General features: G+C 44.6%; 4 protein-coding genes across 4 annotated transcripts in view; 2 read left to right on the top strand and 2 right to left on the bottom strand.

Moving 5' to 3' along the window:
* Positions 1 to 11,682, top strand: part of LOC116357815 (cyclic AMP-responsive element-binding protein 3-like protein 3-B) — a 16,027-nt gene extending 4,345 nt beyond the window's left edge. The window contains exons 2-10 of the mRNA XM_031807098.1: positions 448 to 540; positions 1,444 to 1,720; positions 4,515 to 4,630; positions 6,809 to 6,901; positions 7,068 to 7,174; positions 9,887 to 9,955; positions 10,209 to 10,293; positions 10,689 to 10,785; positions 10,910 to 11,682. Coding sequence (XP_031662958.1) covers positions 448 to 540; positions 1,444 to 1,720; positions 4,515 to 4,630; positions 6,809 to 6,901; positions 7,068 to 7,174; positions 9,887 to 9,955; positions 10,209 to 10,293; positions 10,689 to 10,785; positions 10,910 to 11,100 — 1,128 coding nt within the window. The 3' untranslated portion in view covers positions 11,101 to 11,682. The remainder of the gene's footprint in view (positions 1 to 447; positions 541 to 1,443; positions 1,721 to 4,514; positions 4,631 to 6,808; positions 6,902 to 7,067; positions 7,175 to 9,886; positions 9,956 to 10,208; positions 10,294 to 10,688; positions 10,786 to 10,909) is intronic.
* Positions 11,683 to 25,276: 13,594 nt separating this feature from the next.
* On the bottom strand, positions 25,277 to 35,467 carry sirt6 (sirtuin 6). Its single transcript, XM_020463546.2, has 8 exons — positions 35,217 to 35,467; positions 34,631 to 34,758; positions 33,637 to 33,819; positions 32,735 to 32,794; positions 31,450 to 31,545; positions 31,224 to 31,304; positions 28,628 to 28,751; positions 25,277 to 27,790 (listed from the first exon to the last, which is right to left on the bottom strand). The coding sequence occupies exons 1-8, from the start codon at positions 35,280 to 35,282 to the stop codon at positions 27,377 to 27,379; spliced, it is 1,152 nt and encodes a 383-aa protein (XP_020319135.1). The 5' UTR covers positions 35,283 to 35,467; the 3' UTR covers positions 25,277 to 27,376.
* Positions 35,468 to 38,621: 3,154 nt separating this feature from the next.
* On the bottom strand, positions 38,622 to 43,431 carry LOC109872098 (ubiquitin-conjugating enzyme E2 R1). Its single transcript, XM_020463205.2, has 5 exons — positions 42,243 to 43,431; positions 41,778 to 41,864; positions 41,390 to 41,487; positions 40,472 to 40,606; positions 38,622 to 40,367 (listed from the first exon to the last, which is right to left on the bottom strand). Exons 1-5 carry the CDS (start codon positions 42,426 to 42,428, stop codon positions 40,160 to 40,162), a joined length of 714 nt encoding a protein of 237 aa, XP_020318794.1. The 5' UTR covers positions 42,429 to 43,431; the 3' UTR covers positions 38,622 to 40,159.
* Positions 43,432 to 43,493: 62 nt separating this feature from the next.
* Positions 43,494 to 53,894, top strand: LOC109872097 (cactin). Its single transcript, XM_020463204.2, has 10 exons — positions 43,494 to 43,987; positions 44,096 to 44,783; positions 45,553 to 45,648; positions 48,955 to 49,100; positions 50,815 to 50,977; positions 51,095 to 51,209; positions 51,485 to 51,677; positions 52,367 to 52,486; positions 52,582 to 52,925; positions 53,051 to 53,894. The coding sequence occupies exons 1-10, from the start codon at positions 43,686 to 43,688 to the stop codon at positions 53,539 to 53,541; spliced, it is 2,658 nt and encodes an 885-aa protein (XP_020318793.1). The 5' UTR covers positions 43,494 to 43,685; the 3' UTR covers positions 53,542 to 53,894.
* Positions 53,895 to 71,305: the final 17,411 nt, after the last annotated feature.

Below are 71,305 nucleotides of genomic sequence, written 5' to 3' on the forward strand. Positions count from 1 at the left end.
CAAGGTAAGACCCAAGTGCAGACTGTGTGAAGTAACAATGTTTATTGTAACAACAGGGGCAGGAAAACGACAGGTCAAGGCAGGCAGGGGTCGATAGGAGCAAAGGTACAGGATGGCAGGCAGGCTCAGGGTCAGGCAGAGTGGTCAGGCAGGCGGGTACAGGGTCAGGGCAGGCAACGGTCAAAAACCAGGAGGACGAAGAAAAAGAGAGGCTGGGAAAGACAGGCGCTGGTAAGCTTGACAAACAAGATGAACTGGCACAGACAGACAGAAAAACAGGTATAAATACCCAGAGGATAAGTGGGGCAGATGGGCGACACCTGGAGGGGGTAGGGACAAGCACAAGGCCAGGTGAAACAGATCAGGGCGTAACACCTGGTCAGTTCATATAGTCAGAAAATACTCCTGTCCCGAGTTGTAACCAATCAGTATGTTTCTCCTCTATAGGGAGGAATTGAATTTATAGATCTCCTGCTCAACCAGTCAGACGGAACCCTCAGTTGCCATGGTAACCAGCCCTGGCAAATCACATCGCCCGAGGTGAGTGACAACACCATTCCACTTTCTCCTCCAGCCCTTTCCATCAGTAAAAGCACCCTAGAGATTTTGTGACATATCTGAGTTTCTCCTTGTCAGTAAGTAACTAGGACCCATAGTTTTCCTGGTATCAGGTATCAAGGTAAGACCCAAGTGCAGACTGTGTGAAGTAACAATGTTGATTGTAACCGGGGCAGGCATACAACAGGTCAAGGGAGGCAGGGGTCAGTAATCCAGAGGTGGAGCAAAGGTACAGGACGGCAGGTAGGCTCAGGCAAGGGTCAAAAGCCAGGAAGACGAGAAAAAGAGATTTTACATTCATACTTATGGAAAGTCAGCCACAAATGTAACCAATCTGAATAGGACAATATGCTCAATCCCATGTCTTTTTTTGGTCTTGTGTGGTACATGTTGACCTTGTCCATCTGCCATCATCATCTTTTCCCATTGCCCAATGACAGTTATTGATTGACAGCAGAGACATATATTTATATTTCTAAATATATGACTCTCATTGACAGCTTGTGGGGAGGGGGCATCCTGTTCCCTTCACCAGAACTGTCAGACCTCAATCATAGCAGTTCTTTATCTTTAATGGCCCTAGACAGGGGTATTATCTCTGGCTGATGTATGGGTGTGTATGCGTTTGCGTGCGTGTGCGTGCATGTTTGTGTGTGTGTGAGTGATTGCATTATTCCTGAGTGTGTAGTAGGTTTCTGTATAGTAAGATAACCTGTAATCTGTTTGTGTACTGTATGTCTGATGACGTGTCTTTGGTTTTATTTTCTCTCTCTGCATGTATCTCACCCTCCCCACCCACGCACACACACACACATACCCACACACACGCACACACACACACACACACACACACACACACACACACACACACACAACCTCCTGTAGTCTCTGAGCCAAGAAGGTGGCGGTGATGATTTCCTGGATACTCTGTTAGGTGGCACTGACTCATCGTCTGCCCCCACCTCCCCCATGTGGCCCTACTCCCCCAGCGACAGTGGCATCAGTGAGGATCCCAACTCTGGCTCCGATCACCTGGACAGCCGTAACCCGCCCTCCAGCCCCCCCTTCCATGCCTTCGACCAAGCCCATCTCCCTAACCTCCACTCTAACCTCACCAGGTCTGCACTGCACTGCCTGGCACCTGATGTCTCCATCGACTTAGGTAATACACACCTCTGGAACAGATGCACAGACAGTTGAAGTCGTAAATTTACATACACTTAGGTTGGAGTCATTAAAACTCATTTTTCAACCACTCCACAAATTTCTTGTTAACAAACTATAGTTTTGGCAAGTCGGTTAAGACATCTACTGCGTGCATGACACAAGTAATTTTCCAACAATTGTTAACAGATTATTTCACTTATAATTCACTGTATCACTATTCCGGTGGGTCAGAAGTTTACATACACTAAGTTGACTGTGCCTTTAAACAGCTTGGAAAATTCCAGAAAATTATGTCATAGCTTTAGCTTCTGATAAGCTAATTGACATCATTTGAGTCAATTGGAGAGGTACCTGTGGATGTATTTCAAGGCCTACCTTCAAACTCAGTGCCTCTTTGCTTGACATCACAGAAAAATCCAAAGAAATCAGCCATGACCTCAGAAAATAAATTGTAAACCTCCAGAAGTCTAGTTCATCCTTGGGAGCAATTTCCAAACGCCTGAAGGTACCACGTTCATCTGTACAAACAATAGTACGCAAGTATAAACACGATTGGACCAAGCAGCTGTCATATCGCTCAGGAAGGAGACACGTTCTGTCTCCTAGAGATGAACGAACTTTGGTGCGAAAAGTGCAAATCAATCCCAGAACAACAGCAAAGGACCTTGTGAAGATGCTGGAAGTAACAGGTACACGTGATTTGGTAATACACAAGTGTTGGTATACAATTTTCAAATACAAATATTGAAATAATTCATGCATTTCAACTCAGGTCTGTTTGGTCCAAGGTGTATTTGAAATTATGTATTTGGAAACAAATATTTGAAAATACTTAAAAATTCCTACATTTATTTGATTTGGCCACATTATTTGAAAAATAGTCAAATACAGAGAAACAAATTATTTGTTTATTTGTTATAAATATAAATACACAAATACGCATGTATTTGAATCCAGGTTTGGTCCATTCTACAGAGGTTTTCACCCCCCCCCCCCCCTCACCTGAATCAGCCTGGTGGAAACTTTTGAACACTAGGGGAATTGACTCAATCAATATTCTTTTCAATTGACTACCAGGGAGAAAATTTTAAAAACCTGAGGACCACGATCTCTGGATTTGAATACCCCTGCTCTATTGAGTGTTCCTGCAATGGAAATGATCTCTATGATGAATTCATTGAACACTCCATCCGCATGGAGCACCATCAGTGGTCCGTCAGCATCACAGAATATCGATTTGAATTGAAACCTCCAGTCTACCCAGCCCGTTCTATTTTATTATATTTTTTCTTATTCTAGCCACATCAGAGCATACCCACAAAGAGATAAGAAAATGTAGAGAAAATCTGAAATTAAATAAAAAACTTGTGCTTGGTTCATAGAACCGGGGTTGCGTCAGTAACCTCTGTTAGCCATTAGATGTAGTTGTAATAAACAAAGCCAATTCTGTTTTCTTCCGACTAATGTGGCTCTATATTTTGAACAGTTTAAGCTACAAAATATGACCCCAGCCTTGAGACATGGATTGTGTATGTGTGCCATTCAGAGGGTGAATAGGAAAGACAAAGATTTAAGTGCCTTTGAAACGCTGCTGCATTTTTCACGCTCAACAGTTTCCTGTGTGTATCAAGAATGGTCCACCCCCCAAAGGACATCCAGCCAATTTGACACAACTGTGGGAAGCATTGGAGTCAACATGGGCCAGCATCCCTGTGGAACACTTTCGACACCTTGTAGAGTCCATGTCCCAACGAATTCAAGCTCTTCTGAGAGCAAAAGGGTGGGGGTGCAACTCAATACTAGGAAGGTGTTCCTAATGTTTGGTATACTCAGTGTCTTCTGTTTCGCTCAAGCTGGACTCATTAAACAGAGCGGACAAGACCAGGCACTAAATCAGACTGGGGGAGAAACGATGATAATATTCTTTTCTACACAGAATATCATACAAAATGATTGTCTGATGATCTTCTGAAATTCCTTTCTGATGCATTTCAGTCACATCAAACCATACTTATTTTAGATTGAAATACTGTCAAAAGTACTGTCAAACTGATTTGTAATAGACTGCTATAGCACCAATAAAAAAGTGAACATTGTCCTTTGATTACATCACTTTGTTTACATGGTGGGGTGGCGAGAAAATGTTGATATCAAAATGGGGTCGTGGGCATAAAAGTTTTGGAACCCCTCTCTTAAACCTAACCTTAACCACTCGGAATGAATTAATGAAATTAAGCTTAACCCTATCCCTAACCTTAAATGGATAGTTCACCCAAATTACAAAATGGCCAAACAGTAAGTTCAGACTTACAGAGGAGTGAAAACAAATCAAGGAATCTTAGACAATTCTCAAAACTCTACTTGTTTGATAATACACCGTCCGATGAAGGGTCGCGCTTCAACGGTCAGCAATCAGATCTAAAAGTACATCTCCTTTTAACTGTCAACACACACAACATCTCATTGGTCGTACAGAACTATCTATACATTCTCATTGGTGAATGTGACCATCTCATGACCATCTTGTGACAGGCATACTGCATCCCTGTGATAATGTCTCCCACCGCTCAGGCCTTCTTAACAAGTTGGGTGTTAAGTAGATCAGAGCCAGCTGTTGGTGCCTGTGGGAGAGCCATTGGATTTGACCAAATATGACAGATTTCCCCGACACACATTAACGTTAGTAAATAGAATAATGGAATGGAATAGAATAGAATAAAATAGAATACAATCTTGTAACTGTTTTGAGCCCTCAGTAAATCTGGTCCTACATCTCTCTGTCTTCTCAGATGGATGGGAGTCTGGCCTCTTCCAAGAGAGCAATGGGGATACCCACAACTCCCAGCTGCCCTCTGGTTACCATCTCACTGTCAAGGACCTGCTGCTGTCTGGAATAAGAGAGACGGTGAGTCAGAGGGACAGGGGAGTGGAGGCCACGCCATATTGCTTTCATCTACGGTACGAAATCCATTCAGAACTGTTCAAAACTGGAGCTGTAGGTCTAGGTTCTAGGGGAGGAGGCGGGAGACAGAGAGACCCAGATTGACACAGACAAACAGACACAAAGACAGAGATGGGCAGAAAATAGGACATAAACACAGTATAGGTTTTGAGTGACAAAACCGAGGTGTGCGCATCTTCGGTGGGCAAAACAGATGGGGTTGGTTTAGATTACTGATAACATGTATTATTGATAACATGTAAACTATATTTCATCTTCAAATGTTTATTAAAAACATAAATACATTTGGACAATAATCACTTATTGTCTCTAATACGTCGTTACAGTTGGTAGTTAGCTACAGTTGAAGTCTGAAGTTTACATACACCTTAGCCAAATACATTTAAACTCAGTTTTTCAATTCCTGACATTAAATCCTACAAAAACATTCATTTGGGTGCATTTTGGCCCATTCTTCCTGACAGAGCTGGTGTAACTGAGTCAGGTTTGCAGGCCTCCAGGCTCGCACACGCCTTTTCAGTTCTGCCCACAAATTTTCTATACGATTGAGGTCAGGGCTTTGTGAAGCCACTCCAATACCTTGACTTTGTTGTCCTTAAGCCATTTTGCCACAACTTTGGAAGTATGCTTGGGGTCATTGTCCATTTGGAAGACCCATTTGCGACCAAGCTTTAACTTCCTGACTGATGTCTTGTGATGTTGCTTCAATATATCCATATAATTTTCCTCCCTCATGATGCCATCTATTTGTGAAGTGCACCAGTCCCTCCTGCAGCAAAGCACCCCCACAACATGATGCTGCCACCCCCCTGTGTCACGCCCGTCGTTCAAGGAAGACCAAGGTTCAGCGTGGTGAGCGTACAACAACAAAACAAGAAATAACTAAAACGACCGTGAAGCTTACAAGGGCTATAATGCCCCTAACAAAGACAACTTCCCACAATGACAGAAGGGAAAAAGGCTGCCTAAGTATGATTCCCAATCAGAGACAATGATAGACAGCTGTCCCTGATTGAGAACCATACCCGGCCAAAACATAGAAATACAAAAACATAGAAAACAGAACATAGAATGCCCACCCAAATCACACCCTGACCAAACCAAATAGAGACATAAAAAGGCTCTCTAAGGTCAGGGCGTGACACCGTGCTTCACGGTTGGGATGGTGTTCTTCGGGTTGCAAGCCTCCCCCTTTTTCTTCCAAACATAACGATGGTCATTATGGCCAAACAGTTCTATTTTTGTTTCATCAGACCAGAGGACATTTCTCCAAAAAGTATGATCTTTGTCCCCATGTGTAGTTGCAAACCATAGTCTGGCTTTTTATGGCGGTTTTGGAGCAGTGGCTTCTTCCTTGCTGAGCGGCCTTTCAGGTTATGTCGATATAGGACTTGTTTTACTGTGGATATAGATACCTTTGTACCTGTTACCTCCAGCATCCACACAAGATCCTTTGCTGTTGTTCTGGGATTGATTAGCACTTTTTGCACCAAAGTACGTTCATCTCTAGGAGACAGAACGCGTCTTCTCCCTGAGCGGTATGATGGCTGAAGCTTCTAAAGCCATTTCTGGAATTTTCCAAGCTGTTTAAAGGCACAGTCAACATAGTGTATGCAAACTTTGCACCCACTGGAATAGTGATACATTGAATTATAAGTGAAATAATCTGTCTGTAAACAATTGTTGGAAAAATTATCTGTGTCATGAACAAAGTAGATGTCCTAACCGACTTGCCAAAACTATAGATTGTTAACAAGAAATGTGTGGAGTGGTTGAAAAATGTGCTTTAATGAATCCAACCTAAGTGTATGTAAACTTCCGACTTCAACTGTATGTATCAATTATGAGCCAAATTATCATAGACAAGGTATAAGTCAAAACACCTCAAAACAAGACATGGTATCAAGAACAAGATTCAACTAGCTGAAACAAGCCACTCCCCACATGGCAGCTTCTCACTGTTGCTAGCTATCTGACCATTCAGAATCATAACAACATAGGTCCTTCTACCCCTGCAATGCGTGCACATCATTTTCAGGACGTTGTCAGACAACCCGTTTATGTGACTGTCTGAAGCCCTGCAGTAATCGTTGTGTCTTCCCATTCTCCTGTGACTCCCAGAATTCCCTGCAGGAGGTGGTCCTTAACGAGGACGAGAAGAAGCTGCTGGCTAAAGAGGGTGTCCACCTGCCCAGCCAACTGCCCTTTACTAAGGTAGGCTACCACTGGCCCTAATGTCCACCTGGCCAGCCAACCATCCCTGTTTGTTACAATTTAACTTTAAAAAAACGTTTGTACTCTTTCACTTTAACCAACTCTAATCATCTCTGTCTTCATTCGCTTACTCTCTCTGCTGTCTGACTATGTTCTCCTGGATCAGTACGAGGAGAGGGTCCTGAAGAAGATCCGCAGGAAGATCCGCAACAAGCAGTCGGCCCAGGAGAGCAGGAAGAAGAAGAGGGAGTACGTAGATGGTCTGGAGGGCAGGTATGGACCAAAAGCAATGTTGCCCAGTTGGTGGTCCAATGCACCAGTAATTATCCAATCAAATGTTATTTATCACATGCGCCAAATACAACAGGAGTAGACTTTACCGTGAAATGCTTTCTAAGTAAGAAAATATTTGCTAATAAAGAAAAATTTAATTAAATAAATAAATAAAAGTAACACAAGAAAATAACAATAACGAGGCTATATACAGGGCGTACCGATACTGAGTCAATGTGAGGGGGTACAGGTTAGTCGAGGTAATTGAGGTTAATATGTACATGTAGGTAGGGGTAAAATGACTAGCATAGAGTAAGTAGGGGTAAAATGACTAGCATAGATAATAAACAGCGAGTAGCAGCACCGTAAAAAAGGGGTCATTGTTAAGCAGTCTTATGGTTTTGGGGTAGAACCTGTTAAGGAGCCTTTTGGACCTAAACTTGGCGCTCCGGTACCGCTTGCCGTGAGGTAGCAGAGAGAACAGTCTATGACTTGGGTGGCTGGAGTCTTTGACCATTTTTCGGGCCTTCCTCTGACACCGCCTGGTGTAGAGGTCCTGGATGGCAGAAAGCTTGTCCCCAGTGATGTACTGGGCCGTACACACTACCCTCTGTAGCACCTTGCAGTCAGATGATGAGCATTTGCCATACCAAGTGGTGATGCAACCAGTAACAGGATGCTCTCAAAGGTGCAGCTGTAGAACTTTTTGAGGATCTGAGGACCCATACCAGATCTTTTCAGTCACCTGAGGGGGAATAGGAGTTGTTGTGCCATCTTCACGACTGTCTTGGTGTGATGGACCATGATAGTTCGTTGGTGATGTGTACACCAAGGAACTTGAAGCTCTCGACCTGCTCCACTACAGCCCCCTTGATGTGAATGGGGGCATGCTCGGCCCTCCTTTTCCTGTAGGCCACGATCAGCTGCTTTGTCTTGCTCACGTTGAGGAAGAGGTTGTTGTTCTGGCACCACACTGCCAGGTCTCTGTTGAAAAATGTGCTTTAATATCAAATATATACAGTACCAACATGCAAGGGTTAAAAAGCGAGCCGCTGCTCCCCGAGACCCACACACGCCCTTGTGTGAAAGCTATCGGGTCGCTTGGATAGGCTGTCTCATCGATGTCGGTGATCAGGCCTACCACCATTGTGTTGTCGGCAAACGTAATGATGGTGTTGGAGTCGTGTGAGGCCACGTAGTCATGGGTGAACAGTGAGTACAGGAGGGGACTAAGCACACACTCTTGATGGGCCCCCGTGTTTTTATCAGCATGGCAGATGTGTCGTTGCCTACCCTTATCACTTGGGGGCGGCACGTCAGGAAGTCCAGGATCCAGTTGCAGAGGGAGGTGTTTAGTACAAAGGTCCTTAGCTTAGTGATGTGCTTTGAGGGCACTATGGTGTTGAACGCTGATCTGTAGTCAAACAGCATTCTTACGTATGTGTCACTTTTGTCCAGGTGGAAAAGGGCAGTGTGGAGTGCAATAGAGATTGGGTCATCTGTGGATCTGTTGGGGTATCCAAATTGTAGTGGGTCTAGGGTTTCTGGGATGATTGTGTTGATGTGAGCCATGATCAGCCTTTTAAAGCACTTCATGGCTACAGACGTGAGTGCTACAGGGCAGTAGTCATTTAGGCAGGTTATTTTGGCATTCTTTGGCACAGGGACTATGGCGGTCTGCTTGAAACATGTAGGTATTACAGACTCAGTCAGGGAGAGTTTGAAAATGTCAGTGAAGACACTTGTCAGTTGGTCAGCGCATGCTCTGAGTACGCGTCCTGGTAATCCGTCTGACCCTGTGGCCTTGTGAATGTTGACCTGTTTAAAGGTCTTACTCACATCGAATACGGAGAGCGTGATCACACAGTTGTCCGGAACAGCTGGCTCTCTCATTCATGGTTCAGTTTTGCTTGCCTCGAAGCGAGCATAGGATGCATTTAGCTCGTCTGGTAGGCTTGCGTTACTGGGCAGCTCGTGGCTGGGTTTCCCTTTGTAATCCGTAATAGTTTGCAAGCCCTGCCACATCCGACGAGCATCAGAGCCAGTAGTAAGATTCAATCTTAGTCCTGTATTGACGCTTTGCCTGTTTGATGGTTTGCCGGAGGGCATAGCGGGATTTCTTATAAGCGTCCAGAATAGTGTCGTGCTCCTTGAAAGTGGCAGCTCTAGCCTTTAGCTCAGTGCGGACGTTACCTGTTGTCCATGGCTTCTGGTTGGGCAATGTACGTACGGTCACTGTGGGGACGATGCCATCGATGCACATATTGATGAAGCTGGTGACTGATGTGGTATACTCCTCAATGCCATCGGATGAATCCCGGGAACATATTCCAGTCTGTGCTAGTAAAACAGTCATCTGACCACTTCCATATTGAGCGAGTCACTGGTACTTCCTGCTTGATTTTTTGCTTGTACGCAGGAATCAGGAGGATAAAATTACGGTCGGATTTGCCAAATAGAGGCCATGGGAGAGCTCATGGAGTTAAGGTTAAGGTTAAGTTTTTTCCCCCGTTGGTTGCACGTGACATGCTGGTAGAAATGAGGTTAAACGGATTTAAGTTTTCCTGCATTAAAGTCCTCTGGCCATTAGGAGCGCCGCTTCTGGGTTAGCATTGTCTTGTTTGATTATGGCCTTATACAGCTCGTTGATTGCGGTATTGTAATGTATAAAAGGTTTGTGAACTGATGGAGTGTCTCTCTCTGCCCTGGCAGGATGGATGCCTGCAGTAAACACAACCTGGCGCTACAGAGGAAAGTCCACCAACTGGAGGAAACCAACACGTAAGGCATTAAACATCTTGTTTACAAGGGAGACCTGTTCAAGGCTCCTCCCCTTAACTCTTCCTCCTTCCTTCCTCTTCTCTTCTTCCCCTTCGCCTCTACTCTCTCCTTCTTTCCTTCCTCCCCTACAATCTCCTTCCTTCTTTCCTGTCTTGAATGGAATGCTTTGAATCATCTCTATTTGACTATACAGCTCATTATCCTCTCTCGTGTCTCTTCATGTACTGAATCCTCTCTGTGTGTGGTACTGCAGTTCTCTGTTGGAGCAGCTGGCCAGGCTACACATTCTTCTACCTAATGGCTCCAGTAAGACTGCCCAGAAAGCGACCTGCATCCTGGTATGGAATATACACAAAGAGCAGGATCACATAAGAAATAGGTCACTGCGGTGGTTGCTGGGCTGTTACCATGTCTGTGATTGAATACTCAGGCCTTGTGATTGAATACTTACAGTGCCTTGCGAAATTTTTCAGTTTTTTATTTGTTAAAAAAGTTTGAAATATCCAATAAATGTCGTTCCACTTCATGATTGTGTCCCACTTGTTGTTGATTCTTCACAAAAAAATACAGTTTTATAGCTTTATGTTTGAAGCCTGAAATGTGGCAAAAGGTCGCAAAGTTCAAGGGGGCCGAATACTTTCGCAAGGCACTGTAGATCCACAGTTGAACACTATATAAATAGAACGGGTCGAGCAGCAGTTCATGCTCTCCCTCCCTCTCTTTTTCTCTCCAGGTGCTGCTCTTCTCTTTCTCTCTCCTCCTCTCTCCCAGTCTGCTGCCTGACCCACACAGCCATGTCAGCCAGGAGGGAGACTTCATTAAGGATAGGGGTTAGTGTGAAAATACACACACACACACAGACACACACACACACACACAAACACAGACCTATGCGTGCACACACGCCTTACTATCTGACTATACGGCTCACCTCTCTCTTTCACTCTCTCTCAGAGAGATCTCGTTCCCTGCTGGCGGTGGTGGACACAGAGATATCACCCCCAACTGTCTTCTCAGTGGCTGGGTGGGTGGAGGCCCTGTCAACCCTGGTGGGGAAGCTCCGACTCAGGCCAGAGTACACCGACTCAGACCCCCAAACCAACCACAACCATGACCACAACTATGACTACAACCACAGCCTCTGACTACACTATCGCAAATGCAATCTCAACCACGCAGATACGGAGCTCCTTCCTAACCAACACCACTGACTTCCTACTCAATCACTAGGCTACTGTAGCACCACCAGCTCTAATACACTTGATTCAGCTAATTTAGGTATTGATCAGTGAGTGATGAGTTAAAACACATTGTTAGCTCCCCAGGACCAGGGTTGGTGGCCACTGCCTTAGAGAACCGTACTGCTATGTATTAAACAGTTGATGGGATCAACTGAGCCTCTGTACCCAACCTGAAATCAGAGCCAGAGCCATAAGTAGGACATTTTACAAAAATGTGTGTACCTCCATTTAGTATGATATGTAAATGGAGGGACACAAAGAAATGTCCCAAATCATATGAATTGCCCTGAGGCTAGGTTGCTGAACCCTAATAGTTGGGGTAATGCATTATAGATATCATGTAATATATTGATTTACTGAATAATGTGGCTATTGAACAATATTCACCTACTTGTTTTTTTTACTTACTTGACTTACTGTATTTTCATAGAATTTCTTATTTAAGTTTCATTGACAAACTCAATAAAAAAGTATTATTAAAAAGGATTCCCTTACACTGCATCAGTCTGTAGGACATGTTTGTATTCCATGTAGTCATGGAAAAGGTGTAAATGTAGTTATTTTATATTTGTGTATTTGTTTACGAAGCAGAGCTGTGATTTGCCTAATGTCCCTATAATACAGACAAGCAGAGAAAAACAATGTGGTTGACAGGGATAACTTGGGTGCTTCTCAGTGTGTTTTTTATTTAATTACATTTTTTATTTCACCTTTATTTAACCAGGGAGGCTAGTTGAGAACAAGTTCTCATTTGCAACTGCGACCTGGCCAAGATGAAGCAAAGCAGTTCGACACATACAACAACAAAGATTTACACATGGAATAAACAAACATACAATCAATAATACAGTAGAAAAATCTATATACCCCATGTGCAAATGAGGTAGGATAAGAGAGGTAAGGCAATGAATAGGCCATGGTGGCGAAGTAATTACAATATAGCAATTAAACACTGGAATGGTGGAATGTGCAGAAGATGAAAGTGCAAGTAGAGATACTGTGGTGCAAAGGAGCAAGATAAATAAATAAATACAGTATGGGGATTAGGTAGATTGGATGGGCTATTTACAGATGAGCTATGTACAGGTGCAGTGATCTGTGAGCTGCTCTGACAGCTGGTGCTTAAAGCTAGTGAAGAGTCTCCAGCTTTTAAAAAAAAGATTATGGTTTAAAAATACCTTAAATGGCTTTGTATAGCTTTCCTATTTTATAACAATCCAAATAAACATTTCTTGCAGGTACGTGAAATTATGTTATAATGTTTATGTTTTCAACGTGAATATGAGTATGCAGCTATGACAGTCTTAAATCAATGAGAATACAGCACCAGCGGCAAATTTGTCTACGGTCTACGTAAATCTTTAAACAAACCCTAGCAAGTGTCAAAACTACTGAATATGCAAGAACAGGGGAGCCTGGGGGATAAGAGAACTATCAGGTTTCAGGTAAGACCCAAATGCAGACTTTGTTGAAGTAACAAAGTGTATTACAGTAACAGGGACAGGCAAACAACAGGTCAAGGCAGGCAGGGGTTGATAATCCAGAGTTGAGGGCAACGGTACAGGATGGCAGGCAGGCTCAGGGTCAGGCAGAGAGGTAAGGCAGGTGGGCTCAGAGTTGGGACAAGCAAGGGTCAAAACCAGGAGGGCAAGAAACAGATAGACTGGGGAAAAGCAGGAGCTGAGACAAAACGCTGGTTGACTTGACAAACAAGACAAACTGGCAACAGACAAACAGAGAAAGAACACAGGTATAAGTACCCAGGGGATAATGGGGAAGATGGGCGACACCTGGAGGGGGGTGGAGACAAACACAAGGACAGGTGAAACAGATCAGGGCGTGACAAGAACACAACGAGAGAATATCAAAAGCAGAAGATTTCAAAAGTGCACAATGATACCATAGCCTCAAAACAATTACATCCACAGTTGATTTCAGAATGCAATAATTCATCAACCTGCTGTACTGCACATATTGCAACTCGAGCACTGTGAATAGAGATGAAAGGATTTCAGAGCTCAGCCAGGTTTGTTAAAGTACTTTTATTGAAGGCCAACCATCACTGCTATGCACTTATTTACTTATCTATATCTAGCCTTCATTAGGTCAGGTTGTTGGGGAATAATCAGAATTGGTTGGTAACATAGGTAAGATGTTTTATATTCATCATATGTTTGTAAGTTACTTCTCATCAGAATGTTATTTTTGTATAATACTGTGGCGGGGTTGCAGTATCTGTTCTATGTCAAGACTAAGTTGTTTGGGCCGGAGAGAGGGGAGAGGTCAAGCGTGTATCTCTTGGCTCCACAATGTCTGTGTGCCAGTCAGTGTGTCTCTGTGATCTTGTCAAGATAGGATGGATTTGATATATGCCTGTTGATATGGAGGATTGGTTTATGGTTCTGAGTTTGAGAAAGGAGACAAAGCTGAACGATGAATTATGCCGATGCTGTCTTATCCTGTGTGTGTCTTTGCTATAAAGGACCTCAGTTGAAATGTGGAAGGGACTTTCAGAGAATTCATTGATAGACACTGAATTGATCAGAGTCACAGGGTTGTGATAGAGCTCATATAATTAAAGATGGACTTTGATAACTAACTCTGACTTGTGTGTGGTTTGCTCTCATCATTTGGTAAATAGAGGAAATTTCCACGACAAGGTACAGATCTTATATATATCTTATATATATACAGTACCAGTCAAAAGTTTGGACAAACCTACTGATTCAAGGGTTTCTCTTTATTTTTACAATTTTCTACATTGTAGAATAATAGTGAAGACATCAAATCTATGAAATAACACATATGTAATCATGTAGAAAGCAAAAAAGTGTTAGAAATCCCCAATATATTTTATATTTAAGATTCTTCAAAGTAGCCACCCTTTGCCACGATTACAGCTTTGCACACTCTTGGCATTCTCTCAACCAGCTTCATCTGGAATGCTTTTCCAACAGTCTTGAAAGACTTCCCACATATGCTGAGCACTTGTTGGCTGCTTTTCCTTCACTCATGGGCCAAACCATCTCAATTAGACTGAGGTCGGGTGATTGTGGAGGCCAGGTCATCTTATGCAGCACTCCATCACTCTCCTTCTTGGCCACATAGCCCTTTACACAGCCTGGAGGTGTGTTGGGTCATTGTCCTGTTGAAAAACAAATGGAAATCCCACTAAGTCCTTACCAGATGGGATGGCGTATCGCTGCAGAATGCTGTGGTAGCCATGCTGCTTGTGTGCATTGAATTCTAAATACATCACTGACAGTGTCACCAGCAATGCACCCCCACACCATCACACCTCCTCCTCCATTCTTCATGGTGGGAACCACACATGCAGAGATCCTCAGTTCACCTACTCTGCATCTCACAAAGACACGGCGGTTGGAACCAAAAATCACAAATTGGGATTCATCAGACCAAAGGAAAGATTCCCACTGGTCTAATGTCCATTGCTCGTGTTTCTTGGCCCAAGCAAGACCATTCTTCTTATTGGTGTCTTATAGTAGTGGTTTCTTTGCAGCAATTCAACCCTGAAGGCCTGATTCACGCAGTCTCCTCTGAACAGTTGATGTTGAGATGTGTCTGTTACTTGAACTCTGTGAAGCATTATTTCTGAAATTTCTGAGGCTGGTAACTCTAATGAACTCATCCTCTGCATCAGATGTAACTCTGGGCCTTCCTTTCCAGTGGTGGTCCTCATGAGAACCAGTTTCATCATAGCGCTTGATGGTTTTTGCGACTGCACTTGAAGAAACTTTCAGACTTCTTGAACTTTTTCAGATTGACTGACCTTCATGTCTTAAAGTAATGATGGACTGTCGTTTCTCTTTGCTTATTTGAGCTGTTCTTGCCATAATATGGACTTGGTATTTTACCAAATAGGGCTATCTTCTGTATACAACAAAACTGATTGGCTCAAACACATTAAGAAGGAAATAAATTCCACAAATTAACTTTTAACAAGGCACACCTGTTAATTGAAATGCATTCCAGGTGACTACCTCATGAAGAGAAGGTCAAGAGAGTGCAAAGCTGTCATCAAGGCAAAGGGTGGCTACTTTGAAGAATCTAAAATATTAAGTATATTTTGATTTGTTTAACACTTTTTTTGGTTACTACATGATTCCATATGTGCTATTTCATAGTTTTGATGTCTTTATTATTATTCTACAATGTAGAACATAGTAAAAATAAAGAAAAACCCTGGAAGGAGTAGGTGTGTCCAAACTTTTGACTGGTACTGCATTTGTATGGCAATTCGAAACTCTGATTTTATTGCGATTAGATGTTCCAAATTGCTCACTACATGTCTGCTGCAAAGAGACAAAAGAGCATGAGAAAATGAGTTCCAGTCAGGGAAATAAAAGTGATGAAAGTTTGTTGGCTCACTATTTGAAAACATGTTTGCATTAATTAAAAAGAAGATTGAGAACAAGCGATAGGATGAAAAATCTCTTCGCTTTTTTGGCTCAGGTACAGCCAGCCAACTAGCGCTAGCTAACGCTACCTACAGTCGCAAAAATATATACACTACATGACGCAAAGTATGTGGACAACTGCTCGTTGAACATCTCATTCCAAAATCATGGGCATTAATATGGAGTTGGTCTCTCCTTTGCTGCTATAACAACCTCTACTCTTCTGGGAAGGCTTCCACTAGATGTTGGGAAATTGTGCTGGGACCTGCTGAGGTCAGGAATGGATGTTGGGCAATTAGGCCTGGCTTACTACAGTCGGTGTTCCAATTCATCCCAACGGTGTTCGATGGGGTTGTGGTCAGGGCTCTGTGCAGGCCAGTCAAGTTCTTGTAATAACAGGAAAGGGCCTTCCCCAAACTGTTGCCACAAAGTTGGAAGCACAGAATTGTCTAGAATGTCATTGTATAATGTAGCATTAAGAATTCCCTTCACTGGAACTAAGGGGCCTAGTCCGAACCATGAAAAACATTCCCAGACCATTATTCTTCCTCTGCCAAACTTTACAGTTGGCACTATGTATTGGGCCAGGCAGCCTTCTCCTGGCATCCACCAAACCCAGATTTGTCCGTCGGACTGCCAGATGATGAAGTGTGATTCATCACTCTAAAGAAAGTGTTTCCACTGCTCCAGAGTCCAATGGCGGCGAGCTTTACACCACTGCAGCCGACGCTTGGCATTGCACATGGTTATCTTAGGCTTGAGTGCGGCTGCTCGGCCATGGAAACCCATTTCATGAAGCTCCCGACAAACAGTTCCGTTGCTGACATTGCTTCCAGAGGCAGTTAGGAACTCGGTAGTGAGTGTTGCAACCGAGGACAGACAATTTTTGCGCTCTTCAGCACTAGGCGGTCCCGTTCTGTGAGCTTGTGTGGCCTACCACTTTGCGGCTGAGCCGTTGTTGCTCCTAGACGTTTCCACTTCACAATAAAAGCACTTACAGTTGACCGGGGCAGCTCTACCAGGGCAGAAATTTGATTAACTGACTTGTTGGAAAGGTGGTATCCTATGATAGTGCCACGTTGAAAGTCACTGAGCTCTTCAGTACAGGACATTCTACTGCCAATGTTTGTCTATGGAGATTGCATGGCTGTGTGTTTGATTTTATACACCTGTCAGCAACGGGTGTGGCTGAAATAGCCGAATCCATTAATTTGACGCGGTGTCCACATAAACTCAGCAAAAAAAGAAACTCCCTCTCACTGTCAACTGCATTTATTTTCAGCAAACTTAACATGTGTAAATGTTTGAATGAACATAACAAGATTCAACAACTGAGACATAAACTGAACAAGTTCCACAGACATGTGACTAACAGAAATTGAATAATGTGTCCCTGAACAAAGGAGGGGTCAAAAGTAACAGTATCTGGTGCATTTCGTTACACTCGCATTAACATCTGCTAACCATGTGTATGTGACAAATAAAATGTGATTTGGTGTGGTCACCAGCTGCATTAAGTACTGCAGTGCATCTCCCCCTCATCGACTGCACCAGATTTGCCATTTCTTGCTGTGAGATGTTACCCCATTCTTCCACCAAGGCACCTGCAAGTTCCCAGACATTTCTGGGGGGAATGGCCCTAGCCCTCACCCTCTGATCCAACAGACGTGCTAGCCCTCACCCTTCGTCCCAGACGTGCTCAATGGGATTGATATCCGGGCTCTTCACTGGCCATAGCAGAACACTGACATCCCTGTCTTGCAAGAAATCACGCACAGAACGAGAAATACGGTTGGTGGCATTGTCATGCTGGAGGGTCATGTCAGGGTACCACGTGAGGGAGGAGGATGTCTTCCCTGTAACGCACAGCGTTGAGATTGTCTGCAATGACAACAAGCTCAGTCCGGTGATGCTGTGACACACCACCCCAGACCATGACGGACTCTCCACCTCCAAATCGATCACGCTCCAGAGTACAGGCCTCGGTGTAACGCTCATTCCTTCGACGATAAACGCGAATCCGACCATCACCCCTGGTGAGACAAAACTGCGACTCTTCAGTGAAGAGCACTTTTTGCCAGTCCTGTCTGGTCCAGCGACAGTGGGTTTGTGCCCATAGGCAACGTTGTTAACAGCGATTTCTGGTGAGGACTTGCCTTACAACAGGCCTACAAGCCCTCAGTCCATCCTCTCTCAGTCTTTTGCAGACAGTCTGAGCACTGATGGAGGTATTGTGCGTTCCTGGTGTAACTCGGGCAGTTGTTGTTGCCATCCTGTACCTGTCCTTGCAGGTGTGATGTACCTGTCCTCCAGGTGTGATGTTCGGATGTACCGATCCTGTGCAGGTGTTGTTACACGTGGTCTGTCACTGCGAGGATGATCAGCTGTCCGTCGTGTCTCCCTATAGCGCTGTCTTAGGCGCCTCACAGTATGGACATTGCAATTTATTGCCCTGGCCACATCTGCAGTCCTCATTCCTCCTTGCAGCATGCCTAAGGCACGTTCACGCAGATGAGCAGGGACCCTGGGCATCTTTCTTTGGTGTTTCATCAGAGTCAGTAGAAAGGCCTCTTTAGTGTCCTAAGTTTTCATAACTGTGACCTTAATTGCCTACCATCTGTAAGCTGTTAGTGTCTTAATGACCATTCCACAGGTGCATGTTCATTAATTGTTTATGGTTCATTGAACAAGCATGGGAAACAGTGTTTAAACCCTGTGCAATGAAGATCTGTGAAGGTATTTGGATTTTTACTAATTATCTTTGAAAGACAGTGCCCTGAAAAAGGGACGATTCCTTTTTTGCTGAGTTTACTTCTGTCTATTTACAAATCGATACTTGGAGTCACATATCAATATAATATCGTCCAAACATAATATTGCGATATGTACCTATATCAATTTTTTCCCCCACATCACTAGTAGAAAGCACCAAGATCAGATCACGGTCCACAGCTCTAGGGGACTGAGAGAGGAAGATATCTACCTTCAATCTAGTCCAATATTAAAACAAACAGCATCAGGCTGAGGACGGGGAGATTAAAAGTGATGTGAGACGTGAGTTACTCCCATGCAATGTAGAGCGCTTTCAGTTTGAGAAAAGCATAAAGCTTATAAATGATAACATAACTGACATAACTGATGATAATCATCAATACATTATCATTATGCTGATTTGATTCAATGCATTTTTATCACATCATCTTGAATATGCATTTTTATACATTAAAATGAACTGCATATGTTTATTTTGCTGCACCAGTAATAGCAGCAGAGCACGAATGATAAGATTGTGGTGGTTTGTCAGATAATCTTAGCCTTTTTTATTCCAACCAGAAAAAGGCATGTACTTGTGATAAAAACAGCAATTGAAACATTGGGTATTTTCAGAAGAACTGTGGTAAAGATGATTGCACTGAACTGGAATGCTAAGTGTGTCTGTGTGGGTATAACCATTATTATCAAGTCAAGAGAAGAGTGGCATCCTATGTCTGGAGAGATGAAGGTTGTTTCAGGAAATAAACACCACTTACAGTAAAGAGGTTATAGTGGTAAGGTTAAACAATGACGCACATATTTAACAATGTAAAATTAGGTTTACAGGATCCTCAGGGATACACGTTTTAGAGGAAATAAAATAATATTACAAGAATATTATCCATAGGGTACATATATTATAGCCTAACAAAAACCCATTTAAGAGGCCCTGCGCCACTGGCTGTTGCTGGTCTGAAATGGCCAGCATTCGAAGGCCATTTGAATGCAACGGAAAATAAAAAAATGTAGTATGTACAGTATATGTAAATGCATAAGTATTAAGTAATGTTTTCATGTAATGTAAATGTTTATATAATATAAATGTTATATACAATTAATGTTGATCAGAGCTGTTCATTCAGCAGTACCACCACCACGGGGGCTTAACATTTCAGGACCCTGGACAGCTACTTCTGCCCAATATCTTCAAACAGTAGGGAACTGCAGTGGTTACGAGCCAACCATGGTCCTAAAGAACTACAGCGTGTGCAGGCTTTTGTTTAAGCCCAGCACCTTACCAACCAACCATGGTCCTAAAGAACTACAGAGTGTGCAGGCTTTTGTTTCATCCCAACACTAACACAAGTGACATAACTTCTATATTTATGAACAAGTCGAATCAACACGATAAGTTGAATCAGGTTTGGGGTTCAGGAGGTGAGACAACACTTTCAAGACAAAGGTAAACTGAAACCATATTATATGCCTAATATGTGTTCTGAAGATGTATTCTGCATACACAGATGATGTGATGTGCAGTCAAGCAAACACTCCTCTAAACTCTAATTCCACAAAACACCTCATCTTCAGCCTCGTCTTCAGCCTCGTCTTCAGCCTCATTTGCTTATCTGCTGAGGTTACCATGGCGCCAGCAGAGAGGGTCTGTATTGACTTGGGCCTTATCGTGTAGTGCTGCCACCTGTGACTAATGTTTATGAACTATGAATCATACATAACACAAAATGGAAACAGAGCGGTAGTGGGAGCATCATGCATTCACTGGTATTTCATACTAGTAAACATGTCATTTAAAAGCATAAATTAGAAAGTTATCTGATGGGTAGTATTTGTGTGATGATTACATGTCAATATTTCACCACATCGCAGTCAGACCTCACTGGCTGGCAAGTATTGTGTACATTGATTTGTGTTTGAAAGCCCCACATTGACTCCCTTAAAGCAACCTCGGATTTCTAATAAACAGCCACTCTACGTCTCTGCTACTGCACTGAAATCACCTGAAAACAACAGCAGCTGTGTGAAGTAGCCATGGCAACGTCCTATATCCACACTGCCCTAGACAATGGCACATTCCCTATCAAATCACACTGTGTCTACTTCCTGGACCAGAATGAGCTTAAGTGCTTTTCTCTATATGGGGAATGAAAAAGCACTTAAATCTATAACCTGCATGGTGAACCAACTAAATAGGCTTTCAGAAGCTCTACCCTTCTAGATAGGGAGAAGATATGGAGTATGGTTTTGCTTGTGGTAAATATTGAAAAAGAAGGGGGTCGTTCATGCTTTTCACTGAGCCTAGGAAGACTGGAGGAAATTATGCAATCACACTGAGAAATTTATCAGCTAATTAAGCAACAGTTATTCCACACATGTAGTGATACCTGATAGAGACAAAACTCTATGGCAGAAATGTCAAGATAAGTTTTCAATCAATCTAATCTATTCATAAATCCCTTTTTACATCAGCACATGTCACAAAGTGGTTATACAGAAACCCAGCCTAAACCCCAAAGAGCAAGCAATACCAAAGAGTTCAAGTACATTTTTTTATTTTTTTTATTTCACCTTTATTTAACCAGGTAGGCTAGTTGAGAACAAGGTCTCATTTGCAACTGCGACCTGGCCAAGATAAAGCATAGCAGTGTGAGCATACAACAAAGAGTTACACATGGAGTAAACAATTAACAAGTCAATAACACAGTAGAAAACAAAGGGGGGGTCTATATACAATGTGTGCAAAAGGCATGAGGAGGTAGGCAAATAATTACAATTTTGCAGATTAACACTGGAGTGATAAATGATCAGATGGTCATGTACAGGTAGAGATATAGGTGTGCAGAAGAGCAGAAAGGTAAATAAATAAAAACAGTATGGGGATGAGGTAGGTGAAAAGGGTGGGCTATTTACCAATAGACTATGTACAGCTGCAGCGATCGGTTAGCTGCTCAGATAGCTGATGTTTGAAGTTGGTGAGGGAGATAAAAGTCTCCAACTTCAGCGATTTTTGCAATTCGTTCCAGTCACAGGCAGCAGAGTACTGGAACGAAAGGCGGCCAAATGAGGTGTTGGCTTTAGGGATGATCAGTGAGATACACCTGCTGGAGCGCGTGCTACGGATGGGTGTTGCCATCGTGACGAGTGAGCTGAGATAAGGCGGAGCTTTACCTAGCATAGACTTGTAGATGACCTGGAGCCAGTGGGTCTGGCGACGAATATGTAGCGAGGGCCAGCCGACTAGAGCATACAAGTCGCAGTGGTGGGTGGTATAAGGTGCTTTAGTGACAAAACGGATGGCACTGTGATAGACTGCATCCAGTTTGCTGAGTAGAGTGTTGGAAGCCATTTTGTAGATGACATCGCCGAAGTCGAGGATCGGTAGGATAGTCAGTTTTACTAGGGTAAGCTTGGCGGCTTGAGTGAAGGAGGCTTTGTTGCGGAATAGAAAGCCGACTCTTGATTTGATTTTCGATTGGAGATGTTTGATATGAGTCTGGAAGGAGAGTTTGCAGTCTAGCCAGACACCTAGGTACTTATAGACGTCCACATATTCTAGGTCGGAACCATCCAGGGTGGTGATGCTAGTCGGGCATGCAGGTGCAGGCAGCGACCGGTTGAAAAGCATGCATTTGGTTTTACTAGCGTTTAAGAGCAGTTGGAGGCCACGGAAGGAGTGTTGTATGGCATTGAAGCTTGTTTGGAGGTTAGATAGCACAGTGTCCAAAGACGGGCCGAAAGTATATAGAATGGTGTCGTCTGCGTAGAGGTGGATCAGGGAATCGCCTGCAGCAAGAGCAACATCATTGATATACACAGAGAAAAGAGTCGGCCCGAGAATTGAACCCTGTGGCACCCCCATAGAGACTGCCAGAGGACCGGACAGCATGCCCTCTGATTTGACACACTGAACTCTGTCTGCAAAGTAATTGGTGAACCAGGCAAGGCAGTCATCCGAAAAACCGAGGCTCCTGAGTCTGCCGATAAGAATATGGTGATTGACAGAGTCGAAAGCCTTGGCAAGGTCGATGAAGACGGCTGCACAGTACTGTCTTTTATCGATGGCGGTTATGATATCGTTTAGTACCTTGAGTGTGGTTGAGGTGCACCCATGACCGGCTCGGAAACCAGATTGCATAGCGGAGAAGGTACGGTGGGATTCGAGATGGTCAGTGACCTGTTTGTTGACTTGGCTTTCGAAGACCTTAGATAGGCAGGGCAGGATGGATATAGGTCTGTAACAGTTTGGGTCCAGGGTGTCTCCCCCTTTGAAGAGGGGGATGACTGCGGCAGCTTTCCAATCCTTGGGGATCTCAGACGAGATGAAAGAGAGGTTGAACAGGCTGGTAATAGGGGTTGCGACAATGGTGGCAGATAGTTTCAGAAATAGAGGGTCCAGATTGTCAAGCCCAGCTGATTTGTACGGGTCCAGGTTTTGCAGCTCTTTCAGAACATCTGCTATCTGGATTTGGGTAAAGGAGAACCTGGAGAGGCTTGGGCGAGGAGCTGCGGGGGGGGCGGAGCTGTTGGCCGAGGTTGAAGTAGCCAGGCGGAAGGCAAAATTGCTCAGGGACTCAATTATTTGGATGATGGGCTTGTGGTTGGGGTTGAGGAAGACAGGGCGGGAACTCCAGTTATCAAGGGCCACAAATTCTGTTGGTTTTGATTCATCCCTGGCACTAAATTGATCAACGAATGGTAAGATAAGGATGAAGCAGACACTGCATCCCTCGTGGATCAAAGCTAAGATCCCAGCTTTAACCTACATCCGGTCGAACACTATTTTTGCACAGAGTAATATAACAAGCCACTTCAATTGTGTAACCATCTCTTCTTCTCTAGCTCACAGTAGTAGCATGATACAGTTAACTGATTGTGTCTCCACTCGCACTGGCCTTCCGTCTGTCATTGTCAGTTTGGCACATTGGCACATTGATATGCACAATCGCCTGGTACGGCAACTGCTCCACCCACAACCGTAAGGCTCTCCAGAGGGTAGTGAGGTCTCCACAACGCATCACCGGGGGCAAACTACCTGCCCTCCAGGACACCTACACCACCCGATGTCACAGGAAGGCCATAAAGATCATCAAGGACAACAACTACCCGAGCCATTGCCTGTTCACCCCGCTATCATCCAGAAGGCGAGGTCAGTACAGGTGCATCAAAGCAGGGACTGAGAGCCTGAAAAGCAGCTTCTATCTCATGGCACGTACCATCTTTACCACAGACATAGACTTCGTAATGGCTTCGGACTGTCGCCCGACACGTGCGGTACCAGTTATGGCAGCAAAACTAAGATCCTGTCCTTCAGTGACTTCGAACCCCCTCCAGCCAGCCCTGTTGTGGACACCCACCAGGTCTGCGTTGTTCCTAAGTTCTGCTACCTTGGAAGCAAATTAACAACTGACTGCAAGAGCAAAGCTGACATCCACCTACGAATTCTGCTTGGCAGCCTCAACCATGGCCAGTCCAAACATCCTCTGGAAACAACGAAACCCTCACCTGGAACCTCACCTTAGACCTCAAACGTTGTCTAGACGCCTTTGACTCCAAGTGCCTACGCCGCATACAGGGCATCACATGTCGCGACCACATCCCAAACTCTATGACTAACCCAGTCTCCTCCCTGGTCAGATCGTTCCGACACTGACTGTTCAGTCACCTGGTCAGATCAAACCCACCTCTGGAGCTTGCCCTTATCCTCAAAGAGCCATCCACCAACTGGCCACACCCAAGAGGAAGACAAATAGCCAGATGGTCCGATCAGTCGGAGGACAACCTAAAAAGCCTCGGGCCTGGCCCAGAATAAGATGGCGTGGAGATCCATTTGTCAAGGGTCTTCAAGGAGTCTTCAAGGTGTGTGAGTGAACACTGTTCAACCATGGCATTCTTAATAGATAATTGCTTTGGAACTGCCAGAATGGTATATTACAAAGCAAGCTAAATCTACTCAGGCTTTTATAAAGCTAGCCAGCTTCAGTTAGCTTCACATTCCAGCTCAGGCTTCATCCGTACGACGGTGGATATTGCTTGTCCCCCAGATGCTAACTCTAGCAGGCTTGTAACTGTGTGTGCATGTTGCGCATGGCTAGTCGAACTCTTCATTGAGACAATGCTGAAACATAAATCCATGGGTCAGTGTCACGTTCTAATTTTTGCTGAAATCAACATGAAATAAAAGTTCTTGCAAATTCAGCAGACTATGGTGTGAAATAGGCTAGAAGTGCCGTTTTAATTGTATTACGTATTATTAATGCCATCTTTGATGTGGCTTTGTTGTGCTTCAATGCACAAGCACCTTCTTCTGCACCTGCCAATAAAATTATTTTGATAAAGTCATACAAGTTTTACTGTGCGTAGACTTTCAAATGCATCCTGTCATGACTTAATGTGATAGCTATTTTACCTACTTATTAATAAAACACTTGATTAATAAAATATTAGTAATTTCAAATGAAGGGGATGATGCAATCTTTGCGAGGGAGGGAATCTGATTTCATTGATACTCAACTAGCGGCTCAGTCATTTCATTCAGGGAAAGTGGATTTGGCCTTGAATTAGCCTGCCCCGTAGCAGGTTAGTTCTGAAAGATTCATTGCCATAGAAATGTACCTCACTAAAAGGTGAGCCAATTTCATATGACCGGTTATCCCAAGTTGAACTCCATTGACCAAAGTTACCTCGCCAACTCTTCAAAATCTGCCTAACAAACCTAGACACTTCCCCTGAATATGATCAGGTCAGATGGGTGTAAGCAGTGCCCCCCCACACAAAGGAGCACATGCATTTACCACAAGGGCCCTGGGTTTGCCGAGCAGAACACTTGAGCTAAATGGACCAAGCACAAACCACACAGAAAAACTAGGACATCACTCACACAAACACGTTTCTCAGATTGTCGCTGTGTGTGTCTATCAAGTGTTTATTACAAAACATCTGTAAAAAAGGTACAGAAATAAACAATGTTGCAACAAACTACATCATTCTTTCTAAATAAAAGTTCAAGAGAAAGTCAACTAGGACAGATGGCTTGACAGTGACAAGAAGCAGAGTATACAATAACAAAAAAAACTTCCTGTCATAGTATTTCCCATGACAGGAAGGAGTTACTGAGTTGCAAGGCGAAACAATTCTAGAATGGCTGTACAAAATTAGACTTCATTAGAAATCCCAGTGTAATGCCCATCACTAAACAAAGTGTCCGTACTCCAAATAAACAGTAAAGTGTCTAACAAAACACAGATGTGATCATGTATGCTAGCTCTATGGCAAAATCACTTACTTTTTACCATTTCACACCAACTGCCTTCAATTTACACCCGTTAGCCCCCTCTGCAAGACACCATGTCGTAGTGCTCTACTACAGAGTTCTAAACGGGTGCTTGACCCATACCTCACTTAGCTGTGTTTGAAATGTAATAAATATTATATGCCATTTAGCAGATGCTTTTATCCAACGCGACTTACAGTCATGCATGCATACATTTTAAGTATGGGTGATTGTGTGGTGTTGGGTGGCCTTGCTCTAGTGTACATGTCTTCATGGTCAGATTACTATTATATTCAAGGCTCTTCTTTCCCTTCTCTATATCTGTATTGCTGAGAAATGTTCACTAGAGAGCCGCACTCCTTGCTGGTTCTCCCTGTTACTTAATCAAGCCTTCCCTATGTTCTGTCAGAGGTATACAGTAACAGTCAAACGCTTGTACAATAATAGTGAAGACATCAAAACTATGGAATAACACACATGGAATCATGTAGTAACCAAAATTGTTAAGGACATATTTTAGATTATTCAGGGTAGCAACCCTTTACCTTTGACAGCTTTGCACAATCTTGGCATTCTCTCAACCAGCCTCATGAGGAAGTCACTTGGAATGCATTTCAATTAACAGGTGTGCCTTCTTAAAAGTTCATTTGTTGAATTTCTTTCCTTCTTAATTTGTTTGAGCCAATCTGTTGTGTTGGGCTAGAATACAGAAGATGGTCTTTTATCAAATAGGACTAAGTCCATATTATGGCAAGAACAGCTCAAATAAGCAAAGAGAAACGACAGTACATAATTACTTTAAGACATAAAGATCAGTCAATCCGGAAAATGTCGATCTTTGAAAGTTTCTTCAAATGCAGTCACAAAAACCATCAAGCACTATGATGAAACTGGCTCTCATGAGAAAGTTACCTCTGCTGCAGAGGATAAGTTCATTAGAGTTACCAGCCTCACAAATTGCAGCCCAAATAAATGCTTCACAGAGTTCTAGTAACAGACACATCACAACGTCAACTATTCAGAGGAGACTACATGAATCAGGCATTCATGGTCGAATTGCTGCAAAGAAACCAATACTAAAGGACACCAATAAGAAGAGACTTGCTTGGGCTAAGAAACACAAGCAGTGGACATTAGACCAGTGGAAATCTGTCCTTTGGTATGATGAGTCCAAATTTGATATTTTTGCACTTAGTGGGACTTTCATTTGTTTTTCAACAGGACAATGACCCAACACACCTCCAGGCTGTGTATGGGCTATTTGACCAAGAAAGAGAGTGATGGAGTGGTGCATTAGATGTCCTGGCCTCCTCAATCACCCAACTTCAAGACTATTGGAGAATCATTCCAAACTGGTTGAAAGAATGCCAAGAGTGTGCAAAATTGTCATGGCAAAGGGTGGCTACTTTGAAGAAACCAAAATATAAAATATTTTGATTTGTTTAAAAACTTTTTTGGTTACTACATGACTCCATATGTGTTATTTCATAGATGTATTCACTACTATTCTACAATGTAGAAAATAAAGAAAAACCCTTGAATGAGTAGGTGTCCAAACGTTGGACTGGTACTGTACATTCTCACTTACACAGACCTTTCTGCATTGGTCCCAGGCAGCATTGTTCTAGGTCAGTGTGTATAAGAACTGATTAAGGGACAATACTAAGACACTACTGGCTTATTCTTCACTCTGTTGGGCTCTTGGGGGCTGTCTGAACTGTCAGAGGGAGAGGGTTGGGGAGTTGTCCCCCTCGTTCTGGTCTCCACCTCTGGACAGGTCCTGGTTCTGTGTTTGGATTGGGATAGGGTTAGAGTCAGTACAGGCCTGCAGGTCTTTCTCATGCTCTTCTGTTGTTTGTTCCGCCCTCTCTTTCTTAACTGCAATCTTCTCTTCATCCTCCTCTTCCTTCTTTGGTTCTCCTAGTCTTTTCCTACCCTCCCTTTTAGCCTCTTTCTTCACACCCTTCTTTACTTCCTTCTTTGTAGCAATGGCAGGAAGTGGTTTCTGGTCAGGGGTGGAGCTCTCGCAGACGGTGGGCCCGTCCCACTTTGGAATGTCCAATCCCAGCAGCTCCATCAACTGGCTCATGACCTCGTCCACATAACCGTTGATACGCAGGTGCGCGTGTTTGTCCTGCCAGACAGAAACGAACATGAGCTTGAGACCTCGACCAGTAACAACCTAGTACCTACCACGTCAGTGTTTGCAAAACACAAACGACAGAAGGGCCAGGATAGGAGTATATACTTACCATGTGATGTAACCTGATCCAAAAAACGGCAGGACCTCAAATGAGAACCGTCAGCTGCGAAAATTTTACTTGTCCACCGTTAAGGGCGAAACCACCCAGACAAGTGCAAGACTACACATCAAGACGCTACTGCATCTTACTTATGCCTTTGTATTCCTTACGGAACATAGGCCATCATTGAGTTGCCTCTAAACTTTCTACAGGTCCTGCAGTAGGATTAGCTGAGAGAATGTGTTGAGTCATTAATCAAGTATGATCTCACTGAACACATTGGCTGAATTATTCATGCAGCTGGGTTTCTATTTTTAGCTTGAAACTTCTGTGGAACACCAGACCTTAGAATTACACGGTTCTATGTGACAATAGGAAACTTCTGAAGATAACAGGCTGTAAACATCCGAGAGCTACTTGATTTGAACTGCGCAAACAATCATTTGTGGAAATCGAACGATATTGTGTTCATGTTCGCAGCTCATGTTTAATAGGATACAGCGTGATTGAGTTAATTACATGTAAGTTGAGGTTTGTGTGCGTGTCCATTTAGTGGTGCACAGATTGTTGTGTGTGTGTATCAAATCGTTTTATTTGTCACATACATGTTTAGCAGATGTTATTGCAGGTGTAGCGAAATGCTTGTATATGTCAGTGAGTGTGTGCGTTACTCATGTGTTTTTTAAGTTAGAGTTTGTTTGTGTGTGCGTGTGGTTTGCGAGACTCACATGTTTGGTGGGCTGAAGGTTGACGATGACCACCTTGCCCCCCTTGCGTTTGGTGAAGAGGGGCAGGTCTCCGCTGGGCTTGATCTGCAGAGAGGTACCCAGGGTCAGCGCTAGGTCGGCCCGTCTAGACAGAGAAACACCACAAAACTACATTACCCATAATCATTACCTACAAACAACCAGGTCCACCACCATAGAACCTGCTATATACAGTGCATTCGGAAATTATTCAGACCCCTTGACTTTTTCCACATTTTGTAAATTTACATCCTTATTCTAAAATGACTTAAAACAGCTTTTTCTTCCCCAGTCTACACACAAACCCCATAATTACAAAGCAAACTGGTTAAATTGTTGTAAATTTATAAATACAAATAAACTGAAATATCACATTTACATAAGCATTCAGACCCTTTACTCAGTACTTTGTTTTAGTATCTTTGGCAGCCATTACAGCCTCAAGTCCTCTTTGGCACACCTGTATTTGGGGAATTTTCCTAGTCTTCTCTTTAGATCCTCTCAAGTTCGGTCAGGTTAGATGGGGAGTGTCACTGCACAGCTATTTTCAGGTCTCTCCAGAGATGTTCGATCAGGTTCAAGTCCAGGCACTGATTGGGCCACTCAGGGACATTGAGACTTTCAGGCCAAATAGTTAAATCTTGGTTTCGTCAGACCAGAGAATCTTGTTTCTCATGGTCTGAGAGTCCTTTAGGTGCCTTTTGGAAAACTCCATGCTGGCTGTCATGTGCCTTTTTACTGAGGAGTGGCTTCCATCGGGCCACTCTACCATAAAATACCTGATTGGTGGAGTGCTGCAGAAACGGTGGTCCTTCTGAAAGGTTCTCCCATCTCCACAGAGGAAATCTGGAGCTCTGTCAGTGACCATCAGGTTCTTGGTCACCTCCCAGACCAAGGCTCTTCTCCCCCGATTGCTCTGTTTGGCCGGGTGGCCAGCATTAGGAAGCGTCTTCGTGGTTCCAAACTTCTTCCATTTAAGAATGACGAAGGCCACTGTGTTCTTAGGGACCTTCAATGCTGCAGACATTTTTTGGTACCTTTCCCCAGATCTGTGCCTCGACACAATCCTGTCTCGGAGCTCTACGGACAATTCCTTCAACCTCATTGCTTGGTTGTTGCTCTGACATGCACTGTCGACTGTAGGACTTTATCTAGACAGGTGTGTGCCTTTCCAAATCATGTCCAATCAATTGAATTTACCACAGGTGGACTCCAATTAACGTTATACAAACAGCTCAAGGATGATCAATGGAAACAGGATGCACCTGATATCAATTGAGCCTCATAGCAAAGAGCCCAAATACACATCTAAATAAGGTGTTTCTGTTTTTCATCCATTTGCAAAAATGTCTAAAACCTGTTTTCGCTTTGTCATTATGGGGTAGTGTGTGTAGATTGATGAGGAAAATGTTTTATTTAATCCATTTTAGAACAAGGCTGTAACGTTACAAAATGTGGAAAAAGTCAAGGGGCCTGAATACTTTCTGAATGCACTGAACACTGTGTTAAGTTGTTTTAATGTCACATGTACAAGTAAAGTGAACTACTGTTCGTGCAAGCTCTAAACCCAACAACGCAGTATCAATAATGCAGTAATAGTAAAAATAACATAAGGCAGAACAAAAACACACAAAGGGACTAAGAACACACCCCTGTGGGGGACCCCGTGTTGAGGGTCAGCATGGCGGAGGTGATGTTGCCTACCCTCACCACCAGTCCATTATCCAGTTGCAGAGGGAGGAGGTGTTTAGACCCAGGCACTGTTCCCACAAAAAAATCCACAGCTCTCCACCCTTATCAGTGACCGCAACCATGTGATTTCCTTTACTCAGTACATTCCAAGCCCCTGGCTCAAATCCAACCTTACTTGACTCCACCATATGCATTCCTCCTACAGATAACCATTCACTTCTGATGTAACAACCAGACTGTTGGCCTTCTCCTTTCCATAGGATACCTGATGTCTAACAATATTTTAGAAGTCAGAACCCATCAGTCTACAGTAGCAGCCAATGTGTGTTGTAGGCCTTAATTTCATGAGACATTTGAAAAAAACATGCAGGGCTTGACATTAACCTGTTTATCCACTTGTCCTTCAGATAAGTAGGTGACTAAAAATGTTGTTGTTCGATGCAAGACACCACTTTCCAAAATAAAATTCATTATTATTCCCTTATCATTATTATAGAAAATCAGACAAATTATGCTACCCTCTGCCTATTTGCTACTTAGCCTTCCTCAAAAGCTAGGTCAGGGCCAACAAGGATCTGTGACAGACAATTGTTCTAATATAAATCACTTCAGTCTAATTATGTAAGTGCAATGTGTGTGTGCGCGCATACTTGTAGATTTAATGAAGAGGACAAAGGTCATCCATTAAAGGGGATTACGTTGGGAATTAGTTGACCCAGAAATGGAGTGGTGGTTTGCACATCAATAGATAGAGGCATACACAAGACTGTGCCGCCATATAAAAGGGTTACCTAACATTCCGACCTACAGGGCCAACAGAAATACACTTACTTATTTAAGGAGGTGCTCTGCTTTTGTTCTCTGTCTTTCTATCTTTTTCTCTTACCTGCTAGCTTCTTCGGCTCTGTTGAGGTCTTTTTCAGGCAGAGCTTCCTCCCAGTCCAGTATGGTACTGATGAGCTTCCCCCTGTGTGAACACACACACTTTAGGGTAATTTCTTAGCAGACACCTGGCTATGTACTGATACAGCGTGATGATCTGATATCTTATTAGTGTATTTCCCTGAAATACCAAGACGGTGAAGCTGGATGAGTAATCCCCAGTGTGTTACCTGCAGGACCTGAGTCCTCTTCCCCGGACCTCCACACAGTATTTTCCAGTGGGTTTCAGCCCCATCACACCAATCACCTTTTCCCGCACATACTGCCTGAAAAACCACACATCCATCAGAACCTGTGATGCCTTTCACATTGACTTACTGGTGAAGAACCTTCGGTGAGGCAGTGCCATATAATTCAGTATTAGAACTCTGATGGACAGTGCCACTTTACATGTGACAGTTATCAACACAGATCAGCGAACAAACACATTTCAAAGAGTTTAAAGAGCGTGTGAGGTGGCTGATGTAAATACTTTGCTGTTGTCATGCCCGTGTAGGGTAGTACAGATGGTGGCTGAAGGCTAGATAAGTGATTCCTATTAGTATGTTGCTGGAATGGATTTCCCCTGCTTACAAGCCAGCCTCCCTTGCCCAAGTTGCCTCAGGTTGTTAACATATGGAAAGTGAGAAGTCTGTCTATTCTTGTTTATTTTTTGTGGAATTGACAGTTGAAGTAGGGAAACAGTTTTGGCAGATTTAGATTAGAATTTAGATTAGAATTAGCATCAATGCCTCCCGAGTGGGGCAGCGGATCTAAGGCACTGCTTCACAGTGCTAGAGGCATCATTACAGACCAGGGTTCGATCCCAGGCTGTGCCGCAGCCGGGTGCGACCGGGAGACCCATGAGGCGGCACACAATTGACCCAGCGTTGTCCGGGTTAGGGGAGGGTTTGGCCGGCTGAGATATCCTTGTCTCATCATGCTCTAGCGACTCCATGTGGTGGCCCGGGCGCCTGCAAGCTGACTTCGGTAGCCAGTTGTACGTTGTTTCCTCCGACACATTGGTGCGGCTGGCTTCCGGGTTAAGCGAGCAGTGTTGTCAAGAAGCAGTGCGGCTTGGCGGGGTCGTGTTTTGGCGGATGCATTGCGCTCCATCTTCACCTTTCCCTAAGTCCGTATGGGGGTTGCAGCAATGGGACAAGACTGTAACTACCAATTGGATATCAAGAAATTGGGAAGAAAAAAAAGCGGTAACAATAACAAGATTTAGCATAAATTGAAAACAGTGCAGGGTTAATCAACCTGGCTTTTATATGACGTGTGTATGTGTGACAAAGAGAGTGGGTTCAGTATGAATTAACCAGTTGAGGGCACACAAAATAACAATTTTTGTTCAAGATGGGCTGAACTGTGTTTCGCTATGCTTTCATTCTAATGTGAAGCGCATAACATTTCTATTCTTTTGAATTCGTCGTGTGTGACATCTTTCACTAAGAGTGGTTTGAACAGACGTACTTGCCACACTTCCCACACTCCTCCACGAACATGTTCCCATGCAACTCAGAGAGCAGATTTCTGAATCAGAGAGAGAAAGAGAGACTGCTTATTTCACATAAGTATGTAATGACAAACAATTTATATGAATGTAAATGAGTGTTGAAGCAACGCACATTGGCTCCCCGGACTATCTGTATTGTGTCCCGCCACCCCCACCCGCCAAACCCTCTTTTACACTCCTGCTACTCTCTGTTTATCATCTATGCATAGTGACTTTAACTATACCTACATGTCTGTATTGCATCAATTAGCCCGACTGACAGGTGCCTGTACATAGCCTCGCTACTGTTATTTTCACTGTTGTTTTTATTTCGTTACTTATCTATTGTTCACCTAATACCTATTTTTTACTTACAAATTGCAATGTTGGTTAGAGCCTGTAAGTAAGCATTTCACTCTGAGGTCTACACCTGCTGTATTCGGCACACATGACAACTAAACTTTGATTTGAACAGAGTACTTTAGTTTTGCATTTCCTTCCCAACTGAATACCATATAGATTGGAATAATGGTATTCTCCTGCTAATGTATTGAATCATATTGATTTCACTCTCTAGCTGTAGCCGTTCCAATTCTATGAAATCCTATTCACAAGAGAGACCAGGGCTTATTCAAAGAGTCTTTAAAATAGGAGTCATGATCTAGAATCAGGTCCCTCCTGTCCATAGAATCTGATCATATGATCTAAAAGACAAAACTAATCCTAGATCTGCATTTATTCTCTGAGACACTTTATAAATACGGGTCCTGGTCAGAGAATGATTGTAGTATTTCATTCGGATAGTATAGCAGGTTTCATATTTTATTTAACCATGAAAAACTCATTGAGATACAGAGTCTCTTTTTCAAAGGAGTGTTACCTGGGGAAGCCGGAGCGGACGTGGATGCCGTCCACATTCTGGCTGATGAGGTATTTGAGGTAGCTGGCTCTCTGCAGCCCCAGCAGGGCCATGTGAGTGAGGCTGGGCCGAGCTTCCTCGAATGTGGTGTCAAAGTGGGGAGACTCACCCCTCTCCTCCATTGTCCACACTCCTTTGGGACCCCTGAGAGAGGTAGACAACATAGAAGTGTGAGAGGTGTGTACAAACGCACGCACACTCACATCTAAGGTTATGACAGGGCAACATACAAGACAGACTGTCAAGCAATCTCTCCACATCTCTGTAGTAAGGTGTGACATCAGTTGTGGTAGCTGCCGGGCTTCAAAAGGCAAGAGATGCATTTCTATGCAAGAGGAAGAGCGAGACATACTGAGAATACAGAATGAAGGCCATAGCATTCCCCTCTCTCCCATTCTCTTTTAACTGACACGGGGAAACGTGTCCTTTTTATGCCTAGGTTTTTCAGTAATGGACCACTAATTAAATTCAAGGACAAACAGACAGGCAGGCAGACAAACCAGAATGACAGAAGGCTGATTAATTAAATATGAATGTAAAGTCCTCTAGTCCTTTTCCGCACAGCAGCAATGGAGAAAAGGGAAAACCCGTGAAGACACAAGCAGAGACCGAGAGAATAAGAATTACATTGTAATGACAAGTAATATAAAAGAAAACGTTGGAAAGTTGGTGTGAAAGTCAACATCACAGAGATCCAGCCAACATTATGGTACAATCATTGCTCTGGTAACAGAGCTAGCCTATACTGCCCCCCTCTGCTGATACCACAGTACTGCAGCCAAATAAGAGGATGGTGTTTACTCACTTTTCCTATATTCTTACTTGAATCGTTTAAAATGCATTATTCATTATTCAATTTCTTGAGCGAGAAAAAGACACTGATCCAATGAGTGTGCTTCTTTAGCCTATGGCGATGCGCTCAGAGTGGTTGAGCGGTACAGGGTAATGGGCTTACCTGAAGTCAGGTATGCCTGAAGAGGTGCTGATGCCTGCCCCAGAGTGGACCACCAGGTACTGGGACTCCCTAATCAGCTGGGCCAGAGCCTCCACCTTCCCCTTTAACTCTTCTTTACTGTCAAACGACTGGGAGAGAGTAGGGATGGGGAGATAACGGGGGCAGAGATGAGAGGGAACGTGAAGGGAGGATAGGGATGAAGATGAGAGGACCGGACGGGGTGGGAAGAGTAAGAAAGATGGGAGAGAGTGTAGAGGGTAGTGTCGGTGTAGGGCAGGTTTGACTCATCTATTTCAGTGGGGTGCCCGGTGCAGTGTGTGGAGAACATGGCAAAACGTGCCAAAGGGACTAGGGCACCAGCAACAACAACGTAATGGTAGGGGAAACACTACACTGGCGTTCATGTTAGCTTTAGTGTGTAACAGAGATATAATAGTATTAGCTAGCTAGTTTTGAACTACCTGTATATTGGCAGTATTGGATATTGTGCTGCGGTAGTAGGTACACTTCTGGCTAGACTAGAGGGAATCCTCGAAAAGCTTTGTAGTAACTTAGCTAGCTAGCTAACACCTGCCTGTGTGTTTACCTCCGGGAGCCCGCAAACACCTTTGTCCGCATATGTAGACAGTCCAGCGGCGTAGTTTACAGACATTACTGCAGCTCCTCAACAAAAACTCAGAAATATACCTCAATGCTCTCGTAAATATTCTCGTTCAACGCAATGAGCTTTTGTTTCTTTCTGAAAACCAGCCCACTTGCTCGTTGTTGAGACCCCGCTTGGTGACGTCATCTATAAGGGACGATTCTACTTAAAATGACTGATGAGTTATTTGGCTTGGCTGTAGTGCAGAAAATTCACCGGATGTATAAATGTGAAGCATCCGGTTGGCGTTTCCACTCACTACCAAATATGGTGATGAGAGGAAGCCAAGTGGCTGCACCGTAGGCATTCTTCGGGTATTTCCGGTACTTCCAGGCGGACAATTTTGAAACGTGTAGGACTTCAGCTACCGAGTTCAAGCAAAATTAACGAGTGGGACATCCGACTTAGTGAATGAGTTGTTGGTGTGTGAGAAGTTTGGAAGTCTGAAAGCCGAAATGGCGGCGAGTAGTAAGGAACGAAATGGAGAAAAGGTTCCAGTTGTGCTGGAATGCTAACAATATAATAATTTTGCACGCCCAATTATTCAGTTTATGATTTGTTTTAAAAGTTTGAAATATCCAATAAATGTCGTTCCACTTCATGATTGTGTCCCACTTGTTGTTGATTCTTCACAAAAAAATACAGATTTATATCTTTATGTTTGAAGCCTGAAATGTGGCAAAAGGTCGCAAAGTTCAAGGGGGCCGAATACTTTCGCAAGGCACTGTAAACTTATGATGGTATAAAGGTCAGCCATTTTGGTCAACCATGGTTTGCCAGTGAATTGATAAGATATTTACACGGAAGAAAAATGCTAATGAAACATGCAACCATTTCAAAGATTTTACTGAGTTACAGATCATATAAGGAAATCAGTAAATTGAAATAAATTGATTTGGCCCTAATCTATGGATTTCACAAATTGGAATTCAGATATTGATCTATTGGTCACAGATACCTTTACAAAAAAAGGCAGGGGGATGGATCAGAAAACCTGTCAGTATCTAGTGTAACAACCATTTGCCTCATGCAGCGCGACACATCTCCTACGTATAGAGTTGATCAGGCCGTTGATTGTGGCCTGTGGAATGTTGTCCCACTGCTCTTCAACGGCTTTGCGAAGTTGCTGGATATTAGCGGGAACTGAAACACGCTGACTTACATGTCGATCCAGAGCATCCCAAACGTGCTCAATGAGTCACATGTCTGGTGAATATGCAGGCCATGGAAAAGTGAGCGGAGGTCGGGTTGTCTTCTGAGAATTCGTAGTCGAGTGAGTAAACACCCACTGCCATCCGTTCTATTGGCCAACATGCAATCATTGGAAAATAAAATGGATGACCTACGATCAAGATTATATAACCAACGCGACATTAAAAACTGTATTATCTTATGTTTCACCGAGTCGTGGCTGAACGACGACACAGATAATGTAGAGCTGGCGGGATTTTCCATGCACAGGCAGGACAGAGAAGCTACATCTGGTAAGACTAGGGGTGAGGTATTGCTCGCCTGAGGTAGAGTACCTTATAAGCTGTAGACCACACTATCTACCAAGAGAGTTCATCTATATTATTCGTAGCCATCTATTTACCACCACAAACCAATGCTGGCACTAAGACAGCACTCAACCAGCTGTATAAGGCCATAAGCAAACAAGAAAATTCTCATCCAGAAGTGGCGCTCCTAGTGGCCGGATACTTTAATGCAGGCAAACTTAAATCCGTTTGACCTCATTTCTACCAACATGTGTAACCAGAGGGAAAAAATGTCTAGACCACCTTAACCCCACACACAGAGACGCTTACAAAGCTCTCCCTCGCCCTCCATTTGGCAAATCTGACCATAATTATATCCTCCTGATTCCTGCTTACAAGCAAAAACTAATGCAGAAAGTACCAGTGACTCGCTCAATGCGGAAGTGGTCAGATGACGCGGATGCTACGCTACAGGACTGTTTTGCTGGCATAGACTGGAATATGTTCCGGGATTCATCAAATGGCATTGAGGAGTATACCACCTCAGTCATCGGCTTCATCAATAAGTGCATTGATGACATCGTCCCCACAGTGACCGTACGTACATATCCCAAGCAGCCATGAGCTGCCCAATGACACAAGCCTACCAAACAAGTTAAATGCCTTTTATGCTCGCTTTGAGGCAAGCAACACTGAAGCATGCATGAGAGCACCAGCTGTTCTGGATGACTGCGATAATGCTCTCAGTAGCTGATGTAAGCAAGACCTTTAAACAGGTCAATATTCACAAAGCTGCGGGGTCAGATGGATTACCAGGACATGTACTCAAAGCAACTGGCAAGTGTCTTCACTGACATTTCCAACCTCTCCCTGAAATACCTACATGTTTCAAGCAGACTCCCAGTGTATTCGGCGCATGTCACAAATAAAGTTTGATTTGGAAGAACTGGGACATTTCCAGCTTCCAGGAATTGTGTACAAATCCTTGCAATATGGGCCCATGCATTATCATGCTGAAACATGATGTGATGGCGGTAGATGAATGGCACGACAATGGGCCTCAGGATCTCGTACGGGTATCTCTGTGTATTCAAATTGCGATCGATAAAATGCAATTGTGTTCGATGTCCGTAGCTTATGCCTGCCAATACCATAACCCCACCGCCACCATGGGGCACTCTGTTCACAACATTGACATCAGTAAACTGCTCGCCCACACGACGCCATCTGCCCGTTACAGTTGAAACCAGAATTCATCCGTGAAGAGAACACTTGTCCAGTGTGCCAGTGGTCATCGAAGGTGAGCATTTGCCCACTGAAGTCAATTACGACTCCAAACTGCAGTACGGCCATACGGAGCAAAATATTGTTTAGGAGTATTTCGGTAATAAAGCCCTTTCGTAGGTAAAAAAAACAACATTCTAATTGGCTGCGTCCTGCCCAGTTGTGAAATCCATAGAGTAGGGCCTAATTTATTTATTTCAATTGACTGATTTCCTTATTTGAACTGTAACACAAAATCTTTTAAATTGTTGCAAGTTGGATTTATATATTTGTTCAGTATGTGGGAATATTTTTGGTTGACAAATCTTTACACAATTTCTGATATCACCTTTTATTTTCTTGTAATAGTGAAATATGCCTCGACTACCATTAAGTTAAGACTTTCTCGCTGACCAATATGGCTGCCATTTTCAACCCTTTCTGGAACTTTTGAGTTTGACAATTACTTCTATAGGCTGTCTATGGTTGATGTACTATCGACAGCACACACACCATTGTTACACTACAATCAACTTATGCATTGTTGTAAAAACAATTGTGATGTATACTGCCCATTTCAATTGGGTGTAGGAGGAAGAAAATACAATTTGTTTTCCGATAATGATCTTTATTTGTTCAGTTTTAAATAGGCAAAAAATAAAATACATGTAAATAAAATGAAAAGGTGATCATCCATATAGCCACATGTGCATATCAGTAAGTGTACATGTTACTGTAAACCATATCTGAAGCCCACCAGGTAGGATAAACTAGATCACGTTACCATCTTAAAATATAATTTTTCCTCATTCTTAAATATCCTGAGAAAGTTAAATTAAGCCAAATTAGAATAAAATGCAACATCCAATATTGCTGACACACACACACCTGTTTGGAGATTCATGATAGCACCCCCCAGCAGCACACACAAAATAAATAAGAAAAAACAAAAGTGGCTGCCATTTTCATTCCCAATTCCCACTGCTTGCTGACTGATACAACATATTGAAGAGATACAATGTTCCAACAGAAACCCACCAACATCGACCCCAGGACATTTGAAAGCATTCTCTAACAAAGACTACAGGCATAATTCTCAATGAAAGGAGAATAAAAACTGCAAACGTAGCTAATTATGAAGCTGCTAAACCCATACAGCTAACTTTTTTTTCTCTCCATACAGTTGGGCTCCACTGGTTGAGTTCTCTGGCTCCATCCTGCTTCGCAGAGGAGAACCTTGATGAGCAAAGGGTCTCTGAGGAGATTCTGTCCAAACGCAGGAGAACTGGTTGCCGCAGCATCGTTGGGCGCTTTAGAAGCACACACTCCACTTTCAAATGACAGCCGTAACTATCTGAGGTGGTGTTCTCTAAGCCAGCAAAACGCTGTTAAAATGTTCAAACTGGGTTTGGGCCACAGCTCAAGCTCAACCCGGGGACCCCCAGACAGAAGTCATTAGCGTTTCCATGATCACACTTTTTTCTAAATTCAATCAAACCAGTATGGCGACAAGAGCAACGGTCCATCTAAGAGAAAATTTAATGTGTCCAAGATGTCTGACATGCAGAAACACCCATGTCGCAAAATGTATCGTCCGTTTTCCATCGCACAAAAATTTAAGGGTGGTGAGAACACAGAACCTCATCTTGGAGATAAATAAGTTCTGCTGTGTCAGTCACACAGATACCATGACAGATGGAGAAGTCTTCAGTCACCTGTTCAGTCAATGAAGTCTATAGGTGAGGGAACTAGAGGCGGCAAGTTGAAGGGAAACTTAACAAGTGAGAGATCTAACTTATGGGCCTGATTTACCAAGTGTTTTCACCAGTGCAATGTTGACACCTGTTTTTTTTAACAGGTAGTCAAACAAGGACAAAAGGTAGCATGTCATTTTTTGCTTTATTTTAGTCAATCCTTTCAGAAAATAACAGGTGCCGCCTTTCCACTGGTAGAAAACTGAGCACACCAGGCCCAGCCTAAGTGTTCTTGGATTCTGAGAAGAAACTGAGGAGAACCACTTGCCATCTGTGGATAGAAAAAGTGAGAGGTTTAAAATATGTGAAGTAGTCCTTTCAGAACTGTCTCTCCTATGGGAGAAGTCAGGGAGCGCATGCGTCAGCCATCCAGGTTCACATTTAGGACGCGTCACGACTCCTCTGTCCCAGAGTCATCTTCATCGTAGCAGCAGTCGTCTTCATCCTCCAGATCCTCGTCGTCATAGTAATCGTCATAGAAGAGGTCAGAGCCCTCGTCAGGTGGCGGGGCGCGAGTGCGGACACAGTATTCGGCCAGTGTGGTGGGGACCTTCACCCCGTCGCGTTCCGCCTCAGCCTTAGTGGCCAACACCTGCTTCCTGAGAGACAGTGAGATAGAGAGGGTGAATAAGTGTGTGTGCTGTACTCTCTGTCCTTGTGGTATGTATGCATGCTACACTTTGTCCTTTGTGTGTGTACCTACCGAATGATCTCTGCGTACTCTCTGTCCTTGCCCTTGCTGTCTCTCCACTTGCGGTACATGACGGAGGCATCCACATTGGCCGGGGAGAAGGTGTTGGGCTCGTTCAGCAGAGAGATGACACTCAGAAGGATGGTCCTACAGGAGCCACACAGAGGGTTTGATGTCAGAAAGAAGAACCAAGCAGTTCCTATCGAAGTAAGCTGGTTGACTCATTGATCCTGCTTTGTTTTATTTATTTCACTTTTATTTAACCAGGTAGGCTAGTTGAGAACAAGTTCTCATTTGCAACTCCGACCTGGCCAAGATAAAGCATAGCAGTGTCAACAGACAACACAGAGTTACACATGGAGTAAACAATTAACAAGTCAATAACACAGTAGGTGTGGGATACAGGCTAGGATATTTATACCTGTCGATGTTGATATAAACCTAAAATGTTGCTGGTAAAAATAAGACCTACAACTTCTTAAATTAGAACTGACAAACATGACTTATAGTATTCCACGTAACTGGGTCAGACAGAAAATAAACAAAGTGTAACAGGGTTTCTGTGCAGTCTTGGAGAGGTTCCACTGAAGCCAGATAGACATGTGTCATGTGATCTGAGTATGAGTGACACAGCACAATGGGAGAGAGCGGGGCATAGAGGAGAGGGACAGAGAAAGAAGGGATGAAAATGGAGTGTGATAGAAGGGAGAGTGATATAGTAAGCAGAGGGAGAGCAGGGGTGTATTAATTCTATGGATTCTGTTGGAAAACATTTCCTAAACGGAAGCAAACCAAATGAAACAGGGAGGGACCTAGCTGAATTTGTCAACTGTTTGGTAATGGGAGAAGGTCACAGAGGAAAAATGAAGCAGAAGGAAAAGGTACAGAGAGAAGGGGATGTGGGGTTAGAGAACATGCTGAGATGTGTACCTAACATTCTGGGTAGGGTTCCACCTCTCAGAGGGCAGCTCTCCACTCTGAGGGTCATCAACTGGAGGGTGCAGAATGGATATACACACGTCCCCATTCTAACACAGGGAAGAGGCTAAAATTAATACACAGACAGGTTCATGTTCACAAATTGCAGGTATGACTAGGATTAGCCACAAAAAGATGGAGAGAAATGTAGATTAACACCACAAAATGTCTGAATGTCTGATTGAGCGTACCATACAGCTGCCGTTGTCCGGGTTTGGCTATCATTGTAAATAAGAATCTGTTCTTAACTGACTTGCCTAGTTTAATAAAAGGTTACACAATGTATTTTTCTAGAATTAAAATGTATTTAAATTTTTATTAAAATTGTATCTCTTCTTACCTCATAGATGTTGGGGTGCCACATCTTGGTGAGAAAACGGAAAGCAGGTGGTGAATAGGGGTAGTCAATGGGGAATTTGATGCGAGCCTGTGGGACACAGGGAGCGAAGCAAATATGTCAGCAACATGTCCTAACATGCGTCTCTGGGGCCTAAACTACCTAACCGGATTCAATTGTAATCCTGATGTCGCAACCCAGTGCTGCGTAGACCAAACTAGAGAGCAACAACAGCGTGACCCATAAACAAGTTTGACACTAAACAGTACTGCTTGTCACTGCAGGCTGCATCAATAGAATGCAGATGCGATGTTACGTTTTTCACGGGCCTATTATTAAAGGAAGCCAACAATGTAGTTGTCCATTAGTAATGGTGGCTAGCTAGCAAACAAAATAAATTAGGAAAATAGCATTTGTGTATGTAACATATTTGCAAAACAAGCTGACATACCTACGCGTCGAACTTACCTTGAAATACCCTCCTTCATAGTGAGTATTAGGAGGTCCAAAAATGGCCACTTCCCAATTGTATAAATCTGCCTCGTCAACCAATGTTATTCTGAAGCCCTCGACTGGCTCCTCTTGAAGGCTCTTCATTTCTAACATTAATGCTTTCTGTGAGCTTGCTACGTGAGTAGGACCATGTTGCGCCATGGTAAAATAGCAAACTAGCGAATCTAGTTAACCTCGTTGTTTACTCGAACACACGTAACAACCTAGCTAGCCACCTGATTCTGCAAAAAAAAAAAAAACCTTTTCTTTGTTGCGATTTCGCGATGCGGACAAATGCTAGTTAGCTAACTTTTATTTTGCTTCAGGTGGATGGATTTGTTGTGAAACCGCGCAATGTTTTATCTGGCTAATTATCTTTATAAAATAGCTAAATTTAGAAAAAATCATACTAAAAATAAATGTTTTGGTATTTCAGTAGTTAGGCTCACCGACCTAGCTGACTGCCGTGGAGATAGCTACAGTTAGCATAAGGCGCTAGCTATTGATCAAAGGAATATTTTAAAAAGCGGTTACTTTGCTACTGATAGTTATACTAAAATAATTAGTTTCTGACCAGCCAAAGTCTATACAACATGAATATATTTTTCAACTGCGAACGTCTGTGTCCCTGCTGGCTAGCAATGTGAGGAGTGAAAGCAGTCTCCTCTTCTCTCAAAACGTTCAATAAGATTGCAGTGCCGTCTGGGAAATGAAGTTCCAATGAAACATGGAACTTAAACTTCTCATATCAGCATTGCAAAAATTGCCAAAAGGTTTCATGATATACATTTTATTCACCATGTTTATTGTACAAGTACTCCAATTAATTGTGTATAGCAATGTATTTACAACTCTTTCATTATTTTCGAGGTTTTAAAAACTACACTCACTGCATTTCTGGAAAACAGTCAAATGGTGTGACGTTACAACAACACGAATGTTGTTTGTTTTGATGTGAAGTGCCTTGCTTGGCATTTTCGATGTCAATTTGTGTGTAAACTGAAATATTTCTATACAAAATACTTATAGATGGATAGTAGTGTGCGGATTTCATTGATCATGATAAAATACTTGAGAAAAGCGCAGTTGTATTTCACCATCCCCCATTCTGCTCCAAACCAAACGACCAATCAGTTTATAATATGACGCGTACAAACTGCGTCGGTGCTCAATACAAGTCCCAGTGGTAGGCTTTAAATATACCTGAGAATTAAACAAATGTGAACAAAATCAATATAAAGGTTATTAGGAGAGGATCCCTTCGTGGTTTAAGTTAAATAATTATGTTTGTAATTTTCTTAATGTGTTTCTCCCCTCAAATACAATACAGTTGTGTGCTGCGAACAAAAATAATTATACAGGTCCTATTTACGCGACCTAGAAGAGAACGGACCACAAAAATTTGGGAACTCTTTTGCCATGGGTCCAAAAAAGCATCGTCGGTCCCGTTCTGGCTCTCGTAGTCGGAACCGGGATCGAAACAGGTCCAAAATAAGCAGATCACGATCACCCGAAGAGAAGAGAGGCCGGAGTCGGTCCATTGATCGAAACATAAAAACCCGGAGAATTGCGCGTTCTGAGAGCGGAAACTCGAGCAGCAGTGGTGGATCTACGAGGCGACAAGGACAGCGGCCCCGTAGCAGAGACCATCCCGGATCGAGAAGCGACTCAGACAGCGACAAGAGACGTAAACTGAAGGGCAAATCAAAAGACAGATCCAGGTAAACGTTACAGGTTAAGCTATATGAAATAAAAATGTACTGTGTATGTAGTTCGCAAAAAATGGCCCACATACTGTAACTGCAACTAAACGTTTTTCTATCCATCAGGTCTGACTCAGATGATCCAAAGGGAAGGAAGAAAAGAGAGAAAAAGAAGAGCAGAAGAGAAGACAAAGGAGAGAAGATGATTGGCAGGAGCCAGTCCCAGTCCGACTCAGGGTCTAGTGCAGACCGGAAGAGATCGAGGGACGGGGGGAACAATGACCGGGAGAGGAGATGGCAGAGGAGTGCAGACCGAGGGAGTAGAAGCCCCAGCAGAGAAAGAGAACGACAGATGCGGGAGAGAACGAGAGACAGGGAGAGAATGAGAAGCCGAGACAAGGAGCCAAGCCGATGTAAGGAGAAAAGTCGAGAAAGAAGCAGCCGGAGGAGTGAAGACCGTGGGAGGAGAGAAGGAAGCAGAGGGAAGGACCAAAGGGACAAAGAGCGTAATAGACGTCGCTCTGGATCCTCTGACTCGTCTAAGAGCTCTGGGTCGGATGGCGGGGCCCGTGGAGGCAGCCCGGGGTCTGGAGAGGCCGGTCCCTCAGTACGAGATGAGAAGAAGAACCAGAGAGAGATGCTGAAGGCCCTGGAGACCCCAGAGGAGAAGAGGGCCAGACGACTGGCCAAGAAGGAGGCCAAGGAGAGGAAGAAGAGAGAAAAGATGGGCTGGAGTGAGGAGTACATGGGCTATACCAATGCAGACAACCCCTTCGGAGACAACAACCTGCTGGGCACCTTCAAATGGCAGAAGGTAAGACGGGGAGAGGAGAATGAGCACTTGAGAAATGGGTGTATATGGGACTATCAACCTCCTGCTTTTAGAAGTGCAGTGGTTGTCAGACCTAGTCTAAACAGCAGTTTGATACAATGGTTACTCCATGAATATCAGTCTGAAAGACGTCGCTGTAAAAGAAAACGCAATAGTCTCTACAAGGCAGAATTTTTTAAATAAAATATTTATACTTATTTTACAGGTTTGTACATGCTGTTGGTCCTTTTGGCGGTAGGAGGTGGAGATAATGTTTCCACAGGAATGTGTTTACCTGACTTTTTGCAGCGCCGATAGGTTCTGTCACTTGTATTATCAATCTGTTGTCACATTACACGTGATGCACAATATGTAAACGATAGCCGAAACACTTTTCCTCGCAATCAGCTGGAAGTGTTTGCCTTTCGGTTAGACTCGGCTATATTGTAAAGTGTTTGTCACGTGCTAATTGCATAAGTATTGAAAATAAAAACCGGAAATACAAATGATCTACAGAACAGCCTACTGAAGGTTGGGTTGATAACATTATTCTGTTGGTAATTTTGTCTCACATTCCTACCAGCAAAAGGAACAACAACACGGATAACCAATACTTTTATTCAGCACTCTGGCTTGTAGAGGTCATGAAATGAAACTTTCCTGATCTAAATGCAAATTTCTGCCCGACTGAGAATTATATTCAATTCTTCAGGCTTCATCAGACAAGGCTCTGAGGAATTTGTGTATTTCTCTATGTTGTTGTTGTGGTCAGGCTCTGGACAGGAAGGGCATTGGCCATCTGGGTGAGAAGGACCTGAAGGACAGGAACAAACGTATCCAGGAGGAGAATCGCAGAGAACTGCAGAAGGTATGCTTCTATGCAACAATTTTCTGGGTCTGCATAATAAATCAAGGATAGTTGAAATCGGTGTTAAATTAAGTCCCCAGAAAGTAACAAGTAATGGTAGACCTACCAATTAGTTATAGTGATTTTACTGATATCAATTTTGTTAATGAATTATTATGCGATTAAAACTCGTAATTCCGTGACCAATTTGGCAAAGGAATTACCAACAAATCTGTAACGGAATTACTGCAACTGAATTGGCTACAATGGGAAATCACAATAGTCACCTGCTTGGGTCACCTGCTTACTGTCCTCTCTTCCACTGACATACTGTTATGTTCAGTTCATAACTGTTTTCTTTGTTTTTCTTGTGGACAAACCCAGTGTTAAAACAGTCTGAGTCTGGACAACCCCCTCTCTCTTTCTCTAGTTAATGTCACTTCTCCCAGGTCTTACTGACACATACCCACGAGCCCCCTCTCTTTCTCTCTAGTTAATGTCACCTCTCCCAGGTCTTACTGACACATACCCACTAGCCCCCTCTCTTTCTCTCTAGTTAATGTCACCTCTCCCAGGTCTTACTGACACATACCCACGAGCCCCCTCTCTTTCTCTCTAGTTAATGTCACCTCTCCCAGGTCTTACTGACACATACCCACGAGCCCCCTCTCTTTCTCTCTAGTTAATGTCATCTCTCCCAGGTCTTACTGACACATACCCACGAGCCCCCTCTCTTTCTCTCTAGTTAATGTCACCTCTCCCAGGTCTTACTGACACATACCCACGAGCCCCCTCTCTTTCTCTCTAGTTAATGTCACCTCTCCCAGGTCTTACTGACACATACCCACGAGCCCCCTCTCTTTCTCTCTAGTTAATGTCACCTCTCCCAGGTCTTACTGACACATACCCACGAGCCCCCTCTCTTTCTCTCTAGTTAATGTCACCTCTCCCAGGTCTTACTGACACATACCCACGAGCCCCCTCTCTTTCTCTCTAGTTAATGTCACCTCTCCCAGGTCTTACTGACACATACCCACGAGCCCCCTCTCTTTCTCTCTAGTTAATGTCATCTCTCCCAGGTCTTACTGACACATACCCACGAGCCCCCTCTCTTTCTCTCTAGTTAATGTCATCTCTCCCAGGTCTTACTGACACATACCCACGAGCCCCCTCTCTTTCTCTCTAGTTAATGTCACCTCTCCCAGGTCTTACTGACACATACCCACTAGCCCCCTCTCTTTCCATGGACACTGGACGTCCATGGACTTTTAAAAGTAGTTGAACCAAATCTGAATCTATCATAGATGTATGTTTCATAAGTTTGGATAGTAAAGTACTGTACATTGAGTAGAGCACAATAGAGTGTACTAAACGTCCCTCTTTCAGGACCCTGTCTTTCAAGGATAAGTCGTAAAAATCCAAATATCTTCACAGATCTTCATTGTAAAGGGTTTAAACTCTGTTTCCCATGCTTGTTCAATGAACCATAAACAATTAATGAACATGCACCTGTGGAACGGTCGTTAAGACACTAACAGCTTACAGACGGTAGGCAATTAAGGTCACAGTTATGAAAACTTAGGACATTAAAGAGGCCTTTCTACTTTGAAAAACACCAAAAGAAAGATGCCACTGGTCCCTGCTCATCTGTGTGAACGTGCCTTAGGCATGCTGCAAGGAGGCATGAGGACTCTAGATGTGGCCAGGGCAATAAATTGCAATGTCTGTACTGTAAGACGCCTAAGACAGTGCTACAGGGAGACAGGACGGACAGGTGATCGTCCTCGCAGTGGCAGACCATGTGTAACAACACCTGCACAGGATCAGTACATCCAAACATCACACCTGCGGGACAGGTACAGGATGGCAACAACAACTGCCAGAGTTACACCAGGAACGTACAATCCCTCCATCAGTGCTCAGACTGTCCGCAATAGGCTGAGAGAGGCTGGACTGAGGGCTTGTAGGCCTGTTGTAAGGCAGGTCCTCACCAGACATCACTGGCAACAATGTCGCCTATGGTCATAAACCCACCGTCGCTGGACCAGACGGGACTGGCAAAAAGTGCTCTTCATTGGCGAGTCTCGGTTTTGTCTCACCAGGGGTGATGGTCGGATTCTCGTTTATCGTCAAATGAATGAGAGTTACACCGAGACCTGTACTCTGGAGCGTGATCGATTTGGAGGTGGAGAGTCCGTCATGGTCTGGGGCGGTATGTCGCAGCATCATCGGACTGCCTGCAATGACAACATGCTCAATCTCAACGCTGTGCGCTACAGGGAAGACATCCTCATGTGGTACCCTTCCTGCAGGCTCATCCTGACATGACCCTCCAGCATGACAATGCCACCAGCCGTACTGCTCGTTCTGTGCGTGATTTCCTGCAAGACAGGAATGTCAGTGTTCTGCCATGGCCAGCGAAGAGCACAGATCTCAATCTCATTGAGCCCGTCTGGGACCTGTTGGATCAGATGGTGGGGGCTAGGGCCATTCCCCCCAGAAATGTCCGGGAACTTGCAGGTGCCTTGGTGGAAGAGTGGGGTAACATCTCACAGCAAATCTGGTACTGTGCAACTTGTTCAGTTTATGTCTCAGTTGTTGGATCTTGTTATGTTCAATACAAATATTTACACATGTTAAGTTTCCTGAAAATGAACGCAGTTGACAGTGAGAGGATGTTTCTTTTTTTGCTGAGTATATATTGTACTGAACTAAACTCTACTGAACTCTGAACTCTATATTGTACTGCATTGTATTCTACTGTGATGTCCAAACTTGTGAAACTGTGCTGTAAATGACATTCGTTTCCATATTTATGCATTTCTGTGTAGTACAGATCAGGGACCCATGATGTAATTCTGTTACCGTAGTCCGGGCACCGGGTATAAATCCACTTCATTTACTGTAGTTCAATAACCAAAAGAGATTTTTCAAACGCAAGCTATCATTACTGATAGCAGACATCTTTTAATCTTAATTCAGAGAAGATATTTAACATTTTAACATTTTTGGAAAACGTTGGTCACATAAAAACCTTAGGGTTACATCTGCACAATTCTTCTACTAAACTCGTTTTTGTACATTTTTTAGTGGAAATTGTTAAAAGTAGCCCTTGTGCATAGAGTTGTGGTTTGAAAATCTTTTAAAACAATGTAGTTTTAACACAAAATGGGGTTGGGACTATTTAAACCCCAAAATAGTGTTACATTTGACTCCAACGAAGTCATGCAATTTTACTGTCGGACAATGTAGAGCGAGAGAGAGAAAGCCATGCAAGAGCAGGACCTGTGTGTGTGTAACTGTGTTTGTGTGTCTGCCTGTGTTTAGGTGAAGCAGCTGCGTCTGGAGAGGGAGAGAGAGAAGGCCATGAGAGAGACCGAGCTGGAGATGCTGCAGAGAGAGAAGGAGGCAGAGCATTTCAAAACCTGGGCGGAACAAGAGGACAACTTTCACTTGCACCAGGCCAAGCTACGGTTAGTGGTGCCACCTTCATTACTATCCTTCTGTAAACCCTAACCCTCAATAACCTCTCACATGCAGTGCATTCAGAAAGTATTCAGACACCTTGACTTTTTCCATATTTTGTTACATTACAGCCTTATTCTAAAATGTATTAAATTGTTTCTGTCCCTCATTAATCTACACACAATACCCCATAATGACAAAGCAAAACCGTGTTTTTTTAATTTTTTAGGTGCAAATGTATAAAATAAATAAAATAAAAAACATTTACACAAGTATTCAGACCCTTTACTCAGTAGATTGTTGAAGCATCTTTGGCAGCGATCACAGCCTTGAGTCTTCTTGGGTATGATGCTACAAGCTTGGCACACCTGTATTTGGAGAGTTTCTTCCATTCTTCTCTGCAGATCCTCTCAAGCTCTGTCAGGTTTGATGGGGAGCATTGCTTCACAGCTATTTTCAGGTCTCTCCAGAGATGTTTGATGGGGTTCAAGTCCAGGCTGTGGCTAGGACACTCAAGGACACTCAAGGAGTGTCCTAGCCACAGCCTGCGTTGTCTTGGCTGTGTGCTTAGGGTCATTGTCCTGTTGGAAGGTGAACCTTTGCCCCAGTCTGAGCGCTCTGGAGCAGGTTTTCATCAAGAGTCTCTCTGTACTTTGCTCCTTTCATCTTTCCCTCGATCTTGACTAGTCTCCCAGTCCCCGCCGGTGAAAAAAAACATCCCCACAGCATGATGCATGATACTGTCACCATGCTACACCCTAGGGATGGTGCCAGGTTTCCTCCAGACATGACCTTGACATTCAGGCCAAAGAGTTCAATCTTGGTTTCATCAGACCAGACAATCTTGTTTCTCATGGTCATAGTCCTTTAGGTGCCTTTTGGCAAACTCCAAGCAGGCGGTCATGTGCCTTTTATTGAGGAGTGGTTTCCGTCTGGCCACTCTACCATAAAGGCCTGATTGGTGGAGTGCTGCAGAGATGGTTGTCCTTCTGGAAGGTTCTTCCATCTCCACAGAGGAACTCTAGAGCTCTGTTAGAGGGACCATCGGGATCTTGGTCACCTCCCAGACCAAGGCCCTTCTCCCCCGATTGCTCAGTTTGGCCGGGCAGCCAGCTCTAGGAAGAGTCTTGGTGGTTTCAAACTTCTTCCATATAAGAATGATGGAGGCCACTGTGTTCTTTGGGACCTTCAATGCTGCAGAAATGTTTTGGTACCCTTCCCCAGATCTGTGCCTCGTCACAATCCTGTCTCTGAGTTTTACGGACAATTCCTTTGACCTCATTGCTTGGTTGTTGCTCTGACATGCACGGTCAACTGTGGGACCTTATATAGACCGGTGTGTGCCTTTCCAAATCCTGTCCAATCAATTGAATTTACCACAGGTGGACTCCAGTCAAGTTGAAGGATGATCTGAAGGATGATCACTGGAAACAGGATGCACCTGAGCTCAATTTAGAGTCTCATAGCAAAGAGTCTGAATACCCTTTGTTGTTGTTGGGTGTGTTGATTGATGAGGATATGTTTTATCTAATTCATTTTAGAATAAGGCTAACCAAACAAAATGTGGAAAATGTCAAGGGGTCTGAATACTTTCCAAAGGCACGGTGGTTCCATTTACTCACTCAAAAACAGCCTGGTCCAAAAACAACACCTCAGTGCTCCGGTGTCTGCCGATGTGGATTTGTGTGTAGCCGTCTAACTAATACATGTTTGTGTGTTTAGGTCTAAGATCCGTATCCGTGACGGCCGTGCTAAGCCCATAGACCTTTTGGCTAAGTACATCAGTGCTGAGGATGACGACCTGGCTGTGGAGATGCACGAACCTTACACCTTCCTCAACGGACTCACCGTCACTGACATGGACGACCTGCTTGAAGATATCAAGGTGTGTGTGTGTGTGCTTACTGTCTTTCTAGAATAAATGGAGCTTGTTGGTTGAGAAATTGTGGTGTGCAGAGGAAGAGAGTGTTTTTTTGTGTGACCCTGTGTGTTTTCTCCGTAGGTATACATGGAGCTGGAGCAGGGGAAGAATGTAGACTTCTGGAGGGATATGACCACCATCACAGAGGATGAGATCAGCAAGCTCCGGAAACTGGAGGCATCTGGAAAAGGCCCAGGTGCACCACCTCAACCTCTCATAGGCCCAGCTACATGGACATCTCAGTATTGCTCTCTCTCATTGGCCCATTTTATGTCTTGGCTGTCCATCATCAACCTCTATACTTTACGCCTAGGCATTTCTCCTCATCTCTTTCTCCTAGGAAGTGTCGGAAATGGCACCCTAGTTAAAAGTAGTGTAATATATAATTAGGGCATAGGGTACCATTTCTGGTGCAGCCCTAGTCTGTCAAGTGAGGTTTACTGTTTAGTTGACTGTCTCTCTGTTCTCCAGGTGACCGTCGTGATGGCATTAACACGTCAGTGAGCACCGATGTTCAGATAGTGTTTAAGGGAAAGACGTACAGCCAGCTCCAGGCGCTGAACCTCAACATCGAAACTAAGATCCGAGCTGGGGGATCCAACCTGGACATAGGCTACTGGGAGAGCTTGATGCAGCAAGTCAGGGTCTTCATGGGCCGAGCACGGTGAGGATCGGTTGATTGCAGAGCATGGTGCTTGCAACGCCAGGGTTGGGGGTTCGATTCCCACTGGGGACCAGTACAGAAATGTATCCACTCGGCCTCCCGGGTGGTGCAGTGGTTAAGGGCGCTGTACTGCAGCGCCAGCTGTGCCATCAGAGTCCCTGGGTTCGCGCCCAGGCTCTGTCGTAACCGGCCGCGACCGGGAGGTCCGTGGGGCGACGCACAATTGGCCTAGCGTCGCCCAGGTTAGGGGGGGCTTGGTCGGTAGGGGTGTCCTTGTCTCATCGCGCACCAGCGACTCCTGTGGCGGGCTGGGCGCAGTGTGCGCTAACCAAGGTGGCCAGGTGCACAGTGTTTCCTCCGGCGCATTGGTGCGGCTGGCTTCCGGGTTGGATGCACGCTGTGTTAAGAAGCAGTGCGGCTTGGTTGGGTTGTGTATCGGAGGACGCATGACTTTCAACCTTCGTCTCTCCCGAGCCCGTACGGGAGTTGTAGCAATGAGACAAGATAGTAGCTACTACAACAATTGGATACCACGAAATTGGGGAGAAAAAGGGGTAAAATTCAACAACAAAAAAATAAGAAGAAAATAAATGTATCCACTCACAGACACTCTTATCGTATGCCGCTCGGGCTAAGAGTGTTTGCTAAATGACTAAAATAAAAAATGTCAACCCCTATCTGTGTTGTAGGTTGAGAGAGAGGCACCAGGACGTGTTGCGTCAGAAGCTGTTCAAGCTGAAACAGGAGCAGGGAGTGGAGAGTGAGCCTCTCTTCCCGATCATCAAAGAGGAGCCTGAGGACGAGGCTGTGTGAGTACACGCACGCACACCGTCAACCTCTTTCTACGCACACACGCTCAAGTACACTAGGTTTGACCTTTGCCGCCTCTATTTTTCATTCACAGAACCGAGAGCGAGAAAGACACTCCCTCAGGGGTGCCTGGACCCTCCTCTTCCTCCCCTTCCATCAATCAAAAGAGGGATGCAGAGGAGAAGGATGAGCAAGTGGCGGGCCCATCCACGGAGGGAGACGGGGAGAAAGAGGGGGATGGAGAGGAGAAGGGTGAGGTGGTAGAGGCTGTTCTGACAGAGGAGGATTTGATCCAGCAGAGCCAGGCAGAGTATGACTCTGGCCGCTACAGTCCCACACTGCTGCTTCCCTCAGAGCTACCGCTGGACACACACACCATCACACCTGACGAAGACACACACAAACTACACCTCTCACGCAGACAGCTCGCCGTCACAGGTAAGAGGCTCTACACACCCATATTCATACATACACAAAAAAGCTCAGACATTCTTACAAGGACTATCTCTACCCATCGTCCTATTAATCAATCTTTCTCTCTCTGCTCACCCCTTGTTCTCCAGGTGATGCCAATGAGAATGCAGAGGATGAGTTTGTGCGTCGCGCCAAACAGGGCATGGGCGGGGACGAGGCTCAGTTTAGCGTAGAGCTTCCCCTCACAGGGAAGATGTACCTGTGGGCTGATAAATACCGTCCCCGGAAACCTCGCTTCTTCAACAGGGTCCACACAGGCTTCGAGTGGAACAAATATAACCAGACCCATTACGACTTCGACAACCCTCCGCCTAAGATCGTCCAGGGCTACAAGTTCAACATCTTCTACCCGGACCTGATCAACAAACGTTCCACACCGCAGTACTTCCTAGAACCCAGTCCCGACAACAAGGACTTTGGGGTTCTGCGGTTCCATGCGGGCCCTCCATATGAGGACATTGCCTTTAAGATCGTTAACCGCGAGTGGGAGTACTCTCACCGCCACGGGTTCCGTTGTCAGTTCGCCAACGGGATCTTCCAGCTGTGGTTCCACTTCAAGAGGTACCGCTACAGAAGATAGAACCAGCTGAGTTTAGAACCTCAACAGTACATCACCAGCCTTGGGCCTGGACCCCAATCCGGACCAGGAAACTCACACTGCCAGGTTGTAACCATAGAAATGGAATGTATAGATCAGACATCACATCAGTTGGGATCATCAGTAAGGTTAATATGTGTTCTAGCGGTTAATGTTTAGTCTGAAGGCCTAAAAAAAAGAAATTACACACTTGGGATCTACTGTGTTAACCTTTCTCCTAGTTATTACTGTCCATTCTGTTGTCACAAAGAATGGTTTGTATTTTAGTTTGATCAGATAGGCTTTCAATGTACCTGTCTCTGAAATTACATATTAAAGATTCTTTTCCTAGCTGACTTCCATTTGTTGCCATCAGAGCTGTGAGGTAAAACAGTCTAATAACAAAACATTTGACAAGATTTCAATTTTCCTAGGAGTGGCATTAGCTATGTCTCATAATCAGTCAGGAAGAGGATGTCAACAAATCACAAGATAGCCAATAGTAAAAAGGACAGTTTACTAAGTGTAACGTTGACCTATTTTCAATCTTAGAAACAACAGCTGTTTGATTTAGGACGAATTAACCCCCAATGTTAGCACTTTCATAGCAAGTCCACTCCTGCCCCAGATTGAAACCAGTCATGCCTGTTGACTATTCTATTCACACACATTGGAGATGCCAAAAACAGTTCAGATAGAAAGAGTTTTAATAACGTAAACAACACTGATACAGTACAGTTAACAGGATCCTGAGAATGCACTTTAGGCTAGTGGCCAATCCTCAAAAAAAATGTTTTTTACAATTTTTTTAGATACTCCTACCTGAGGTATAACAAAGCACAACCATGTTTTTCCATATCTCTAAGGTCTCCCATGTATGAAATGGATGGTTGTGTAAAAATATTTGACTGCAGAAGGGGTTACATTTATAGATATTGTGACACCCTTTGACTCAAACAGTGCAGAATAATGCCTGGCTGCAAGGGTAACCCAATATGGCAAGCTCTGATATTGCTCAAATTTTGAATACAACAAGTCAAATGTCTGCCCAAATACACAAACATCATTGGGATATCTTAAATAACTTTTAAAATAAAGACCTGTAAACACAGATCCATACAATAGGCAGAAATAACTATCAAGAATCATGATGAATGTAAACTTTGCTTTTTGGTAGCTGTTCAATAGACAACTTTCCATGTCAAATTTAGAGGGGCGGCAGGGTAGCCTAGTGGTTAGAGCATTGGTCTAGTAACCGGAAGGTTGTAAGTTTGCATTCATTCAGTGCTGTATGGTACCGCCTGGCAAAAATACATACAGTTACACATTATTTTATGTTGTGGCTATTGTAATCGCTCTAAGGAAAACAAGTGGGCTCTGACATCCAAATAAGATGTTTTGGGGTCAAAGGTTCCCTAGTCTTGCAATTAAGTCAGAGAGCCATTACAGATTATCTTTATATTTGGTCTCAAATTCAATATGGCTGCCATAATAACATTTGATGGAGGTTAAATCACCTTTAAATATAACTTTTGTAAATGAGGCCTTTTTTCAGAATTGTGTACAACACTCATGCCTATAAAGACTGTCGGTGTAAATACTTTTTTTTGTGTGTGTATTTGACACCCTTTTTACCCGCAAATTCGATCTTGTCTCATCGCTGCAACTCCCCAACAGGCTCGGAAGGCGAAGATCGAGTCATGTGTTCTCCGAAACATGACCCGCCAAACCGCTTTTCTTAACATCCGCCCGCTTAACCCCTGTCGTTCAACTGACGACAGAGGTCTGCCTGCAGGCACCCGGCTTGCCACAAGGAGTCGCTAGAGCTCGATGAGCCAAGTAAAGCCAACCCGGCCAAACCCTCTCCTAAACCGGACGACGCTGGGCCCTATGGGACTACCGATCACGGACGGTTGAGATACAGCCTGGGATCAAACCGAGGTCAGTAGTGACAGACCACTGCGCCACTCGGGAGGCCCTGTAAATACATTTTATTCTGAATCCAATATGGCCAACATGATTACACTCAATACCTTTGCCCACAAATAAGTAGCCCTTGTTCATTTTGTATTGTGTTATTCTAAAAGGGTTTCATACAGCTCTGGCTATATTTATGAGTGGCACTGCCATGCCTCTGTGTCTGAATAGCCGAAGCCAACTAGTTTTTCAATGTGTGATCATGTTTTAATCTCATTCACACACTTACAGCATATCAACAATGGGCAATTACACAAAATGTAATAAGCCTTTCAAGACACAAGCACACAGTAGCACACAGTGGGTTTCTGTATAAGTACTTTGACATTTGCTGATGTAAAAAGGGCTTTATGAATACATTTGATTGATTAGAAAATATGTTAATGTCATTATTTGGTAACAGAACACCTATCTGTTCTAATTCAAATGATTTTCCCAATGAAAACTTAACTTTCATCCTTTGCATACTGTTCAGTCACAATGAGTGCTGAATACACTCAAAATATGATCCATTTTAGTTGGAACCAAAATGATTTTCCAATCATTCTGAACAGGACCCATATTTTCTTTGTTCCTGTCTGATCAAAAAATAAGGTTCTGAACCAGTTCGAACCCATATAGTTCCTTTTTGTAATTTTGTAACCTGTGAAATCAACATAGTTTTTACAGAATAGATCATTAATTTACATTATTAGCACAGCTAGAGAAGCTTGCTATGGAACAATCGGCACGAGATGCAACAGAAATTTCACAGGTGGGGAGAGAGAGGGGTGAACATGGAGGGGGCTTGGCTTGAAGATTTGAAAATAACGATTCTGTTCCAGAACACAAGAGATCACTTTAGTTCCGGGTTCTGTTTCCATTTCTCAAAATGGGGGTGGGGAGAGAATAAAGTTTAATAAAAAACAAGAGAAAAGAGAGGATATCAGTCTGACTCACAGCTCCAAGTCTGGGGGTGGGGATGTCACAGCTGTACATCACCAACTTCACAAAGGACAGTTCCACGGTTACCGATGTCCAACACGCTGTATGCACACACCACAGAGAGGTCCCTTGAACACAACAACACAGTGCATTAAAGAGACGTTAAAGAGAAACTCTCACATGCGCGTACACACACACATAGATACACTAACACACAAATCAAATTTTATTGGTCACATACACATGTTTAGCAGATGTTATTGCGGGTGTAGTGAAATGCTTGTGTCTAGCTCCAACGGTGCAATGATATCTAACAATTTTACAATAATACACACACATTTAAAGTAAAGGAATGGAATTAAGAATCAATAAATATTTGAACGAGCAGTGTCAGAGCGGCATAAACTAAAACACAGTAGAATATCAAATCAAAATCAAATCAAACTTTGTCACATGCGGCGATTACAACAAGTGTAGACCTTACCGTGAAATGCTTACTACCAAGCCTTTACCAAGCCTTACTACCAACCAACAGTGCAGTTCAAGAAGAAGAAAATATTTACCAAATAAACAAAAGTAAAAAATAAAAAGTAACACAATAACATAACAATAACGAGGCTATATACAGGGGGTACCAGTCAGTGTGCGGGGGTCAGTGTGCGGGGGTACAGGTTAGAGGTAATTTGTACATGTATGTAGGGGTGGAGTGACTATACATAGATAATAAACAGTGGGGGGGGGGGGGGGGGGGGTCAATGTAAATAGTCTGGTGGCCATTTGATTGTTCAATTGTTCAGCAGTCTTATGGCTTGAGGGTAGAAGCTGTTGAGGAGCCTTTTGGTTCTAGACTTGGTGCTCCACTACCGCTTGACGTGCAGTAGCAGAGAAAACTGTCTATGACTTGGGTGACTGGAGTCTCTGACAATTTTATAGGCTTTCCTCTGACACGCATATTATATAGATCCTGGATTGCAGGAAGCTTGGCCCCAGTGATGTACTGGGCCATACACACTACCCTCTGTACAGTCAGATGCCGAGCAGTTGCGTTTGGACCATGATAGATCGTTGGTGATGTGGACACCAAGGAACTTGAAACTCTCGATCTGCTCCACTGCAGCCCTGTTGATGTTATTGGGGGCCAGTTCGGCCTACCTTTTCCTGTAGTCCACGATCAACTCGTCTTGCTCACATTGAAGGAAAGGTTGTTGTCCAGGCACCACATTGCCAGTTCCCTATAGGCTGTCTCATCGTTGTCGGTGATCAGGCCTACCACTGTTGTGTCATCAGCAAACTTAAGGATGGGGATGGAGTCATGCCTGGCCGTGCAGTCATGAGTGAACGGGGAGTACAGGAGGGGACTGAGCACGCACCCCTGAGGGGCCCCCATTTTGAGGATCAGCGTGGCGGATGTGTTGTTACCTACCCTTACCACCAGGGTGCGGCCCGTCAGGAAGTCCAGGATCCAGTTGCAGAGGGAGGTGTTCAGTCCCAGGGTCCTTAGCTTAGTGATGAGCTTTGAGGCTAGTACGAGCGCCGATGCCGGTGTAGTACGATTCGATCTTAGTCCTGTATTGACCCATGCCTGATGGTTCGTCGGAGGGCATAGTGGGATTTCTTATGCTTCCGGGTTAGAGTCCTGCTCCAGCTCTACCCTTTAGCGCAGTGCGAATGTTGCCTGTAATCCATGGCTTCTGGTATGTACGTACAGTCACTGTGGGGACAACGTCATCCATGCACTTATTGATGAAGCCAGTGACTGATGTGGTGTACTCCTCAATGCCATCGGAAGAATCTTGGAACATATTCCAGTCTGTGCTAGCAAAAGAGTCCTGTAGTTTAGCATCTGCTTCATCTCACCACTTTTTTATAGACCGAGTCACTGGTGCCTCCTGCTTTAATTTTTGCATGTAAGCAGGAGGATAGAATTATGGTCAGATTTGCCAAATGGAGGGCGAGGGAGAGCTTTGTATTAAAGGTGGTCTAAGGTTTTTTCCCCTCTGGTTGCACATTTAACATGCTGATAGAAATGAGGTAAAACTGAGTTAAGTTTCCCTGCATTAAAGTCCCCGGCCACTAGGAGCACCGCCTCTGGATGAGCATTTTCCTGTTCACTTATGGCGGTATACAGCTCATTGAGTGTGGTTTTAGTGCCAGCATACATCTGTGGTGGTATGTAAACAGCTACGAAAAATACAGATGAAAACTCTAGGTAGATAGTGTGGTCTACAGCTTATGATGAGACTCTACTCTTGCTCTACTGAGCAAAACCTTGAGACTTCCTTAGATATCGTGCACTAGCTGTTCTTTACAAATATGCATAGGCCCCCACACCGTGTCTTACCAGAGGCTTCTGTTCTATGCTGCCGATAGTCGTCGTTCAGCCATGACTCAGTGAAACATAAGATATTACGGTTAATGTCCCGTTGGTAGGATATACACTACCGTTCAAAAGTTTGGGATCACTTAGAAATGTCCTTGTTTTGAAAGAAAAGCTATTTTTTTCTCTATTAAAATAACATCAAATTAATCAGAAAAACAGTGTAGACCTTATTAATGTTGCAAATGACTATTGTAGCTGGAAACGGCAGATTTTTTATGGAATATCACTCCTGTGTTCCAATGGCACATTGTGTTAGCTAATCCAAGTTTATAATTTTAAAAGGCAAATTTATCAAGGCGAGACCTAGATGCAGACGGTTGGAGTCTTACAATGTTTATTAAGCCAAAGGAGTAGGCAAGAGAATGGTAATGGATAGGCAAAAAGGTCAAAACCAGATCAGAGTCCAGGACGTACAGAGTGGCAGACAGGCTCGTGGTCAAGGCAGGCGCTTACAAAGTCCAGAAACAGGCAAGGGTAAAAAAAAAAATATATATATGTAAAAGTAGGCGACCGGGAAAACCGCTGGTTGACTTGGAAACTTACAAGATAAACTGCCACAGAGAGACAGGAAACACGGATAAATACACTGGGGAAAACAAGCGACACCTGGAGGGGGTGGAGACAATAACGAGGAAAGGTGAAACATATCAGGGTGTGACAGTTGATCATTAGAAAACCCTTTTGCAATTATGTTAGCAAGCTGAAACTGAATTCATGTTCTGAGAAATGAAGGCTATTCCATGCGAGAAACTGCCAAGAAACTGAAGATCTCGTACAACGCTGTGAACTACTCCCTTCACAGAACAGCGCAAACTGGCTCTAACCAGAATAGAAAGAGGAGTGGGAGGCCCCGGTGCACAACTGAGCAAGAGGACAAGTACGTTAGAGTGTCTAGTTTGAGAAACATACGCCTCACAAGTCCTATTGTGGGATCTTCATTAAATAGTACCCGTAAAACACTTGTCTCAACGTCAACAGAGAGTTGCAAAGAAAAAGCCATATCTCAGACTAGCCAATAAAAATAAAAGATTAAGATGGGCAAAAGAACACAGAGACTGGACAGAGGAACTCTGTAGACCCTGCCATATACCGCTCGTGTCTGAGCCGTTGTATTTGGACTTGTCTCTGTACTGACGTTTTGCCTGTTTGATTGCCTTACGGAGGGAATAACTACACTGTTTGTATTCGGCCATAATCCCAGTCACCTTGTCATGGTTAAATGCGGTGGTTCACACACACCGTGCAGACACAAGCCACGCAGGACACCACCAGTTTGCTGTTGAAGTCATACTCCACAGCAGTCTCACTGAAGAACAGGTATACCTTGTCATCAACAACCGCTGACCTGCTCTCACTCTCTGGCATCTGGGCCAAGGAGATGAAGTTGGGCTCTGGGAAATAAAAATATAGAAGATACAGTGCCTTGCGAAAGTATTCGGCCCCCTTGAACTTTGCGAACTTTTGCCACATTTCAGGCTTCAAACATAAAGATATAAAACTGTATTTTTTTGTGAAGAATCAACAACAAGTGGGACACAATCATGAAGTGGAACGACATTTATTGGATATTTCAATTTTTTTAAACAAATCAAAAACTGAAAAATTGGGCGTGCAAAATTATTCAGCCCCCTTAAGTTAATACTTTGTAGCGCCACCTTTTGCTGCGATTACAGCTGTAAGTCGCTTGGGGTATGTCTCTATCAGTTTTGCACATCGAGAGACTGACATTTTTTCCCATTCCTCCTTGCAAAACAGCTCGAGCTCAGTGAGGTTGGATGGAGAGCATTTGTGAACAGCAGTTTTCAGTTCTTTCCACAGATTCTCGATTGGATTCAGGTCTGGACTTTGACTTGGCCATTCTAACTCCTGGATATGTTTATTTTTGAACCATTCCATTGTAGATTTTGCTTTATGTTTTGGATCATTGTCTTGTTGGAAGACAAATCTCCGTCCCAGTCTCAGGTCTTTTGCAGACTCCATCAGGTTTTCTTCCAGAATCGTCCTGTATTTGGCTCCATCCATCTTCTCATCAATTTTAACCATCTTCCCTGTCCCTGCTGAAGAAAAGCAGGCCCAAACCATGATGCTGCCACCACCATGTTTGACAGTGGGGATGGTGTGTTCAGGGTGATGAGCTGTGTTGCTTTTACGCCAAACATAACGTTTTGCATTGTTGCCAAAAAGTTCAATTTTGGTTTCATCTGACCAGAGCACCTTCTTCCACATGTTTGGTGTGTCTCCCAGGTGGCTTGTGGCAAACTTTAAACAACACTTTTTATGGATATCTTTAAGAAATGGCTTTCTTCTTGCCACTCTTCCATAAAGGCCAGATTTGTGCAATATACGACTGATTGTTGTCCTATGGACAGAGTCTCCCACCTCAGCTGTAGATCTCTGCAGTTCATCCAGAGTGATCATGGGCCTCTTGGCTGCATCTCTGATCAGTCTTCTCCTTGTATGAGCTGAAAGTTTAGAGGGACGGCCAGGTCTTGGTAGATTTGCAGTGGTCTGATACTCCTTCCATTTCAATATTATCGCTTGCACAGTGCTCCTTGGGATGTTTAAAGCTTGGGAAATCTTTTTGTATCCAAATCCGGCTTTAAACTTCTTCACAACAGTAGCTCGGACCTGCCTGGTGTGTTCCGTGTTCTTCATGATGCTCTCTGCGCTTTTAACGGACCTCTGAGACTATCACAGTGCAGGTGCATTTATACGGAGACTTGATTACACACAGGTGGATTGTATTTATCATCATTAGTCATTTAGGTCAACATTGGATCATTCAGAGATCCTCACTGAACTTCTGGAGAGAGTTTGCTGCACTGAAAGTAAAGGGGCTGAATAATTTTGCACGCCCAATTTTTCAGTTTTTGATTTGTTAAAAAAGTTTGAAATATCCAATAAATGTCGTTCCACTTCATGATTGTGTCCCACTTGTTGTTGATTCTTCACAAAAAAATACAGTTTTATATCTTTATGTTTGAAGCCTGAAATGTGGCAAAAGGTCGCAAAGTTCAAGGGGGCCGAATACTTTCGCAAGGCACTGTATCAACCTAAAGAATTTAGCCTGGTCTCAGATCTCAGATTTACATAAGTATTCACACCCGAGTCAATACTTTGTAGAAGCACCTTTGGCATCGATTACAGCTGTGAGATTTTCTGGGTGAGTCTAAGAGCGTTCCACCCCTTTACCTTTTCCACATTTTGTTACATTACAACCTTATTCTAAACTGGATTTAAAAAAAAAATCCCCTCATCAATCTACACGCAATACCCAATATAATGAAAATGTATTTTTGAAAATGTATAAAAACTGAAATAATCCATTTACATAAGATTGCAGACCCTTTACTCAGTACTTTGTTGAAGCACCTTGGGAAGCGATTACAGTCTCGAGTCTTCTTGGGTATCACGCTACAAGCTTGGCACACCTGTATATGGGGAGTTTCTCCCATTCTTCTTTACAGATCCTCTCAAGCTCTGTCAGGTTGGACGGGGAGCATCACTACAGAGCTATTTTCAGGTCTCTCCAGAGATGTTTGATCGGGTTCATGTCTGGGCTGTGGCAGGGCCCCTCAAGGACATCCAGAGACTTGTCCCAAAGCCCCTTCTGTGTTGGCTTAGCTGTGTGCTTAGTGTCATTGTCCTGTTGGAAGGAGAACCTTCGCCCCAGTCTGAGGTCCTGAGCACTCTGGAACAGGTTTTCATCAAGGATCTCTCTGTACTTTGCTCTGTTCATCTTTCCCTCGAACCTGACTAGTCTCACAGTCCCTGCCGCTGAAAAACTTCCCCACAGCATGATGCCAGACGTGATGCTTGGCATTCAGGCCAAAGAGTTCAATCTTGGGTCAATCAGACCAAATAATCTTGTTACTCATGTTCAGAGTCCTTTAGGTGCCTTTTGGCAAACTCCAAGCGGGCTGTCATGTGCCTTTTACTGAGGAGTGGCTTCAGTCTGGCTGCTCTACCATAAAGGCCTGATTGGTGGAGTGCTGCAGAGATGGTTGTCCTTCTGGAAGGTTCTCCCATCTCCACAGTGTAACTCTGGAGCTCTGTCAGAGTGACCATCGGGTTCTTGGTCACCTCCCCAAACAAGGCTCTTCTCCCCCGATTGCTCAGTTTGACCAGGTGGCCAGCTCTAGGAAGAGTCTAGGTGGTTCCAAACTTCTTCCATTTCAGAATGATGAAGGCCACTGTGATCTTGGGGACCTTCAATGCTGCAGAAAACAGTTTTTTAGAGTCTGGGTATATGGAATCATGTAGTAAGTGAAAAAGTGTTAAACAAATCCAAATATATTTTAGATTTTAAATTCTTCAAAGTAGCCACCCTTTGCCTTGATGATAGCTTTGCACACTCTTGGCATTCTCTCAGCCAGCGTCACCTGGAATGCTTTTCCAACAGTCTTGAAGGAGTTCCCACATATGCTGAGCACTTGTTGGCTGCTTTTCCTTCACTCATCCCAAAACATCTCAATTGGGTTGAGGTCGGGTGATTGTGGAGGCCAGGTCATCTTATGCAGCACTCCATCACTATCCTTCTTGGTCAAATAGCCCTTACACAGCCTGGAGGTGTGTTGGGTCATTGTCCTGTTGAAAAACAGATGATACTCACACTAAGCGCAAACGAGATGGGATGGCATATCGCTGCAGAATGCTGTGATAGCCATGCTGGTTAAGTGTGCCTTGAATTCTAAGTAAATCACAGACAATGTCACCAGCAAAGCACCCCCACACCATCAGTGTCACTAGCAAAGCACCTCTACACCATCACACCTCCTCCTCCACAGAGATCATCCTTTCACCTACTCTGCTTCTCACAAAGACATGGCGGTTGGAACCAAAAATCTAAAATTGGGACTCAAAAGGCAAAGGGACAGATTTCCACTGGTCTAAATTCCATTGCTTGTGTTTCTTGGCCCAAGCAAGTCTCTTATTTTTATTGATGTCCTTTAGTAGTGGTTTCTTTGCAACATTTTGACCATGAATGCCTGATTCATGCAGTCTCTGAACAGTTGATGTTGAGATATCTCTGTTACTTGAACTCTGTGAAGCATTTATTTGGGATGCAATTCCTGAGGCTGGTAACTCTAATGAACTTATCCTCTGCAGCAGAGGTTCCTCTGGGTCTTCCTTTCCTGTGGTGGTCCTCATGAGATCCAGTTTCATCATATCACTTGATGGTTTTTGCAATTGCAAAAATATTTCCCAGATTGATGACCTTCATGTCTTAAAGTAATGATGGTTTTGCTTATTTGAGCAGTTCTTGCCATAATATGGACTTGGTATTTTACCAACTAGGACTATCTTCTGTATACCACCCCTACCTTGTCACAGGACAACTGGCTCAAACGCATGAAAATGCATTGAAATGCATTCCAGATGACTACCTCATGAAGCTGGTTGAGAGAATGCCAAAATATATTTAGATTGTTTTACACTTTTTTGGTTACTACATGATTCCATGTGTGTTACTTCATAATTTTGATGTCTTCACTATTATTCTACAATGTAGAAAAGTCAAAATAAAGAAAACCCTGGATTGAGTAGTTGTGTGCAGAATTTTGACTGGTACAATAGGTCCGATATTATTGACACCCTTGATAACCATGAGCAATAATGACTGTATGAAGTAAATCAATTGAACTACTGAGCTTTATTGTATATTTAAAAAAATTAACATTAACAGTGGAGGTTAGTATGTCTTGGGGGTCAGTAACTGCCAAAATAAAGGAAAAACCAACATAAAGTGTTTTAATAGGGCATTGGCCCACCATGAGCCACAGCTTCAATGCACGTTGACATAGATTCTAGAAGCATCTGGAACTATATTGGAGGCATGTTCTATAGTAAAATTCTATAGTAAGTACCACACACGATCAAGGGATACTACAGTGTGGAGTATAGAATTCTACAGCAGCATATTCTTACACAATAAATTATATCAATTGGTGTTTTGTTGATGGTGGTGGAAAACAATGCCTCAGACACCGCACTGGAATCTCCCAGAAGAGTTTAATTGGGTTGATGTCTGGTGACTAAGACACACACACACACACACACACACACACACATACCCTTTAAACCCCCTATCCCCCTTTAAAACCCCTCTTTCAAAGTCACTGAGGCTTCTTCTTCTAACCATGGTAGCCAAAATAATGGGCAATTGGGATGTTAAATTGCTTAATTAACTCAGGAACCGCACCTGCTTTCAACATACTTTGTATCCCTCAATTACTCAAGTGTTTCCTTATTTAGGCAGTTACCTGTATGTATATATTACGATTGAGGGATACTACAGCGTGTAGTATAGTATTCTACAGTATACTACAAAATTCTATAGTAAGTACCACACACGATCAAGGGATACTACAGTGTGGAGTATAGAATTCTACAGCAGCATATTCTTATTCATGGTCCTGGGGACCCAAAGCATTGCACATTTGAGTTTTTGCCTTAGCACTACAAACCTGATTCGATTCATCGAAGCTTGATGATTAGTTGATCATTTGAATCAGCTGTTTAGTGGTAGGGCAAAAACGCAAATGTGCACCCTTTTGAGTCCCCAGGACCAGGATTAAGAAACACTGTTCTACAGTAGACTACAATATTATATAGTAAGCACTGTACGATCAAGGGATACTACGGTGTGTAGTATAGTATTTTACAGCAGGGATGGGCCGAAAAAAAAACGGAACTCATGAGGGGCCACAGTTGCTATCTGGTCTGCGTACCCACATCCATACCCCTGCCCCCTCACCACCACCACATTGCGAGCTAAACATTTTAGTGGCCCCCCTCTTGACAGCTGAGATATCTTTTTTTTTATGTTTTAGAGTTAATTGAATCAATTCTACAACTTTTTGCCATGGGGTGTAGAGAGAATGTTATCGTTTTTTTAAAGCAAATTTGCTGCAATTCTAAACATTTTGCTATGGGGCGGAGAGAGGATTTTGCCATGGGGCGGAGAGAGGATTTTGCTATGGGGCGGAGAGAGGATTTTGCCATGGGGCGGAGAGAGGATTTTGCTATGGGGCGGAGAGAGGATTTTGCTATGGGGCGGAGAGAGGATTTTGCTATGGGGCGGAGAGAGGATTTTGCTATGGGGCGGAGAGAGGATTTTGCCATGGGGCGGAGAGAGGATTTTGCCATGGGGCGGAGAGAGGATTTTGCCATGGGGCGGAGAGAGGATTTTGCCATGGGGCGGAGAGAGGATTTTGCCATGGGGCGGAGAGAGGATTTTGCCATGGGGCGGAGAGAGGATTTTGCCATGGGGCAGAGAGGATTTTGCCATGGGGCAGAGAGGATTTTGCCATGGGGCAGAGAGGATTTTGCCATGGGGCAGAGAGGATTTTGCCATGGGGCAGAGAGGATTTTGCCATGGGGCAGAGAGGATTTTGCCATGGGGCAGAGAGGATTTTGCCATGGGGCAGAGAGGATTTTGCCATGGGGCAGAGAGGATTTTGCCATGGGGCAGAGAGGATTTTGCCATGGGGCAGAGAGGATTTTGCCATGGGGCAGAGAGGATTTTGCCATGGGGCAGAGAGGATTTTGCCATGGGGCAGAGAGGATTTTGCCATGGGGCAGAGAGGATTTTGCCATGGGGCAGAGAGGATTTTGCCATGGGGCAGAGAGGATTTTGCCATGGGGCAGAGAGGATTTTGCCATGGGGCAGAGAGGATTTTGCCATGGGGCAGAGAGGATTTTGCCATGGGGCAGAGAGGATTTTGCCATGGGGCAGAGAGGATTTTGCCATGGGGCAGAGAGGATTTTGCCATTGGGCGGAGAGGATTTTGCCATGGGGCGGAGACGATTTTGCCATGGGGCTGAGAGGATTTTGCCATGGGGCAGAGAGGATTTTGCCATGGGGCAGAGAGGATTTTGCCATGGGCAGAGAGGATTTTGCCATGGGGCAGAGAGGATTTTGCCATGGGGCAGAGAGGATTTTGCTATGGGGCAGAGAGGATTTTGCCATGGGGCAGAGAGGATTTTGCCATGGGGCAGAGAGGATTTTGCTATGGGGCAGAGAGGATTTTGCTATGGGGCGGAGAGAGGATTTTGCTATGGGGCAGAGAGGATTTTGCCATGGGGCGGAGAGAGGATTTTGCTATGGGGCGGAGAGAGGATTTTGCCATGGGGCGGAGAGAGGATTTTGCCATGGGGCGGAGAGAGGATTTTGCTATGGGGCGGAGAGGATTTTGCTATGGGGCGGAGAGAGGATTTTGCTATGGGGCGGAGAGAGGATTTTGCCATGGGGCAGAGAGGATTTTGCTATGGGGCGGAGAGAGGATTTTGCTATGGGGCGGAGAGAGGATTTTGCTATGGGGCGGAGAGAGGATTTTGCCATGGGGCAGAGAGGATTTTGCCATGGGGCAGAGAGGATTTTGCCATGGGGCAGAGAGGATTTTGCCATGGGGCAGAGAGGATTTTGCCATGGGGCAGAGAGGATTTTGCCATGGGGCAGAGAGGATTTTGCCATGGGGCAGAGAGGATTTTGCCATGGGGCAGAGAGGATTTTGCCATGGGGCAGAGAGGATTTTGCCATGGGGCAGAGAGGATTTTGCCATGGGGCAGAGAGGATTTTGCCATGGGGCGGAGAGGATTTTGCCATTGGGCGGAGAGGATTTTGCCATGGGGCGGAGACGATTTTGCCATGGGGCTGAGAGGATTTTGCCATGGGGCAGAGAGGATTTTGCCATGGGGCAGAGAGGATTTTGCCATGGGGCAGAGAGGATTTTGCCATGGGGCAGAGAGGATTTTGCCATGGGGCAGAGAGGATTTTGCTATGGGGCAGAGAGGATTTTGCCATGGGGCAGAGAGGATTTTGCCATGGGGCAGAGAGGATTTTGCTATGGGGCAGAGAGGATTTTGCTATGGGGCGGAGAGAGGATTTTGCTATGGGGCAGAGAGGATTTTGCCATGGGGCGGAGAGAGGATTTTGCTATGGGGCGGAGAGAGGATTTTGCCATGGGGCGGAGAGAGGATTTTGCCATGGGGCGGAGAGAGGATTTTGCCATGGGGCGGAGAGGATTTTGCTATGGGGCGGAGAGAGGATTTTGCTATGGGGCGGAGAGAGGATTTTGCTATGGGGCGGAGAGAGGATTTTGCCATGGGGCAGAGAGGATTTTGCCATGGGGCAGAGAGGATTTTGCCATGGGGCAGAGAGGATTTTGCCATGGGGCAGAGAGGATTTTGCCATGGGGCAGAGAGGATTTTGCCATGGGGCAGAGAGGATTTTGCCATGGGGCAGAGAGGATTTTGCCATGGGGCAGAGAGGATTTTGCCATGGGGCAGAGAGGATTTTGCCATGGGGCAGAGAGGATTTTGCCATGGGGCGGAGAGGATTTTGCCATTGGGCGGAGAGGATTTTGCCATGGGGCGGAGACGATTTTGCCATGGGGCTGAGAGGATTTTGCCATGGGGCAGAGAGGATTTTGCCATGGGGCAGAGAGGATTTTGCCATGGGGCAGAGAGGATTTTGCCATGGGGCAGAGAGGATTTTGCCATGGGGCAGAGAGGATTTTGCTATGGGGCAGAGAGGATTTTGCCATGGGGCAGAGAGGATTTTGCCATGGGGCAGAGAGGATTTTGCTATGGGGCAGAGAGGATTTTGCTATGGGGCGGAGAGAGGATTTTGCTATGGGGCAGAGAGGATTTTGCCATGGGGCGGAGAGAGGATTTTGCTATGGGGCGGAGAGAGGATTTTGCCATGGGGCGGAGAGAGGATTTTGCCATGGGGCGGAGAGAGGATTTTGCCATGGGGCGGAGAGGATTTTGCTATGGGGCGGAGAGAGGATTTTGCTATGGGGCGGAGAGAGGATTTTGCCATGGGGCAGAGAGGATTTTGCTATGGGGCGGAGAGAGGATTTTGCTATGGGGCGGAGAGAGGATTTTGCTATGGGGCGGAGAGAGGATTTTGCTATGGGGCGGAGAGAGGATTTTGCTATGGGGCGGAGAGAGAATTTTGCTATGGGGCGGAGAGAGGATTTTGCCATGGGGCAGAGAGGATTTTGCTATGGGGCGGAGAGAGGATTTTGCTATGGGGCGGAGAGAGGATTTTGCTATGGGGCGGAGAGAGGATTTTGCTATGGGGCGGAGAGAGGATTTTGCTATGGGCGGAGAGAGAATTTTGCTATGGGGCGGAGAGAGGATTTTGCCATGGGGCAGAGAGGATTTTGCTATGGGGCGGAGAGAGGATTTTGCTATGGGGCGGAGAGAGGATTTTGCTATGGGGCGGAGAGAGGATTTTGCTATGGGGCGGAGAGAGGATTTTGCTATGGGGCGGAGAGAGGATTTTGCTATGGGGCGGAGAGAGGATTTTGCTATGGGGCGGAGAGAGGATTTTGCTATGGGGCGGAGAGAGGATTTTGCTATGGGGGCGGAGAGAGGATTTTGCTATGGGGCGGAGAGAGGATTTTGCTATGGGGCGGAGAGAGGATTTTGCTATGGGGCGGAGAGAGGATTTTGCTATGGGGCGGAGAGAGGATTTTGCTATGGGGCGGAGAGAGGATTTTGCTATGGGGCGGAGAGAGGATTTTGCTATGGGGCGGAGAGAGGATTTTGCCATGGGGCGGAGAGAGGATTTTGCCATGGGGCGGAGAGAGGATTTTGCCATGGGGCGGAGAGAGGATTTTGGCTATGGGGCGGAGAGAGGATTTTGCTATGGGGCGGAGAGAGGATTTTGCTATGGGGCGGAGAGAGGATTTTGCCATGGGGCAGAGAGGATTTTGCCATGGGGCAGAGAGGATTTTGCCATGGGGCAGAGAGGATTTTGCCATGGGGCAGAGAGGATTTTGCCATGGGGCAGAGAGGATTTTGCCATGGGGCAGAGAGGATTTTGCCATGGGGCAGAGAGGATTTTGCCATGGGGCAGAGAGGATTTTGCCATGGGGCAGAGAGGATTTTGCCATGGGGCAGAGAGGATTTTGCCATGGGGCAGAGAGGATTTTGCCATGGGGCAGAGAGGATTTTGCCATGGGGCAGAGAGGATTTTGCCATGGGGCAGAGAGGATTTTGCCATGGGGCAGAGAGGATTTTGCCATGGGGCAGAGAGGATTTTGCCATGGGGCAGAGAGGATTTTGCCATGGGGCAGAGAGGATTTTGCCATGGGGCAGAGAGGATTTTGCCATTGGGCGGAGAGGATTTTGCCATGGGGCGGAGACGATTTTGCCATGGGGCTGAGAGGATTTTGCCATGGGGCAGAGAGGATTTTGCCATGGGGCAGAGAGGATTTTGCCATGGGGCAGAGAGGATTTTGCCATGGGGCAGAGAGGATTTTGCCATGGGGCAGAGAGGATTTTGCTATGGGGCAGAGAGGATTTTGCCATGGGGCAGAGAGGATTTTGCCATGGGGCAGAGAGGATTTTGCTATGGGGCAGAGAGGATTTTGCTATGGGGCGGAGAGAGGATTTTGCTATGGGGCAGAGAGGATTTTGCCATGGGGCGGAGAGAGGATTTTGCTATGGGGCGGAGAGAGGATTTGCCATGGGGCGGAGAGAGGATTTGCCATGGGGCGGAGAGAGGATTTTGCTATGGGGCGGAGAGGATTTTGCTATGGGGCGGAGAGAGGATTTTGCTATGGGGCGGAGAGAGGATTTTGCCATGGGGCAGAGAGGATTTTGCTATGGGGCGGAGAGAGGATTTTGCTATGGGGCGGAGAGAGGATTTTGCTATGGGGCGGAGAGAGGATTTTGCTATGGGGCGGAGAGAGGATTTTGCTATGGGGCGGAGAGAGAATTTGCTATGGGGCGGAGAGAGGATTTTGCCATGGGGCAGAGAGGATTTTGCTATGGGGCGGAGAGAGGATTTTGCTATGGGGCGGAGAGAGGATTTTGCTATGGGGCGGAGAGAGGATTTTGCTATGGGGCGGAGAGAGGATTTGCTATGGGGCGGAGAGAGAATTTTGCTATGGGGCGGAGAGAGGATTTTGCCATGGGGCAGAGAGGATTTTGCTATGGGGCGGAGAGAGGATTTTGCTATGGGGCGGAGAGAGGATTTTGCTATGGGGCGGAGAGAGGATTTTGCTATGGGGCGGAGAGAGGATTTTGCTATGGGGCGGAGAGAGGATTTTGCTATGGGGCGGAGAGAGGATTTTGCTATGGGGCGGAGAGAGGATTTTGCCATGGGGCGGAGAGAGGATTTTGCTATGGGGCGGAGAGAGGATTTTGCTATGGGGCGGAGAGAGGATTTTGCTATGGGGCGGAGAGAGGATTTTGCTATGGGGCGGAGAGAGGATTTTGCTATGGGGCGGAGAGAGGATTTTGCCATGGGGCGGAGAGAGGATTTTGCCATGGGGCGGAGAGAGGATTTTGCCATGGGGCGGAGAGAGGATTTTGCCATGGGGCGGAGAGAGGATTTTGCCATGGGGCGGAGAGAGGATTTTGCCATGGGGCAGAGAGGATTTTGCCATGGGGCAGAGAGGATTTTGCCATGGGGCAGAGAGGATTTTGCCATGGGGCAGAGAGGATTTTGCCATGGGGCAGAGAGGA

The sequence above is a fragment of the Oncorhynchus kisutch genome, linkage group LG27, assembly GCF_002021735.2.
Source record: "Oncorhynchus kisutch isolate 150728-3 linkage group LG27, Okis_V2, whole genome shotgun sequence".
Taxonomy (NCBI): domain Eukaryota; kingdom Metazoa; phylum Chordata; class Actinopteri; order Salmoniformes; family Salmonidae; genus Oncorhynchus; species Oncorhynchus kisutch.

Coding starts and splice junctions, on each gene's coding strand:
- LOC109872098 (XM_020463205.2), bottom strand. CDS start 42,428: ATGGCGCAACATGGTCCTACTCACGTAGCAAGCTCACAGAAAGCATTA. Junction 41,865..42,242: donor ATGAAGGAGGGTATTTCAAG/GTAAGTTCGACG, acceptor TGTGTCCCACAG/GCTCGCATCAAATTCCCCAT. Junction 40,607..41,389: donor AACCCTACCCAGAATGTTAG/GTACACATCTCA, acceptor TGGCTCCTGTAG/GACCATCCTTCTGAGTGTCA.
- sirt6 (XM_020463546.2), bottom strand. CDS start 35,282: ATGTCTGTAAACTACGCCGCTGGACTGTCTACATATGCGGACAAAGGT. Junction 34,759..35,216: donor GTGTTTGCGGGCTCCCGGAG/GTAAACACACAG, acceptor ACTCTCTCCCAG/TCGTTTGACAGTAAAGAAGA. Junction 31,305..31,449: donor AGAGGACTCAGGTCCTGCAG/GTAACACACTGG, acceptor GTGTTCACACAG/GGGGAAGCTCATCAGTACCA.
- LOC109872097 (XM_020463204.2), top strand. CDS start 43,686: ATGGGTCCAAAAAAGCATCGTCGGTCCCGTTCTGGCTCTCGTAGTCGG. Junction 43,988..44,095: donor AAATCAAAAGACAGATCCAG/GTAAACGTTACA, acceptor TCTATCCATCAG/GTCTGACTCAGATGATCCAA. Junction 51,678..52,366: donor GTCTTCATGGGCCGAGCACG/GTGAGGATCGGT, acceptor TCTGTGTTGTAG/GTTGAGAGAGAGGCACCAGG.